Source organism: Perca fluviatilis, chromosome 8 (assembly GCF_010015445.1).
Source record: "Perca fluviatilis chromosome 8, GENO_Pfluv_1.0, whole genome shotgun sequence".
Taxonomy (NCBI): domain Eukaryota; kingdom Metazoa; phylum Chordata; class Actinopteri; order Perciformes; family Percidae; genus Perca; species Perca fluviatilis.
Genome location: NC_053119.1, coordinates 30,272,187 through 30,341,422, shown reverse-complemented (window position 1 = coordinate 30,341,422; position 69,236 = coordinate 30,272,187). Strand labels below are relative to the sequence as shown.

The window sequence follows — 69,236 nt, the reverse complement described above, 5'->3', positions numbered from 1 at the left end:
GGAAGGAAAAAAAACAATGAACTTTTCCCTTTCTTTTATAGTTCAGGATCCTAAGGATCTGAATATACTCAAATCATAATGGTGAACTTTCCTGGGATAACCATTCTTCTGCAAAAAGCATGTCTTCATTGCAAGCGGTATGCGTGTATGCACGTAGTAGTCTTTATGAACAGTTTTTAGGGATCTGGCAGTCCCAGCATTGGGGAGACTGCAGAGACAGTTTCATATTCACGAACGCTTCAATAGCTTTGGCAGCAAAAGTCTTACAGTGACATCAGGAACGTATACAGACATTCTAGGTGACAGGCTCAAGTAAAAATCTAATCGTTAACACTAAACTGAACAAGAGAACAGAGAAGGAACAGAGAATTGTTCTCTTACTGTTTGACCTGCAACCCCAATTGACCAAATAGAATGACCAAATAATCTTCAGTGTCAAATCTTATAGCTCTAATAATCAAGTTATGTGAGTGGAACCCCTTTAACTTTACACTCAGTAGTAGGCATTTTCTTCTAGCTTTGAGAAGATAACATACTATAATGGTTTAACTGAATAGATTATTTTTCATAACTTTCTAACCTATCAATTGTCCCTAATAGCAAAAAACAAAACAGTGTATCAGTGCAAAGCATTTCTTCATTGCATGAAGCGAGTGTGTGTGTGGTAGCACTACCTTCTTCATCAGCTTTTTTGGACTCAGTCAATCAGAGGGACAGGTGTTGTTCTCTGTCTGAGGTGTTTTTTGCTTTTTCTTCGGGCAGTTTCATACCCAATGTCAAAAGTCCTTGCAGTACCAACACTGGTCTGGGTTGCAGGGCTCACCATTTTGCCCACGGTACCCGCACGCGGCACCCTCTGGCTCGACCCACGTCCTTTGTGGGAGTGGCCTTTTCGGTCCGCGTCCATATGTTGCCCACCAGCCTGTTTGTAACATGCAGACAAACGCTTCAAACATGGTTTTCTCACATAACTCGTTGGTCTTTCCACCCGATGCAGGTGTGACTGATGTTGTCGGTCCTGTCCGATTGTTGAGTCTGTGTCCTCTTCGTCCCTCCGTTTCTCCAGCTTGTCTTCCTGATTTTTAGAGAAAGCTTAGAACATGGGCTTTGGTTAGAACTGATTGGTGCATGTGTGTTTTTGCAATCTTTCCCTGTCTCACTGTTTTATCTATATTTTAAAACATTCTTTGTTTTTCTTATACCCAGTAGCTTTAAATCCTCTGTCTTAATTATTGATTTTCCCATTAATTTTCTTTCTACTTCTTCTAAAATCTTGCTTTAACATTCTCCGTGTCTTTGTACACAAAGATCCGTTTCTCGGAAAGCCAAAACGTTTTGACCAGACAGACATCGCAAACAATCCAAAATTTTTGGTCCATATTTCTGACCCATCTCACCCACAATGGGTCCAGATGCATTGCTCGGCTGGGAGGGTTTCGTTCCCCTTCATTGACAGAAACTTTATAGTATACTATTTCTTTTTTGATGTGATCGTCACCACAAAACTTAGTTCTTTTTTCGGCAAACCTCGCAAAACCCGGTGCGACCCTGCAGTGAAAATCTCTTAAATAGTAAACTATTTCATTTGTACTGCAGTCCGCCTCTTTAATCAAGAAACGTGCTATCAGTTTCGTAGATGGATTTTTTAGGCCTCTCTGCCTAATCTAGTTAATCCTTTGATTAACTTTTGACCAGTCCTACGTCTGTCTTTTCTGTCAATCAGTTGTCCCGCCAGCATCAGAAATATGTCGGTGTCTGCCAAAAGATGTCATTCATAACCTCAGTTATATCTTTGTTACCCAAAATAACCCACAACACATATCAAATTACTCACTTCCCAAAAGTCAGAATTAGTTTCATTTATTCTCTTTAGTTAAGAGAATAATTACATCAATTATTCATTACTCAATTCGTTTAGCAACGGTTGCTTGTTTAGAATGTTTGTTCAAAACCTTGAATTCACAATCCAATTGTAATTAATCAATTTTATCTCACCGTGCTGCTTGAAATCTCTCCCTGTTCGTTTTTATTGGAGTGGAAAACAGTCAAGAGCGCTCCGCGGTACTAACCCTCTTCTCTCTGAAAAACCTTTTTAAAGGTTTAGGGGTATGAGGCAGGTGATTTTTGATCCCTGGATAGCATCCATCGTCATCAGCGACCCAACGGAGCTCTTTTCTCTGTTAACTCATCCTGTTAACTCATCCATCCTGTCGTGGAAGTTTTCCTTGAAGCAGCAAAGTTAGCGATATTCATGATAAAATCAAAACAAATAACCGTCTGAGAATTAAACCAAAGTTTGGTCTTTGAGTATTTATTTACATTTGCAAATGGAGAAAACACAGTTTCAAAGGCACATGCAGCACAACTGAAAATGTCTTTCTAACCTAAAGTCTAAACATCAAAACATCATATAGTGAAGAAACTCCGTTAAGCCACCCCTCTAAATGTATCTCTTAGTATGGCCGTAGTTGAAAAGAGACATCATTAACAGTCACACCATTGTCTCACCTTCCCCTCTGCTCCTGTTCTTTTCATTAGCCTAAACAACAGTTTTTCTCAGGAGGCAGAAGGAGACACGGTTTGTGGCCTTCTCGACTTTGTCTGCTAAAAAGTCAACAATGTGAGAAGGTTCAAACTAGTAAAACTAAATAATTCTACTGGGCTATAGTTCACGGTTGCCAACTATTTCACTTGGAGCCTTTTGAATCTACACATGAAGAAGCTAAATATTGTGGCATTATAAAACAATCATTAAACCAATGGTTAATATCATTAAACAAATGGTTAAAATAAAATTTGCCACCACAAGCCTCGGCTGGCTAGCAGCCTCTTAGATCCCCGGCTGGCTAGCAGCATCCCTGGTTCCCGGCTGGCTAGCAGCCTCACAGATCCCTGGCTAGCTAACAGCATTCCTGGTTCCTGGCTGGCTAGCAGCCTCACAGATCCCTAGCTGGCTAGCGGTCCTCCAGAACCTCGGCCGGCTAGCGGCCTCTCGGTACCCCGGCTGGCTAGCGGCCTCTCGGTACCCCGGCTGGCTAGCGGCCTCCCTGTTTCGCCGCTGACGTGCAGCCACCCGTAATCGCCGCTGACGTGCAGCCGCCCAGACCCGCCGCTGACGTGCAGCTGCCCAGAACCGCTGCTGATGTACAACTGCCCAGAGTCTCCCAGAGTCTGCATCGCCCGACCTCCCAGAGTCTGCGTTGCCCGACCTCCCAGACCTCCCAGAGTCTGCGTCGCCTGACCTCCCAGAGACTGCGTCGCCCGACCTCCCAGACCTCCCAGACCTCCCAGAGTCTGCGTCAACCGCTCTCCCTGAGACTTTGCCGGTCTCCGGCGCCCCGGTGACTGCCCCAGGGACATTTCCGTTGTCAGGCATTTCAGTGACTATGCCCTTGCCCTGTCCCCCAGAGACTGTGCCTTTGTCGGCGGTCCGGCCGACGCCTGCCCCCCGGGTTTTGTCGGCGGTCCGGCCGACTCCTGCCCCCCCCGGCTTCTGTCGGCGGTCCGGCCGACTCCTGTTCCTGCTACCTTGTTGGCGGACACTGGTTCTGCTGACTCGTCGCCTGGCTCCAGCCCAGCTGACTCGTCGCCTGGCTCCAGCTCAGCTGACCCGTTGCTTGCCCGGCCCTCGGAGGGTTTTAGCCTTCACCGGCCTGCCAAGTCTCCTGAGGGGTTCAGCCTGAGCCGTCCTGTTCGGCCGCCAGAGGGTTATCGCCTTTGCCGACGGCCGCCAGAGGGGTATCGCCTTCGCCGACGGCCGCCAGAGGGATATCGCCTCCGCCGACGGTTGCCGGGGAGTCGTCCTGTTCGGCCTCCTGATGGGATTCGCCTTTGTCGCCGGCCGCCCGAAGGGTTCTGCCTTTGTCGCCGGCCGCCCGAAGGGTTCTGCCTTCGTCGCCGGCCGCCCGAAGGGTTCTGCCTTTGCCGCCGGCCGCCCGAAGGGTTCTGCCTTTGCCGACGACCACCTCGGAGTCCTCACCGTCCTGCTTGGTCGCCTGAGGGGCTCTACCTTCGTCGCCGGCCACCTGAAGGATTCTGCCTTCTCTGTGGCCTCCTGTTGCAGAGGCCTCTCTGTCCCCTGCTGCCCCAGTACTCTCTGTTCCCTGTGCCCCAGGGCTCCAGTGCCTTCCCTCACCCCTCCGGGGTTGGCTTATCTTGACTGTTTGGGTCGTCCCTCCTCCGGACCCCTCCGCCCTCCCTGGGTTGGTTTTTTGTTGTGCCACCTCTGTTCCCCTCCGCCCTCCCTGGTTTGTCTTTTGCTCCTTGGTTTTTTTGTTTTTTTTTGGACATCTGGGATCTGTCCCTTGGGGGTGGGTACTGTTATGGTTTTGTTGTTGTCTTAGTTTGGTAGTCTGTTTTCTGTGTTGTATTTTGCTCAGTTTCCTGTTTTATTTTGACGTCTCTGGTTTTCTGTCTTGTCTTGTCCAATTTACTTCCTGTCTTGTGTTTCCCTCCTTTTTTGATTGCTCTGCCCAGCCTAATGTGTTTCACCTGTTTCCCAGCCCTTGTGTCACCTGTCTTGTGTTATCTCATTACCCTCTGTATTTAGTCTTGGTGTTCCCCTTGTCCAGTGTCAGATCATTTTGTGTGTTTGCTTGTGCCTGTCGTGTCTCCCAGTGTTTGTTCGTGTCTGGTTTTTTGCTCCCTGGATTTCTTTTGTTTCATTTTTGGAATCGTCAATGCCTACTGCAGTTAACAGGACTCCCTTGGTTTGTTTGCGTTTCATTAATAAATCCTCCACTTCAAACATTCTCCTGCCTGCCTGCCTGCTCTCTGCATTTTGGGTCCGCCATCCCCTACTCCTCCCTGCTACACGTAACACAATATTGACTAAGGTATTTCAGGAGGCTTTTGAGACGGACTGCCACCATCTCTTAATTTCAATTTTATTTAAAGTATCAAATCATAACACAAGTTATCTCGAGACACTTTACAGATAGAGTCGGTCGAGACCACACTCTATAATTTACAAAGCCCCAACAATTGCAGTAATTCCCTCAAGAGCAAGCAGTGCGACCAGTGCGACAGTGGCGAGGAAAAACTCCCTCTTGGGAAGAAACCTCGGACAGACCCAGGCTCTTGGTAGGCGGTGTCTGACGGTGCCGGTTGGGGATGCGATGAACAGTGGCGATAATAGTCACAATAATAATGGAACAGTGACTTCAAATGGTAGTCGTAGTAGTTCATGTCATATCAGGGCACTGCAGGGCGTTACAGGATGTAGCGTGGCCCAGCAGAGCATGGATGGACGTAGCAGGAAGCAGCAGGGTTTAGCAGGAAGCAGGATGACATTGCAGGGCACAGCTGAGCTCAGCAGGGAGTGCAGCAGGACCACGGCGACAACTGCAACCAGGATCTTGGTGCCAATGTTCTCCAAGGAAATACGCTGGGGGAAAAAACATAAAGACTCCGGGGAGTAAACTCCCCAGAAGCTAGGATTAATAACAAGCATTTCTGGAACGGGATGCACACAAATGGTAATGGAAAGGGAGAGGAGAGAGCAGCTCAGTGTGTCAAAGGAAGGAGGTCCCCCGGCAGTCTAGAACTATAACAGCGTAACTAAGAGAGACAGGTCATTAATGAAGCGCTTATTTAGCTGATTCCTAAGAAAGGCAGAGATCATACAGATCCTTCTAATTTCAGACCAATTAACCTCATTAATGAGTAAAATACTGGCCAAAGTGCTGGCCCTAAGGCTTGAAACGGTTTTACCGTACATTATCCACACAGACCAAGTGGGCTATATAAAAGGTTGATCTTTTACAGCCAATTTACAAAGGCTTATACATTTAATGTGGTCTCACTCTTCCAGTAAAGCACCAGTGGCTGCCATCTCATTGGATGCTGAGAAGGTCTTCGACAGGGTTGAGTGGTTTTTTTTACGCTCGGCCCTGTCGAGGTTTGGTTTTGGTCCTGGTTTTGATGAATGGATAAAAATAATGTACAGCAATCCCAAAGCTGCTGTCATGAAATGGATTAACTTCTTCTATTCTTTAATCTTTCCAGAGGAACGCGGCAGGGTTGTCCCCTTTCGCCCCTCTTATTTACTATTGCACTGCAACCTCTGGCGGTGGCCATAAAAGAAAACCCTGGCATTAAAGGAGTAGATAGCGGCAGAAGTGAGCATAAGATAATGATGTATGCGGATGATATTCTCTTCCTGACTAGTAACCTCAAAATTCCTTACCCTCACTAATGAACACCATTTGTAAATACTCCAAGCTATCAGGTTATAAAATCAACTGGACTAAGTCTGAAGCGATGCCGATATCTAAACACTGTCATCCGGCAGTAGTAACGCAATACAATTTCAGATGGGTTCCAAAAGGCATGATATAATTAGGCATCAAATTATGCTCAGATCTCAGCAAGATAACAACTCTGAACTTTGAACCACAAAAAATCTAAACAAATCTAGGAAAATGGGGAAAGTTAAAGCTTAGCCTGTGGGGTAAAGTTAATGTTATTAAAATGGTAATAGCCCCACAATTTAACTACATATCTATGATGTTGCCACTTAACACATCTGATCACATTTTTAAACAATATGATAATCTCAGAGACTTTCTCTGGGCAGGGAGGAAGCCCAGATTTAAGATGAGCAAAATGTGTGCGCCCAAAGATAAAGGAGGGCTTGGCCTGCCTGATATTAGACTGTATAGTCTGTCATTTGAAATGACTAAGATTGCCAACCATTGGAGAGGAACGGTGTCTGGCTTAGAGTGGGCCACGATAGAGAAGGCTATTGCTACCCATTTCAGCCTATAAATGTGATATCCCAACAATGGAATGACAAAGGGAAGGAGGTCAATCCAATTGTTAAGCACTCGTGTGAGGTCTTGGCAAAGATTCATAAAATGCACAAACTCTCACTTTACAAACAGCCTTATGCATCGCTTTGGCTCAGTCCAGAAGTACAAATAGGGAAGCAGAAAGTGTTTTGTAAACGGTGGCTAGACAAGGAATAAATACAATTAGTGACCCTTATAAAGATGGTATATTTATGTAATTCACTGATTTAGTCCAGAAATACAAATTGGAAGAGAAAGGAGACTTTTGGAAATACTCGCAAATCAGTCAGGTGAAGTGGGTAACTCAATTGTTGACTATCTTGACAAACTGTTTAACCGTAAGGCGTCAACATTTTACAAAAGCTCAATTTATTATATTTTATACACTGGAAATCACCCATAAACCCAACAATGCAGGAGAGGAAACTCCTCATGAGTGAGACAGCATCATATGAGGTTATGCTGGCTAGGATAAAGGGCCAAGAGCCTGAGGCTCTAGGGATTTGGGATTACTTTATGGTCCACCTGACCTCTAACTAGTAGCCTGATTATGGGCCTGTATCGGATATATATATTTTTAATTGTTTACATTCCTTGTGACCAGGATATCTTATGCTTTGGCTGAAATGTTATTTCACTATCTGACCTCTTTGTCTTATTTGTCTTCTGTAAACTGTACCATATGAGCTGTTGTTTGTCATATTTGCAAATAAAAATTTAAATTACAAAAAAAATGTAATCAAGTTAATCAAAGTCATGGGCTATGATTAATCACGATTAATCCATTTACTTGTAAACATGCAGTGTTGAAATAAATAAATGCATGACAAACTGGAAACATTCTTCAGTTTTATTATTTCAACCATTAACATTTATTAAACAAGTGTTCAATAACAATCTTAATTTGTTGAAGCATTGATATGAACTGCAGACATATTTAGGAGTAACCAACAACTGTTACAAAGTAATGTGGGCTACAAAGCCATATATAGCATACCTGCAATTTCTTTGCATAGTAAAATCAACTCAAATTAATGGAACAATAAGTAGGCCTATTTTAGAAAAAGAATGCCATAATGTATGTGAAGGGACAGAGGGTCTCTACATTCTTGGTTAAAGATAATTCCTTAAAACAGATGTGCATCATGCCTCCGGTCAACCAATCATACAGTCTAGTCTTCTTTCAACCAGTTGCTCAGGCAGACTAGCTTGTTAATATTCTCAGATAATAGATAGATAATAACCTCTTCTTCTGCAGAATTTTGCCTGCCAAAGAGAACAGTCTCTCACATTGCACTGTTGAGGCAGGTGTAGCCAAGTACCTTTTTGCAATATGGGCCAGCTTACTATATTCATCTGCTCGTGACGTCCATGTCCAGACGTGGTCTCCAGTAAGTGCAATAAAAGTACCTTCTAACAATTGCCTCACTTTCGTAGCTTTTTCAGCGTCGTACAGTTCATGTATTCTCGTAACAATAGTTCCCTTCAAAGGTAGCTTGTATGGATTGCCTGTGGCGATCTGAATGATGTCTTGAAGCCCCAGGTCCTGAACTATGTTGATGAGCCTGCAGTCTGTCATGTGAGGAGGGCCTCAAAAAAAGGTGCTAGAATGAATAGCTGTGGATGTGGGGAGGGGCCCATTGATAATGCCTTTCTACAGGGCCCAGAATATTTTGCTACGCCCCTGGTTTTATAAAAACCTCCATCTGGAAGCTTTTTATAACGAAACTTGCCATTCAGCAGAGTGGGCACTGTCACCTCTGCTGTCATTGTTTACTCGCGTTTGCCGTGCCACACGTATCACACAAAGCGCAACCATCGATGCGATAAGGGGAAGATGTTGGGGTCACATTTGATAAAAATTAAAATTAAAATTATTAAAAATAATAACACATTCATTTTTTTAGATTAATCGCATGCGTTAATGTTGACAGACCTAACTTAGACAATATATCAGATCACTGGAAATATTCAATTTTTTCTCCTTTCTTTTTCTGGGGTATGGGAGGGCTGTTAGTTAGAATACACAGCACCAATACAATACAACATACCGGAAGGTATTTTTATGCCTCTGCAACGGCCGTGGCTGGAGGTATTATGTTTTTGGGTTGTCCGTCCGTCCGGCTGTCCATCAAGAGACCTGAGACCTGATCTACCACTTTGGCTGAAAGTAAGAAAGTAAGAGCTTCTGGGAAGAAATGGCAGCTTAAAGATATAATGTGTAATATTTAGGGCCCGAACGCCGACAGCGGCGAAGGCCCTATTGAAACTGAAGGAATTATTAGGGCCCGAGCACCGACAGCGGCGAAGGCCCTATTGAAACTGAAGGAATTATTCTTTTGAAACTGAAGGAATTATTAGGGCCCGAGCGCCGACAGCGGCGAAGGCCCTATTGAAACTGAAGGAATTATTCTTTCTTTCTTTCTTTCTTTCTATTATTCTTTTTCCCGTAAAATGAATTGGCTTTTTGAGGGCCTTAACATATTCAAAAACTCACCAAATTTGACGGTCGCATCAAGTCTGGTGAAAATGTACGTATTTTAAGGGTTTCGGGAATAGCCGCACGAAAATGGAAAATAAAAAAATTTTGAGCCCTGCAGTGCGTTTAACGTAGACTCACGAAACTTGGTACACATATGTAACATGTCAAGACGTACAAAAAACTTCATTAGAGCCATACCCTAAACCCAACAGGAAGTCCACCATTTTGATGTCAAAGTTCGAAATTAGTGCGATTTTGGCCATTTCCACATGTCGTACTTTAACGAACTCCTCCTAGAGATTTCATCCGATCAACTTCAAACTCGGTCTGTGCCATCTTAAGATGTTAAAGATGAAAAGTTGTTAAAAGAAAAACTTTTTGTCATAGGACGTGGCCGTGGCGGGGCGGCCATTTTGTGCGTTTCGCCGCCGAAACAGGAAGTGGGTGTAACTCGAGTGTACGTTGTCCGATTACCTCAAAACTTTTCAGGATTCATAAGAGTCCGACTGTGAGGAAAAATAAAGGCCGATATTTACTTAAAGTCATAGCGCCCCCTAGTGGCAACAGGAAGTAAGCCTAAAAGTCAAGGTGCTATACTGTAACGAACTCCTCCTACAGATTTCATCCGATGGACTTCAAACTTGGTCTGTACCATCCCAACACCTTAATGATGAAAAGTTATTAAAAGAAAAACTTTTCGTCAGACGGTGTGGGCGTGGCGTGGCGGCCATTTTGAGTGTTTGTTGTCGTATCTGCCCGAAATTTCTCACGATGGACAAGGGTCCAGGCCTGAGGACACCTACAGGCCAAAATTTACTTTTGGTCATAGCGCCCCCCCCTGGCAACAGGAAATGTGCCTTATATGACAAACATCATCCGATTTGCATGAAACTCAGAATGTGTGGTCTACGTGTGATACTGAGCCGCCCCCTATAATATGGCCACGCCCATTTACTCAGGCCACGCCCCCTTTCATAACATTTGAACCGTTTAAGGTAGAGTCTTGTGTGAGGTGTCATTGAACTCAGCAGAGAGTTCCTTCTTTATTGGTGATGGTTTGGCCCGCCCCCTATGCATAAGCCACGCCCCCTTTAATAACATTTGAACCGTTTAAGGTATACCCTTGTGTGAGGTATCATTGAACTCAGCAAAGACTTCCTTCTTGATTGGTGAGGGTTTGGCCCGCCCCCATGTTCAAGCCAAGCTCCCTTTTATTACTAATGGCCCGATTGATGTAAACACTTGTGTGAGGTATCATTGAACTCAGCAGAGACTTCCTTCTTCATTGGTGATGGTTTCGCCCATCCCCTATGTTTAAGCCACGCCCCCTTTCATACATGCTGACCCATTTAAGGTAGAGTCTTGTGTGAGGTATCATTCATCCCAGCAGAGGCTTCATTTTTAATTGGTGATGGTTGGACCCGCCCCCTATGCTTTAGCCACGCCCCCTTTCACAGCTAATGAACCGTATGACGTAGAGTCTTGTGTGAGCTATCGTTGAACTCGGCGGGGAGTTCCCTTTTCATTGGTGACGGTTTGCGGCGTCTGAGTGCCGTGCGAATGCACGGTCGCAAGGAGCGCCGTCCGCTGGGAACCCCGACGCGCGCCGAGGCGCGAGGGCCCGTCCATCGCTGCTCGCAGCTTTAATTCTTTCTTTCTTTCTTTTTCCCGTTTTTGAGGGCCTTAACATATTCAAAAACTCACCAAATTTGGCAGTCGCGTCAAGTCTGGTGAAAATGTACGTATTTTAAGGGTTTCGGGAATAGGCGCACAAAAATGGCTTGCTAGCGCCCCCTAGAAAGTTAAGAAAATTGAGCCCCTGCAGTGTGTTTAACGTAGACTCACGAAACTTGGTAAACATATGTACCATGTCAAGATGTACAAAAAACTTCATTAGAGCCATACCCTAAACCCAACAGGAAGTCCGCCATTTTGATTTCAAAGTTCGAAATTAGTGCGATTTTGGCCATTTCCACATGTCGTACTTTAACGAACTCCTCCTAGAGATTTCATCCGATCAACTTCAAACTCGGTCTGTACCATCTTAAGATGTTAAAGATGAAAAGTTGTTAAAAGAAAAACTTTTCGTCATAGGGCGTGGACGTGGCGGGGCGGCCATTTTGTGCGTTTCGCCGCCGAAACAGGAAGTGGGTGTAACTCGAGTGTACGTTGTCCGATTACCTCGAAACTTTTCAGGATTCATAAGAGTCCAACCCTGAGGACAAATAAAGGCCGATATTTCCTTAAAGTCATAGCGGCCCCTAGTGGCAACAGGAAGTAGGCCTAAAAGTCGAGGTGCTATACTTTAACGAACTCCTCCTAGAGATTTAATCCGATGGACTTCAAACTTGGTCTGTACCATCCCAACACCTTAACGATGAAAAGTTATTAAAAGAAAAACTTTTCATCAGACGGTGTGGGCGTGGCGTGGCGGCCATTTTGAGTGTTTAGCGATAAACAAAGAAGTTGTTGTAACTTGAGTGTACGTTGTCGTATCTGCCCGAAATTTCTCACGATTGTCAAGGGTCCAGGCCTGAGGACACCTACAGGCCAAAATTGAGTTTTGGCCATAGCGCCCCCCGCTGGCAACAGGAAATGCGCCTTATATGACAAACATCATCCGATTTACATAAAACTTATACCGTTTAAGGTATACCCTTGTGTGAGGTGTCATTGAACTCAGCAGAGAGTTCCTTCTTCATTGGGGATGGTTTGAACCGTCCCCTATGCTTAAGCCACGCCCCCTTTCATAACATTTGAACCGTTTAAGGTATACACTTGTGTGAGGTATCATTGAACTCAGCAGAGACTTCATTCTTCATTGGTGATGGTTTGGCCCGCCCCCTATATTTAAGCCACGCCCCCTTTTATAACTAATGACCCGTTTTCTGTAGACCCTTGTGTGAGGTGTCATTGAACTCAGCAGAGTCTTCCTTCTTCATTGGTGATGGTTTGGCCCGCCCCCTATATTTAAGCCACGCCCCCTTTTATAACTAATGACAGGTTTGATATAGACCCTTGTGTGAGGTATCATTGAACTCAGCAGAGACTTCCTTTTTAATTGGTGATAGTTTGACCTGCCCCCTATGCTTTATCCACGCCCCTTTTCACAGATAATGAACTGCATGATGTAGAGTCTTATGTGAGGTATCGTTGAACTCGGCAGGTAGTTCTCTTTTCATCGTTGATGATTTTCGGTGTCTGAGTGCTGCGCAAATGCACGGTCGCAAGGAGCGCTGTCCGCCGGTAACCCCGACGCGCGCAGAGGCGCGAGGGCCCGTCCATCGCTGCTTGCAGCTTTAATTTGTGTTTGTTATTCAGTGACGAAAACAGTCACTTTTCATCCAAATTAACTCAAAATCAAAATCTGCTGTTTGCACACAAATTCATGAAGTAACCAGATTAAATTATGCTGTCCATATTTTTCCAGGTATGCAAATCTGTGACTTTGGAGACAAAAATACTGCTGTTTGCAGACACATTCTTTAAGAAAACCAGATCAAAGTATGTTGTCCTGCATATATTTCCATTTTCACATGTTTCTTATGTAGAAATGTATTTGTAAGAGCCTTTTGGAATAAATGGCAAGCTATTTCAGTGACAATTGTCGCTTTTCATCAAAATGAGGTCAAGGTAAATATCTGCGGTTTGAAACAAATTCATAAAGAAGATCAGATTTAACTATGATTTTTAAATAATATCTCTATCTCGTTTTTCCATTTTCTTTCAATAAAGTTACATTAAAGAACATACATTCATAATTGTTTGGCATATTCTATACACTACTTTTGCGAGGTAGCTTTTAGTCAGTACAGTACACAGATACACTGGCCATTAGTGGTGTGCGATACTGCAAAATTTGGTATCGATCCGATACCAAGTAAACATAGGGCCAGTATCAGATACTTTTTAATAATGAAGGTGGATGCATCGTCAAATTCCTAAATCTGAATTTTCATGACCTTTAAGTGGTTTTGTGATTTTTCCTTTGGATTATTAAAAAGTTCAAACCCAGGACAGAATTTTCATATGCTAAATTTGTTGTGTTAACATGGATCTTACAGCCTTTTTACAAATTATACAGCTTGCCGTTGTTTCACTTTTGGCCTGAAAATATAGCCACAAAACGCTCCTCTTCCACTGTGCCGTTGTTCTGCTCCGTCTCTTTCCTGCTTGTATGTAATAATACCACGAATTTGAAAGTACATTTGAGAACAAGGAGGCTAACCTAGCTTACCTTAACAAGGGTAAACGAGAACGCAAAGCCCCCTTTCCCCGAAACAAAAGCTAACCCCGGTACAGGGCATGCATGTATGGGTACAGGGCCAGGCAACATGACGGAGACAACCGTAGGACAGAGAACACTACCCGCATGCTTTCACCTGCGACCCGATAGCTGCTGGTTAGCAAATACGCAGGAACACCAAAAGTGGGAGGAAGCGTGGGTTAATATGTGTATTGATACTGGGATGTCGACACAACTGTGTGAGTTGATTATGCCGCCCATCGATTGGATGCGAGACTCCGGTTCCTTTTACAGATGTTTATTAACACACTATAGAACTAGAGGTTCAGGTAGACAAAATAAAAGACATCAAATATTGCAATTATTACATAAATAGCATGGCTTAGCGCTGTAGCTAATGCTGATAAAGAATAGAGAGCAATACTAACCACTTTAGCCTGCTTCTCAACCAACGGCAGTAATTCCCCAGTGGCAATCTTCACAGTCAAAAAATATGATTCTTCAATTTACACACAGTTGTAGCAAACACCACGAAGATGGAGTAACATTAAAAAATAAAATAAAGAAACAAACTAGCAGGTAACATCGCCGCTACAGGTGCGTCTTGGCCTCTGTGTGTAGCTTACGAAGCTAGCAGGCGCTTCTTCCGGTTTTTACTCATGTCAAAATAAAAGTACGTATTTCAAAATAAATTCAAAAAACGGCTGCATTTACACTCCCACCATCACACAATGTGTGATTCACAATAAAAAATAACATTTTTAACAAAACCTTGTAAAACATTGATGTAAATACACAAGTATACCTTCAAATGTAAACAAAACAATGTCATTGAAGAGCTAACCTACTTATTCAGCCTCAAGCAATAGTACTGTTTTGTGTATGGACCTTTCTAAGTAAACTGGCTTATTTGAGCATGTGCCTTTACTGTCTAGTGTTGTGTCACTAAGTAACAGTTTGAGTTTTCTGACTCTTCCGTCAGCTCCTTGGAAGACTTCAACTACCTTCGCCAGCTTCCACTGATTTCTTGGTGTGCCATCATCTTGCAACAGGACAATGTCATTCACTTTGGCATTTCTCCTGTCCTTGTTCCATTTGCTCCTCTGCTGCAGATTCAGCAAATACTCCTTTCTCCACCTGGTCCAAAATTCATTGGACAAGAACTGTACTCTCTTCCATCTTTTCTGAAGATGGAAATCTTCCCTTACACTCTCCAGGTGGTGGTGACGATTTCATTGTCAATATGTGGTTTGGAGTTAGGGGTTCAGGTCCTAATGGATCGTTGAGATGTTCTGTGGTCAATGGTCGACTATTCACTATAGCCATCACTTCGTACAGGAATGTTCTTAATGAAGAGCTGTCTAATCTTCCAGCAGACTGGTCTAAGATGGATGTGAGGACACTTCTCACAGTCCAAATCTGCCTCTCCCAGATGCCACCCATGTGACTGGAAGCAGGTGGGTTCATGACAAAGTTGCATCCTACACAGCAAAATATCCAGTGTAGTTTAGAGTTGTTTTTATGGTGTTAATTTTTCAGAGTTAAAAAGTGTTGAATTTTGAATGGCATCAACACTTGCAGAGTGAATCAGTGGTCGGAGTCAGCGTAATTATAGCGAGTTGACATAATTGACACTGGTGATGAGTTGATCTGATTTCCGGTTCTTGCACATTGTTTCCTTTTTGATTAATGGCGGATGACCACGAGGAGAGGAGAGTTCAAACAGGTATAATATTTGATAACCACTTAAGTTTTTACCAATTTTCATGTTTCATTTACGTTTCTCACAATTCAGAATAATATTAGTAGTACGTTTCTCAACATTGTCCGAGTGCTAACTTTATTTCCTTTCATGTACAACGACAGACCATCGATAGGATCTCGAGGCCGTTTTGCTAGTTCGCTGGCAAACTGAGGTAAGAGTTGCATAGTTTATTTTAGTTAGCAGTTTTGAACTTAAGTTTTCTTATATCTTAGAATCTGTGATAGATAACAGGATAAAGTCTGTGATTTAGCTTAACGTTAACTGTTTAATGAGGCAAATAACAGCATCCACATCCCCTTCTCGGGGCTCACGTTTGTGCTGCTTAAATAAAGCGTATTCAATATTTTAGTATAACTGAACGTTATTTGACTTTTTAAGTGAGCAGCAGTAACGCGCAAATCTTTATTTATTTATTTTTACGTGCACCTAAAACGCGCAGCTTCGGATGGTCAATATTTTACAAGTATAGCATAGTCTATACCTACAGCGATTATACTTCTCTGCAATGTAAAAGGCAGCGGAGATAATTTATCCATTAATCAAGCAAGAAGCGTTTAGCTGAACTCTCTGCCAGTATGACTTAAGTTAACGTGTGCTCATCATATGAGACGACGTGCATACTTCATCTGCAATATGTAGGCTACTACAATTACATGATAGTAGATACGAATTAATTTGCTCTAATTTCACTTTAATGTAACATTTGTGGGGTGCTCGCGGGAACTTCTTTAATATTAACAAAGTCATAATCAGTTGTTTTTTTTTCTTGACCAACAGCTTTCATCATGCTGGTTAAAGTTCAGTATCGAGGTGTAAAGAAATTTGTGAAATATCTCAGCGATTCTACATTCCAAGATTTTCTCAATGAAGGTAAGAAGCTTAGAAATGTACTTAGTCATATAGAAATATGCTTGAAGTATAAGCCAACTCAAGTACACAGGGCTTGTGTATGTTGACACTTTACAATATGGTCTAATTTGTTGAAACATTAAGAATCACTGTACCGTGTACGGCACACTTTGTCCCCTGTAACGTTGATTTTACCTCCACTTATAAACGTTTTTTTTTTACTTTAAAGCATTAAATCTTCTAAATATATGCTCATGCGACACATCAAATGAAAGCTCAGACACTCATGATTAAACTAAGCCCACTCACAAAGCATAATATGGTTTATAGCAGGCATACAACTGTTATAAAGTTAAAGAAAATAAAGAAATACAAACTTACACTGCACTGATATTTTTCCAAAAAAATTTTTTTCAAAGCTCGCCAACAATCCAAGGAAATAGAATATCCAAGCCATTTTATCCAAAACGAGCTGGTCTCCTCACAATCTTGAGGTTTCTGGCCGAATCACAACGTAAAATCGCTAAACAGTTGTTGATCTCTGGACTTTGCATCGCCGCTCGCTTGTAATCCAAAGGCGCTACATGCAAAATGTCAGCATCATTGTATTCTGTAGGATCTGAGCTTTCCAATGACACCAAGTATGAGTCAATCAGTCAACGGGAACTTTTTCTAGCCGAGCTGAAAGCCTATCACGTCTCTGAGGCGTTGTGGGACCCACGCGGAGATGATTGACATTTTTTCGGACCAGTTACATTTCCAGGTTACGAGACCGTCATATCTTTATAACCAATGAGCAGACAAGTCGATACCCACTGCGCAAAGACACGTCCAAACGACGTGTTGTCTACGTCGTTTTTGCACGTCCAATTTTGCTCCCCTGAAGGTGCAGACTGTGACGCCAGATGACGTCTTTTTTCCGACGTCTACCGAACATCCATTATTGACGTCGCAAGGACCGCTGTATAAGGGCTAATTGCAGTCCAACTGTGGTCATTGTGGAAGTCTTTTCTACGTCAAATTCAAACTAATTTCAGACATCATTTTTAATGCTTCTTAGCTCTGTGCATAACTGTAGTACCATTTCAGAAGGTGGCATACGGTTTCAGTTTATTTTCCTACAGCTTAATTTGTCTCAGCAGCAGATTATAACAGGCAACACTTACAAAGGTGTAATGCATTTCCAGTTCAATCCTGCTGCAGCTGCTGAGTCAGACGAAGCTACAGGGAAATTAACCATTACAGGAAATGGGTCTCCCACCTTCTGGAAAAATGGCACTACAGTTATACACAGAAGCTTACAAATAAATCATAATTCAATCCCCACTCATTTATTTCCATCTTTATTTTTGTTAATCACAGGTACAATGTTTTACTTTTGTCTGCCAAACTGTTCTGATGGATTAAAACACAAAATAAACATACAATTACACAGCCCACCTTGCTTGGGTCTGTACCATAAATACAATAAAAATAAAATAAAAATTAAAGTGCTAAACTGAATGTGCTTTGAGGTAAAACTCCAACCAGAACCAACTATACTGAACACAAAGGATTGACAAGATTCTCCGCAATGGATAATCATTGACTGTTGTCTGTCCTCAATCAACACTTCTTTGTGGTGATAAAACTACACAGCCCACCTTGCTTGGCTCTGTACCACAACACAATAAAAATAAAAGTTACAGTGCTAAACTGAATGTGCTTGAGGTAAAACTCCAACCAGAACCAACTATATTGAACACAGAAAGAATTGACAAGATTCTCCAAAATGGATAATCATTGACTGTTGTCTGTCCTCAATCAACACTTTGTGGTGATAAAACTACACAGCCCACCTTGCTTGGCTCTGTACCACAACACAATAAAAATAAAATAAAAGTTAAAGTACTAAACTGAATGTGCTTGAGGTAAAACTCCAACCAGAACCAACTATATTGAACACAGAAACACTACCAATACTGGATGAATACGAAACTCAACAAATGTTGATAGCTATAGCATTACATTTTAAATGTCAAAAGGGAAGGACATTTTCTGTCCAATCAAGTAATTATTTACAGATTGGTAAAAGCAAATTGTCTTTCCTTGGTCAACATATTGGCTTACCTTGTATTGCTCTATACATCTTTGTCTTCTCCAAAGCTTTCTTGCCCTTTCTCCCCTTCCCCTTCATGTTGAATTTTGCCATCAGGGAGTTACTGAAGAGCCTAAAGAAAAATAAATTACATTTATAAATCAATGTGAATGATATGTAGGAAAAATTACTCAAGTCATAAACCCTTTAACCCCCTCAGGGCATTTAGATTTTTACATGTTTTTTTTTTTTAATTCACCTTTTAAAAAAGGTACTTGCACATAGCATGATACCATGTGTATCTCAGCTCTGTTATACTGAGGTCACAATCTGACAGAGCACTGTGTAAAGCGGTAATTGGGCCCAAATGAAAGATGTAAATGAGTTTCAGAAATTCTTCAGATCTATTGTGAAAACATAGCATATTCATATGGATGAATTGTCTTGGTGCTTGAATGGGTTTACTAAAGTGTTAGAATCACAACAGTAGAATAATTTGAAAGAAATTGTTGGCATTTTGACATACATGCACAAAAAAACAATGACTTAGTACATACCAAGCTTTATGGGATCTATGCAAATAAAAAAAAAGCAAAAAAAAAAGCATTACAGACAAGATTAAGTTGTCTTGTGGTTTAAGACAAAACCATAGGACAAAACACTGACAAACTCCATGTTCCACCACATTTTGGACATGCAGTTGGATGCTTCGACCCCAGAGGGTTAAACTACATTGATAGTGTCTTCTAGGGTGGTCACCTCTTTTTATCCCTCTACAATGCCACTATTTGGGAAATTAGCTCATTTGCCATCTTCTCTAGAGTTAGACAATTGGATATTACCTTTCTCATTTCCATGCAGCCCATGTCCCAGTCTTCTAGGAACTACACCATCTATCCACACACAACTCCAGGGTTGCAAGGCAACCGGAATGAGAATATACTTCCAAGTCATATTATAAATTTCCACATTCACAACAGGTGAAAACTAGCCTTTTTGCTAAATCTAGCATATTTACAGAAATGTTAATATGCGCTGTTCCTGTCAAATAAAATAATAAATTAATTTAAAAATTAAATCTTTTGACCAACTTTTGCTTTGTCCTGATCATAGGTACTATAGGGATATTCCACCTTCTGTGGAAATTGGCCCTTTTGTGGAAATTGGCTCATTTGCAATCTACCTTAGAGTTAGACATGAGAATGCATATACAAGTGCTATTAAAAATAATAAAATGTTCAGACATTGAAAACCATAGAGCACCTGAACGTCAAACACAATTCATACTGTATGTAGGAACATACCTGTCAAGGACTTTGTGGACACAGTCTTTGGTGTTCTTCCCTCCGATTCTTGCAATTTGCAGCACCTGTTGGAATAAGTCCATGATAAAGTTGACTGATCCCTAGAGGAACCTAAAAGTGTGTGAGTGCACTGTATTGTGTTATGCTAGGCCAGGGGTCGGCAACCTTAGGCACGCGTGCCACCATGGGCACGCGGGACCTTAACCAATGGCACGCTGGCAATGTGTGTGCAAGAGAGTTATTGATGTGTTGAAATCATGGTTGAAATGCTGAAGCACTCTCTCATCCGCATGCCAAATTACAACTTTCACACTTGCCGACCTCATAGGTGCCGATACTGTGGGTGCTCCGGAGCTTGAGCACCCACGAAAAATACTGAGCACCCACGTGACTGCCAGTTTATTTTTACATTAATTTAATATTAAACATTGCAGCGGTGCTTAGTGGAGCGTCTGTCATAGTGTGATCGGTCATGTTGGTGGCATTGATTTATAATTTCCCACGAAGCTGATTAAACTTCTCATTCCCAATCCTATCTGTATCTGTGAGAAGTGGCGCTGTCCTGAGTTGAAAGAGAGCTTACTTTGCGGCGTGTGTGTTCGTGTCGGCCGCTGTCCATTTCCTAAGGTTCTGAAATGCAAACATTGTTGACTACTTTTTTTTTTTTTAAACTGTGTGCGCGTGTGAGCACCCACGCCTGTGCGCAACCTGTTATTTACGGTAGTTTGATTGACTTGTATCTCTGACTGGGAACAATACAAAGAGGATTACCAACGGCCGCTGGGGCAGATGAACTAACGTTAGTCTCGTTAGTTTAAGTAGGCTACATTTAAACCTTCGTGAGTTAAAAGTCAATACTTATCAACGCACTCACCTGTGTAGACCGGCATAAACATGCAGAAAGCGATATTTCAATCTGCTCTGTCTGCTCAGTCTACTCTTGTCCACCGCACTCTTGTTTTACGCAAACACAGCTCTACTCTGCAAATAGCTAATTTTTACAAAACAAGCTAAAAGAAAAGCTGTCGGTTTGTAGTCTATTTATCTTAGTTTGCAGGGAATCTTGAAATTTGGACAAATTCTTATAAACTTAAGCTGTCTGAAGAAACCATCCTCTCCGCTGGAGCGGTAAATATGGATGCATTATTAGACCAAAATAAATACATGTGGCTACTTAATATGCACGTGAATGACACAATCGTTAGGTTAGTGTTCTTCATTCTTGATAATGATTCTGTTTGTATTATTATTTTGCCACAGCACCGTTTCATTGAAAATTAGGCATACAGGACCTGCTTATCAGTCCATTCGTCTTTAAAGCTGGGCTTTTCCACAACTTTTCGCTTCAGGCGCTTTGACAGTGATATTTTTGTCAGCCCATTTTCCACCAATCAGGACTGCATACTAAAACCATGTTTCCATAATAATATACAATAATAATAATAATAATAATAATGGCACTTCATATCAAAAAGGTTGCCGACCCCTGTGCTAGGCTATACATTACTTCCAGACTTGTGAAACCTACCAGGGTATCAAAGGCTTGTGCATCACAGAGGTCTTGCTCCGCTCTCTCGAAATCCTCCATGGTCTCCATCCTCTCAATGTGCAAGGCAGAAGAGGCAGGTTGTGCTCGTTTATGGAGATTACGAAGGTCGACCAACATGTTTAAGACCTTTTTCTGGTATACTGAAACACATTTGATTACAAGGATTACCTCCAATTAGAATAGCAAGGCTAGCTAGCTGGTTCACAGTTGTTTTTGTAATCCGCTTCAGTGTTTTTTAATACAGTAGTAGTTACTGTTGGAGAAAGGGAAAAAAGTTCTAACTAATGTTATCTGACATGATAGAAACCACCCTACAATTGACGGTAGAAAAACAAGCCACTACTATAACTGAAAAGCTGTTTGTGTGAACAGAGAACATTAGAGGAATAGAGAAGGTGGTACTATTAAAATGGTCTCTCTTGCTCAGTGTCCTGTCGTCTCACACTGCCAATAGATCAATACTTACCATCCCAAGGCAATGGGAATGTCCATCTTCCATTCTCAGTCACTGCATCTACACAACAGAAAGTCTTTTTTAGAAATTACCAAATGACAAAGCTTTCAACAGAATTGGGTGACTAATCGAGTCATTAGAAGAGAAATAATAAATCTGTAATATTGTAGCGATTAGGGGTGCATCGATACTACTCACTGAATTTCAAAGTGCTTTGATGAAAATTGCGGTCTTTAGACAACTCACCATGCCTTGGTCTGTCATAGGGGGCGCTGGTGAGATCACTGTGCTGTGATCTCACATTATGTCTGGACCTGGCAGGGGTCCTGGAGGGATCACTATTGCGTGACCTGCCATATCTGGACCTGGCATGTCTGGACCTGGCAGCAGGGCTGGAGCAGTCACTGTGCCTTGACACTTCATGTCTGGACTTGGTGGTGTACCTCGAACCATCACTGTGCAAGGACTTGGACCTGGACCTGGAGACATCGCTGCGTTTGGACCTGATGCTGGATCCACCGCTGGACCTAGTACCATTTTATATATGGCATAATACACTGAAACAGACTAACCCCTATTGATTGGCCAACAGTAAGGTTGGGAGACCAACCAGTAGAAGTCAGCCGTTACTGAAGCTGTGCCTTATCCTGTTTCTTTACCTGGAGCGATAGCCATCCCTGGCACAACCTCTTGTTGCATGTCGAGATCCTGAAAAACAAAGAATGTTCTTACATTTCACAAGGCCTGATAAAATACAAGTCAAATAAAAGTGACCGTTTAAAGTGTGATGAGATGAATACTCACTGGATGGCGACCGGTATCTGTGCCGAGGTGCTGTGCTTGCATATTGAAAGTCTGAAAAAGACAAAAGAACATTCAAAGATGCAAAAATATTTAAATGATAAAAAGTGTGCATTAGCTGTAATGTATACTTACTGGGTGTCGATGTTTCCCATCCCCGAGATCCATTGGCACGCTCCACCAGGCCAGACAAGTCTGAAATGTGATCAAGACTTTAACTACTGTCTTGTGTGTAAAGAAATCATTACCAAACTTTCTCAAGCACTGAGTAACACTTTGTCCTGAATAGACTTGGTCTGTGAGATAACAAGGAAAGGGGAAGAACTGACAATGTCACCTGTCCCACCTCCTGTTGCTCCGACATAGTCTGGCAAAAAGAATATTTTATTATAAGCCATATTATGCGGCAAGATGCAAGACCCGAGTCAACACCGGCTCGGCTTTCGAGCAATGGCGGAGGCTAATGCAGCGTCATCTGGAGCTAAAAAGATATGAGATGGTTGCAGAGTTTCTGCTTGACAGGTACTTTAGGTACCTTCACTTTCACACCTCAAGTGTCAGGGGAGGAGGGGCGTGTCGGAGGTCAGGCAGGGGAAGTGGGTGGGACTTGAGGGTGGTGGAGTTGTTCATGGTCAAAGTACTGTGTGACATGCCAGAAAGGTAAGAATTGCTTTAAGTTTGTGCAGTGGGATAATTTGTGCAAATGGAAATGTAATTATACTCACGTGGAGCGGTCATCTCCCTACCACGAGATCTATCGGCAGGCTTCACTTGGTGGGTCGAGGATCGATGTCCAGAGTCTGAAACACATGAAACAACCAGTAACTATAATGTTGTGAATACTTAAGTCATTACTATGCTTAATTCACAAGCAGTGAGAAACTAGCCATCATGAATGGACTTTAACTTTGCGGAATGGGATGGTTGGTATAAGGGGAGAAGTACTCACAAGGAGTGGACATTTCACTGCCCCGAGAACTGTCAGCATGCTCCGCATGGACAGACATGTCTTCATCTTCAGAGGCTGAAACACATGAATCCACCTGTAACGATCATGTTGCGTATACATACATAACCATGCTTCATAAGTTGTCATCAGTACTCACAAGCATTGTGCATCATGTTGGGGTCCTGAATGGACTGCAGCTTCCTTGGTGGAGTAGGGCATTTGGGCAGATTGTCACCTATACAGAGGTAATATAAAGTAAAAATAAGCATATCAATTCCCCCCCCCCAAAAAATGTATATTAAAGAATTTGATTCATTTTGAAACTAGAATTATAAGTTTATTATAGAAAATCATTACCCCCAACGTTCTCCACCTCATCTGAATCTGTTAATTCTGAAAAAAAAAAAAGTTTATAAACACTGATGCTTAAAATTTGAGGCCCAATTTGTGTCAGATTACTAATTTATTTATTACTTGAGAAAGAGAAACATACCATTTCTTACAAAACCATCCGGAGGTCCTTTTTTAGTGCGTTTTCTCATCAATTTAATCAGCCCCTCATCATCCTCATCGTCCTCCTCTGCCTGACTGGTCAGGTTGTAGTTGTTGAATTCACAACGCTTAGCTAGAAGTCAAGACAATTCAGCTTTAAAAATATACATTATTTTGACTTGGATATACATTTAATTTTCTATTCAAACCAAAACTTACCTGAAGTCATTTTTATTTTGATTAATGGGAACGTCATCCAGTCATCCTGGGGGTTAATTTTGTCCCTTAGAGCTCTTTCCGTTTTTGTGGTGCTCATATTATGTGGCCATCTAAGGGTTCTCTTGTTCCTGTCGATCCAATTGTCAGGAACTACACCCTCCTCCTCTTGTTCACCCTCCTTCCAAACAGCCCTTGCGTACATGACCTGGAAAGGACAGCATATGCATGTTACTAGAAGTATTTAACATTTTCATTTAGCTTATGCGTTGAGTAGACCAGTGTTTCTCAAACTTTACAATTTCAAAGTCCCTCATAACTCTGAATGTACAACTGGAACCAAATGGACCCTTATGGTTGATTTTTACACTCAAGGTTACAGACCTGTAAGCGTCCAATTTAGAACCCAATTAAGGAAGTCAGAGGGTCCCTGGAACCCATTTTGAGAACCACTGTAGCAGACAATCTTATACAAAGCGAATTACAGATGCAATATCATAGAAAATGACATGAACCCTATTCAACAAATCACCAATTGTCTTGTTAGAAGAGACTACTCTGAGCTGGAGGTGGCAACAATGAATATGCGACGACGATTCTCATTAGGAGTGACAAGATCACTAATGACTACATTGGAAGGTAAGCCCGGGTTAAATTCGTGCACAAAGCAAGAGAGGTGATGTTGAGAGGATTTGGACATGTGCAGAAGAGGGATGAGTGTTACATTGGGAGAAGGATGTGGCAAGAGGAGGGAGGGAGGTTTATGGATGTAGTGAGAAAGGACATGCAGGTGATAGAAGTCACCAAAGAAGATGCAGAAAATCAGATGGAAACAGATGACCCCTGCTGGGATCTAGCTAAAAGCTAAATTCAACCTTTAGTATTTGTGTTCCAGACCATGGCGAAGGGGTATGAGGACAGAACCACCAGTTTCTAGTGGGAGGCAGGCCACCTTGCGGAACAGATCCCTTTCATGCAGTAATCCATTTTTCATCCCGACCTGACCATTTCCTATGCACACAATATTCAGAAGTCCAGAGCTACATGGTTGGCGAAATAATGGTGAAGTATGACGCTGGTGCAGGATTTCACAATCAAAGGTACCGTCTGCATTTTTCTGTTTAACAAAAGCAAATCGGTCGTCTTTCAAGAGAAAACAACTGTCCCTTTCTTTAACAGAAGCAAACACTTCAGCGGGCATTTTGCTTACGTCCACTTCTGATTGTTCAATTTCTGACAAACGCCTGGTGACTTGTTCCAGGGGACTTCTTCCGCTCCTCACGTGTTTCTTGATTTGTTTGCAGGTAGTTTTCAAATGGAAAACAGGAAATGTCATTTAAGGAAGAGTTGAAATGGCTGGCATCTTCATGGAGATGAATTAGTCCATGTACATTATATACAGGAAAGGTTTTGCCATACAGGTCAGCACAGCACATGACAAAGTGTTTGATTAGTTCATGAGCATATTGGAGATAGGCATTTCGAATCCTATCATCTGACTCCAGCATTATCGACATGGCTACTGTGAAGGACAGGAAATGTTTGTATCTTTCAGGGGACAACACAGTTTTTAATACCACAGGTCCTGTGTAAAGCAAAAACTGCCGTAGTTCAGTGGCTTTCCACCTATCTAATTCATGTAAACCCCGCGGTTGCCGAGCAAATTCACTCGGCATCTTCCCTCTAAGTGCAATTAGTTTTTGAGAAATTGCATCCTTTTGTCTCACAGATAAACGGCAGATTTTTGGGCCACGAGTTAAGTAAATTAACAGACGTCTAACTACTCCCAAGCAGACCATATGCATATAATCTAGGACAAATGAGCTAACGCAAGGAATTCCTGCAGCAATGAAGGGGCTGACATCAGTTTGGTGGTTCCTGTACTCTCCTCTAGAGAAACCGTCATCTGTTCGAGAAGTGCATTCTTGTTCACTGAAAACTATTCTTCCCTCAACACGAGCACCTCTGATTAAACATCTTTCACAACTCTCATAAGAAGTATGACCCTTAATACATTTTAGATATGCCCTTGCTGGTGCGTCACAGATCACAGCATCAATATTTACTGTGTAAGTCTGGCCTTTATGAACTATACCATTCTCTTTGAGATGTTTGTACTCTGTCACAAAGTCTTTAAGATACTCCTCAAGTGGACTTGGCTTCCTTTGTCCACTAAACATAGCTACAAGAAATGGATCAAAACGGCCACACTTCACCAGTATTGGCCAGAATTGGACACCACTACTTTTGAAAAGTGGGATGCCATCAACGTTTACACTGAGGTGCACATCATTATTCTCCATCTGACTTAGATAACGACAGATCCCCTTTTCTAAGCCGTGGTACTTGTACTGCCCGCCACATTTAGACTCTGTTGTGTTACGTTGTGGTGTAGCAAGGAGTGTCCGGCAATCCACAGGCAATAGGTGCCCTTGCTTCCTTAATATGGACAATAAAACATTATTAGCGCCTGTGTGTCAATTTGTGCTCTAAAGCCCACTGTCTCAGGTCGTCTTCAAAGCTGCTGGTCATCTCAGCTTCATCATTTGGTTCCTTTTCTGAGTCAGTAGACCAATAGTCCACATCAGTGTCAAAGCCAAAATCATCTGACGTCCCAGGAACACTGTCACTGATGAAACTGTGTGGGGTCCCAGGCACATCATCACTGCTACAACTACTTGGAGTCCCAGGCACACTGTCGCAATTATTTTGAATGCCCTGATGTTCATCATCGGTGTCAGAACACCGTAGAAGTAGATCGAGTTCTCTTTGGCGTTTTCGCCATTCTCTCATTCTCTTAGCCATCTGTAAACACAGCCGTGAGTTTAAGTTAGTTTTACTGTTTATTTGACTGGGGCATGTGCGAAGAGAAGGAGGATGAGGTCACAACAAATACCTTGTTTAGCTCCCAAAAGACAGGACACCTCACTCCACGTCCAAAATGAAAAGGACACTGCACACCACCTGATAGAAAGAAAAGACTGTTAGTTTAGTTTTACTGTTTATTTGACTGGGGCATGTGCGAAGGGAAGGAGGAGATGGTCACAATACGTACCTTGTTTAGCTCCTTAAAAAGGCAGGATACCTCAATCCACATCCAAAATGAAAAGGACACTGCACACCACCCGATAGAAAGAAAAGACTGGTTTAGAAACACCCAACTAAACCTTTACAATACTTGCATACTTTGACAGCTCAACATACCAGGATATTAGCTGCGGCATTTTTTGACACCGTGCTAGGCGCGCCCCCTATAGTGAAGTAAGGTAGACTATAGCCTAGGCTATAATGAATGATAATTCACAACTCAAAAAGGGCGAATGTAGCCTAATATAATGTCTTTACTCCTAACGCTATGTTGCAGTTTTAAACATTTGGCATAGCCATCTCATCGTTTGGTTGGCTGCCTAACGTTCATGTAAAATCCACCTGCTTGAATGTAACTTACAATTAATGTTTGCTGATAAAAGAAAGCCTACTGTTCCAGAGTTGTTCTCTCGCCCTCTTCTCCAAACTCTTGCTCATCACCATACACTGACAAGTTCAAACTACCACGTGCTTGTCTCGGAGAAGACGTTATACGTTAAAATACGAATTTCGCCTCAAATATTATTTTTAGTTCAATAAAATGACAGGAGGTCCGGACCTCGGTGACCTCATAACTGGCTATGGCCATGTCCGGAACATGAGGCCGCAATTTGTATTGAGATATCGCACCCATTACTTGTTAAACAAAAACATATCCCCTGCTATGTGGGAGCAGTAGCTTGTAGTTAGTAGCGAACTTAGCTTAGGTTAGCTAGCTACCAGCCTAGCTCTGGTTAGTGAGTGACTCGACCGAGCTGCACGTTAAAGATTCGGTTAACGTGAATATTTTTAGGCACTATGGTCGTTTTCAAAAGTAGCTAATTCCAATTAAATTTTAACTAGCTGGCTAACATTAGCTGATGGGAAGATGCAATGCCAATTGTAGCCACAACAGGTTTATAGTTTAAGACAACAACACTATAAATACATAAATGAACATAAAATGAACTAAGCTGACCGAACTTACCTTCAACTTAGTGGAAACCGATGGTTTGATCCAGAGACGGCTTAAAACGCTTTGGCTAAACAGAGAGGAGCGGCCTTTGCTTCCATGAAACCGTATATATATGCAATGCAAACCCCCCCGAACCCCCCCAAAAAAGCCCAAATTTTTTTTGTGAAAAAAAAAAAAAAGGGGGCGAAAAAAAAGGGAAAAAATGTTTGTGTTTGCCTCGCCAATCAGATTGGCATTTAATGCTTGGGTCATGATAACGTGCTGCCTCAGCCAATCAGAGTGGCGTTTACTGCTATGGTCATGATAACGTGCTGCCTCAGCCAGAGTGGTGTTATTTATATGTTAATTATTTAAATTGCATTTCCAAATAAATAAATAAATACATTTATTAATTAATTATTTAAAATAAAATGAAATAAACCAGTAGAGGGAAAACAGGAATATGTAAAATAACAGAATATAATGTACTCAATAAATAAATAATGTATAACAAATAATGTTTAATCACAAATCATCATATTCATATTCATTAATCATATTGTTGACAACAATGTTGATATTTGTCATAAATAAACAATATTACATTAATAAATGTCAATTTCCCACACATGTTTAAGATGTCCACATGACGTCCAAAAAAGTTACCTAGTCTGACGTTCAAATGTTGAACTGCATATTGACGTCCAAATGGGGTCATTGTTAGACGTTCAAATAGCAGACCTAGTTTGCACGTCGTGTAGACGTCAAGAATTGGTCTGGACCGACGGACGCAATTTAGACATGATCTGCACGTCCATCAGACGTCTAATGTTTAGTGGGTAGACACCAAATTTGACGATGAAATGTTAACCATGTAATGGCTGAAGCTGTGTCAAAGCAAAAACAAGGCCTCTAATAATGCAAATCAGCCCTGAACAATGTATGATTACTTATTTCTATATATTTATGTATATAGTTATTTCAAGTATGTGTGAGATTGATGTAGGACTGTTTATGTATTTGAGAAGTGTTGTATTTTGTTCTTTTTTGGCTTTTTTCTTTGCACTTTTAAACTTGAAATAAGAAAAATGCACAGAAATCATATAAAATGTTTGAGTCTTTTGGCTTCTGGATTTTTTCTATCCAGAAAAATTCTATTTTTCTAAGCAGACACATGTGGCTATGGCCTAGGGTTGTCTGTATCTCCATAGTTGTGCTCACAGCAGTATATTTCAATCATTTTATAGATGTATGACTTGGACGGAAATAGAACACCTCCATTCTAGCCTCTGTTTCTCTGTGTCAGTAAGTCCTAGAGTCACCGTGACACTTGTAACAAAAATTGTGAATGTTACCTTTCCAATGATGTCAGGAACACCCCAGAGTGTCAAAGTATATGGGAGCTGTACCACTTTTAATTTGGGTATGACGTTTACGCCAAAAAGCATGGAATTTCATGTGTTTCTTTACCATTAACTAACTTTAGTATTAGTTAATAAAAATATAACCTTTTTTTAAGTTCATAGTGCATTTATGTTAACAGATAGGCCTACAACTTTTGATTTTTATAATGTATTAGAAAATTTTTACTTTTTTATGAACATTAACAAGTGCCATTAACAAAAGTAGGCTATTGTTTATTCTTAGTGCATGGTGACTAACAAAACTTATTTATATATTTTTTATGCTGTTAACTTTTCAGTTAAGGGCAAATTTGGCTTAGCCAGAACTGCAGCTCTTCAAGTCTTTGATGACACCGACACCAATGTGGAAGAGGACATCTTCCATGAATTGATCGAAGGCAGTCCACATTTATGCCTAACTGTAAGATGTCCGGAAAATATTGCTGGTTTGTCTGAGGGTAAGTCTGTAATAACCCTTGAGACATACTTTCGAGGACTCCAGTGTAATTATCCTAGGGTCAGAAACGCATTTACCTTTAGTAGACGCTAATACAACAAGGGATTCATCACAAGTCAGCAGTAACATGAGAGGTGCTAATCATGCAAACATTGTCTAAAATAGTCCAGGGTACAATGAAGTGCTCACTTATGAGTTTTTAGAAGTTTATTAAATATTGTCACAGATTTGTTTGGGTAATATATAAAACGGGGAACTTGAGTTTGAGATGCAGTGATGAAAAAGTGGACAAAAGGCTCTGGTATCACTGCAGCTAGATATAGCAGAATGAGAACTTACAAGGGTGTATCTTTATCTTTACAATTTTTATTTTTAAGGGTTAGTTCACCCAAAAATGAAAATGTCATTAATTACTCACCCTCATGTTGTTCCAAACCTGTAAGACCTTCGTTCATCTTCAGAACACAAATGAAGAGATTTTTGATGAAATCCGAGATCATGTGCAGCAACATAATTACCACTTTCAAGGCACAGAAAGGTAGTAAAGACATTAAAATAGTCCGTGTGACTCCAGTGGTTCAACTTTAATGTTATGAAGTGACTAGAATACTTTCAGTGGGCAAAAATAACTACTTCATTCAACAATATCTCTCCCATGGCTTTCCATTACGCCATCTAATTAGTAAAGGCCAGCACAGCACTGGGCCTTGAAAGTTGCAATGATGTAGCTGCCTATGGATGGTTCAGAAAGCTCTGATTTCATCAGAAATATCTTAATCTGCCTTTCCGAAGCTGAACGGAGGTATTAAGTAATGTGGGTGAGTAATTAATGACATTTTCAATTTTGTGTTAAACTAACCCTTTAATTTTTAGTTGTGATGGAAAATGATTGCTTCAGAAGAACATTCAGATTTTGTTTGATTTAATGCCTTTAGAGAAAACATTAAAATTATGTTTTGCTTTTTTCTGTCAAGAGTTTTCACCCACAAGAACCTCAACCCCCAGCACATGCACTGACAGTCTTTCACTCTCTTCAACTGACCATGAAGAGACCCAGAACGCAGTGGAAAATCAAACGGCAATGGTCAGCAACAGTTTTAACATAGACGCTGAAAAGGCAAAACGGGTATGTATGCATGTTTTTCCTTATGGTTAACTTTTCCCTATAATTTCACCATTTTATTAGTCTTCATGTGTTCACCTGTATTGTGGTCAATGTTTAATCAGACTTAATCTTTTCCAAGATGCACTGGAAAAAAAATCTGATGGTGAGGAAGTGCTTGAAGAATACCAGACAACAAAAACTTTAAAGCACAGCACCAGACGTCAGCTTGTTAATATTGTTGTCAGTCACATGACAGAAATTCATGGGTAAGACTTTAAAGCACAGATGCAATAAAAACACACAGCTGTCAATTGATGTAGAAAACAAGACTGTTGACCATTAACTATATATATATATATATATATATATATATATATATATATATTAAATTAAAAAACAACATTTTTTACATTGCAGGAGGATCCCCACCCGCAAACAGCGGGAAACTTATGCTTTGGGCATTATTTCTCTCTTTCCTAGCCTGAAAGACCCATTTTCAGCAAAGGGCTATGTAAGAATTGTTTGTATTGATGTACTTGAAACACAATCTAGTTTGACATGTTATATGCTCCTTTTTTGTGGCATGTAATAGAAGTTTCTATTATAAATTTTATGTAACATAATGACATAATTTGTTAAAATTTTAGCATTTCTACGATCCGGAAAAGGGAACGGGGTTCATCTCCTGGCGCCTTAAAACTTTGTTGAGGAAAAACCCAAAACGTGTTCGCTTAGAGATGACTGAAAGTGGAGGACCAAGTCGACGAAGGAGGATAGATGATGTGCAACAACTTGAAGGAGATGCATGCAGAGAGGAAATTTCTTTCCTTGTCCACATAGCTGATGAAACTGAAGTAATGCAGAAGATGAAGGAAACTTTTAAGCATAGACAAGAACTGGTCCATAATCCTGACCGATCAGCTGACGTCCTTGATGTGTTCCCAAGATATTTGGATGTAAAAAGATTGGTAAATAAAACTTTTATTCCACTTTTCAAAGATTGTTTTAAGTGTATTTTAGATATGCCTGCTTTTGGTTACTCTTTAACATAATTGCTACTTTGAGTCATTTGTTCATATATTTATCACTCTTGCTCGTACATGCCTTTTAGACATAGTGATAGAATAAGAAATCATGAATGTGTATTTACTTGAATTCTTTTAAAGTCTATCAAAACATGCACACTATCCATTTTGGTGGTAAAGGATTAAAAAAGTCCCAAGTAACCTCTTAGAAATCTTGTTAATATGCTTTGTCATTAGATAAATCAGGACTTTGCTCTGCTGTTCAATGCTGAAACATCCAACAAGTTTCTTAAGAGGTGGGAGACTGCATTCAAGCAAAAGATCATCAATGAAGCCAAGTCTCTTACTTCAACAGCAGAAATTCGGTGTCTTCTCAATGCAGCTGGTGGACAAGGATCTGAAAATGGTTGGCATGATTTGTGAGGATGTTATAATTTAATATTTGCTTTGGTTTCTTGCTATTGTGAGCACTAAGTCTTTTTTTTTATCACCCGCATCTACTCATTCAGATTGGGACAGTGACATGTCATCTGTCCTGCTGCTGTCGCATCTCCTGCCTCCGACTCCAGGGAGGAAGAAGACTAAGATCAGTCCAACAGAGGCTGTTGACAGACTTGTGCATTTTCATAAGGTAAAACTCACAATGCTGTTGCAAAGATTTGGGTTATAAACCCTAAAATGCAGTGGTTTTCATTAATTGTCCTTGGGACTGAAGCCTCTGCACATTTTGTCTTTCTGACCTGACACGCATAAGGATAGGATAGCTCACCCAAAAATGTCACCCTCAGGTTGTTCCAAACCTGTATACATTTTTCTACTGCTGAACACAGATATTTTGAAGAAAGTTTGTAAACTAGCCGCTTTAGGCAGCCATTGACTGTCATACTACTTTTCTTTTCCTATTGTGGAAGTCAATGGCTGCCTAAAGTGGCCTGTTTACAAACTTTCTTCAAAATATCTTCCTTTGTGTTCAGCAGTACAAAGAAATGTATACAGGTTTGGAACAAGCTGAGTGTGTGTAAATGACATCATTTTCATTTTTGAGTGAACTAACCCTTCAGTCTAGTTCATGTAGCTCTTACCTAACGAGGTGAAGATCTGAAACAGGTTAGTTGAATAAGTGAGACATGCAACATGTGCAGAGCCGTTGGTCACGACCAGGATTGAAAATTGCTGGCATAATGTGACTGTTTAAATGTACCTTTTCGAATCTCTAACTGATTGCTTGCATTATATTGACCTACAGCTCTCGAATTTCCATGTACAACTCTTTGTTCTAATGAAGTAAGTCAGTCACATAGCTTGGTTTGGCTGAGGGTGAATCAGCAAAACAATTCTGGTGGTGGTGGGGGGGTGTTCCTTTAATGGTTATCCTTTCATTGTAATACACAAAGCAACTGGGTTTGTCAGGCACATACTGGGTTAAGGTGTGTCATATATTTTATTTTATTGATTTAAATTCTATTTTAGTTCATTTGAATGTGAGGAAGTTAACAGTAGCAGGTTTAATGCATTTATCATTTCACATTGTAATTAGTTTTTTTCCTGTTTGTTTAATCTATTTTATTTTTTTCAGTCCTGCAACAGTATTGAAGGCCATCTCAGTGGGAGGGAGGGCCACCAGCCATTTCTACTGGGATCAGGAAGGATCAAGGGCAGGATCGACCACTTTTACGTTGTTGTGGACAAGCGCCTTATCCCTTGCTCTGGAACCAGCTCTTTAAGTGCCTTTGATGAACTTTTCAAAGTTCACTATGTCTTCAACTTGTCCTACGAGGAAGGCCTGGTCAACTTCTTTAACTTCCTGCAGACCACAGTTTACAACATAGACGTTGGTCTTTCAAGTGAGTCTCCCAGAGTAAGGGAACTGCGTGCAAAGCTTTTAAATTAGTTTAACCCTCGTATTATGTTGAAAAAAAATTACATTGATGATGTTACGGGTCAAAATGACCCGTACAGTGTAAATACACTCAAAACTAACTTTTTTTCCTCATCACAAACATTTTTTCCCTTTTAACTGTTTTTACCAATTATTTAGTGAAAATATTTCCGGTATACACTTGCATATTCCATGCATAGCTAGATTTGGCATCCTAGGATGCCCATATTTTGATGCCATACTTTGCAGACTTGTTGGGCATGTACTGTCTGAAGGGAACAAGGTGTTCATCTACAGTGACATGGGGACCAGTATTGTACAAGACATACATCTCATACATCTCTGATCTCAGCTAGTTTGTCTCTTTCACGTCGACCAGCTCTAGTGTTGTGGAACACCCAAGCTTTCGTATGAATTGAATCCAAAGACATTGTTGTTATAAATATTGGCTTTCCACTCTCATCATTCCACAGACTGGCAGTTGCTTCTCCCTTTGACTTGTACACTCCAGCTAATACTATTCAATTTAATTCAATTCAATTTGATTTATAGTATCAAATCATAACAAGAGTTATCTCGAGACACTTTACAGATAGAGTAGATCTAGACCACACTATAAATTCCAAAACCCCAACAATTACAGTAATTCCCCCAAGAGCAAGCATTAGCAGTGGCTATTGCGACAGTGGCAAGGAAAAACTCCCTTTTAGGAAGAAACCTCGGAAGACCCAGACTCTTGGTAGGAGGTGTCTGACGGGGCCGGTTGGGGATGTGATGAACAGTGGCAAACAATAGTCACATTAGAGATAATGGAACAGTGACTTCAAGGTAGTCATGGAAGTTCATGTCATAGTAGGGCACATTGTGTCGTACTGAGTAGTGCAGTCTCCTATACTGGATCCTGACTACTCTGTGCGTATGAACATCACAGCAGGGTGTTGCGGGATGTAACGTGGCGCTGCAGAGCATGGGTGGATGCTGCGGACGCAGCAGGACTAGGATTTCAATGTATGCATGCAAGTCAATCTGATCCAGTGGCTTCCATTTCTCTTGAAATACACACCTCCCCTACAAGTTGGTCATATCCACTATGATCCTATCTGTTGGTTGCGATATGAAGAGATGAAATGGTGATTGAATATCATTAACTAGTGTGGCAGAAAATCTTGTGGGGCTTGGAGTCATTTTGATGACAGTCAGTCAGTCTGTGTGGTGATGTTGACCATTTTATGTTACCATCTTTAGCTGTCCATGTTGAGGATGATTGCTGCCCATTGTTTTCAGCTAATGTAGAGACTACACCAGACTGGTCCCCTGAATCCTCTTCATCATAGGAAAATTCACAATCCGGATCGTCAATAGCATTGTTCTCGGTCTCTGAAAGATCCTCTGACTCTGAAATCTCTTCCTCTACATCACTATTACCATCAAAAATCTGTGCTAAACCTTCTTCAGTTGCAAACCTTTTGGAGCTCATTTTGTAGTGTACGTGTCAAAGAGATGACATTACAACAGAGAAGAGGACAAGCGCGAGAAAGCTCCTCCTCCTTTACATACACACCCACACACACACACACAAACACACACACACACACACACAAACACACACACACACAAACCTGGTTCTAAATGGGTGTTGAAAGTCTCCGGGTCAAAATGACCCGCAACATCATCTTTGTATGCAAACTCTGAACAGACATTCCACTACACATCAGTGTGTCCAGATTTTATGAACAAGTTCATGACCCTAAATGAGGAAATGTCATACAATTTCATGAAGAAAAAGATAGGTTAACCAGTATTTTGGTCAACACAAAAACGCAAATGGGTCAAATTGACCCTTAACATAATACGAGGGTTAAATGTTAAAGTGTTTCCTCTGTAAAAGTTTGCATGCAAACAGCCACTCTTTGATAGCTCATTTGAGAGTCACACACAGTTTCTATCCTTCGCTTAAGTTTAAGTTGTTGTGTGCGCAGAGTGGCTGTAGTCGGCAGTTTTGCTCATATTCTGGGTTTCGAAAGCATTTGTTTTCATTCTGTTGATGGCAGTCCCGCTTTTGATTTGTCATCAGGTGAACAGTCATCTCAAAATGTTTATAATAATCAGCCAGGTTCTTTGTTTGTTGGAGAAAGTGATCCCCAAGTTGCTCTCACTGAGAATGTTACCTTTTCCAGGAGAGAGACGGCAGATATATGTGCCTCAATTGTAGCCAAATTACAGTGCAGTGGAGTAGCCAATAGCTTGGTATCATCAGTTGTTTCAGACCTTGAGGACCTCACTACAGAAATGCATACCCAAACTCGTCAAGATGTGATTTCTGTCATTCCTCCTAATAACCCTGTCAGATCAGCTTTCGAAGAAAGTTTAGCTCATTTTGAGAGTCCCTTTTCCATGTTTAACACCGAAACTAAAAGAACTAATTATTTCAATGACAAATAGGGTGTTGTGGAGCCAGTTGAAATTGTGCTTGGCATGAGATACGACATGAGGAGAAACAAAAAAACTGGATGTTATGATCAGGTCCCAGTAAAAGATACATATGTGTATGTCCCAATTTTGGAAACTTTAAAATGTATGTGTCGCAATGTAGATGTATGTACTCTGCTGACAGAATTTACAAGAAGGCAGAAATCACATTTTGAGGACTTCTGTGATGGAAGTTACTTCCAGAGTCATCCATTATTCTCAAAACATCCCAGTGCTTTACAAATTCAGGTGTACTACGATGAATTTGAAACCGCAAACCCTCTTGGTTCTAAACGTGGAGTACACAAGGTTGGTTGTCTTTATTTTGTGCTTCAAAATCTACCTCCCAAATTTAATTCAAGACTGATGAATATCCATTTGATTGCTCTATTTCATGCGCAAGATGTAAAAAAGTATGGATTTGACCCCATCCTGGAACCGTTGATTCGTGACATAAAGATTCTAGAGACAGATGGAATTGAACTACCCATATCAACGAGTAGAGTTTATGGCACAATATGTCAAGTAATTGGAGACAACTTGGGGATGCACTCAATACTTGGGTTCACAGAATCATTTAGTGGACATTACTCCTGTCGTCTATGTTTAACTGAAAAGGCTGATATCCAGTTAGTTTACAATGAGGATGATGTTAGAGTTATTTTGCGTGATTGTTCAATTTATGAACAGCACTGCAGTGAGTTAGAATCTGACCCTCAACTCAAGTCAACACATGGCCTCAAAAGAAACTCGACACTCAATAGTCTCCAGTATTTCCATGTGTGCCAGAACTACTCTCTAGATGTGATGCATGATCTCCTAGAAGGTGTTGTGCAATTTGAAATGAAACTACTGTTTGAGTATCTTTCGGAAAATGTTGTTACACGCAGTGAATTGCTCTCCAGAATATATTCATATGATTATGGATATTTGGAGAGAAAAAATCGTCCCACAAAGGTTAATCTAGAGCACAGTGGAAATAGCATAGGGCTCAATTCTATCCAGTCACTCTGTCTTGTCAGAAACATTCCGCTGCTGTTTGGTGATATCGTAGGGATAGGTGATAAAAATTGGCATTTGCTCCTGCTCTTACTTCAAATTCTAAATCTGGTGTTTTCCCCTTGTATTTCTAAAGGTATGACTGTCCTCCTGAAACATTTAACAATTGAGCACCATGAGTTATTTAAAGAGTTGTATCCACAAAAAAACTTGCTGCCCAAACACCATTTTATGGTGCATTATCCAGCCTGTATTCGCAAAATTCGACCGTTAGTCCACATGTGGAGCATGAGGTTCGAGGCTAAGCATAAAGTTTTTAAGAATACACTAAAGAATTTCAAAAACATCACCAAATCTCTGGCAAAAAGTCATCAGATGTCAATAGGCTATCTTTGGGAAACGACACCATTCAGTCAAGTTGAGTGTGGACCAATGAAAACATTTTGTTGGAATGATGTTGAAAATGGTGAAAAGTTGGCAGGAATGCTACAGAATCCAATACAAACAAGCATGCTTTCCATGAGCTGGGTTAAACTAGATGGGACAGAATATAGACCAGACCTCATTGTATGCAATGAAATTGAGAATGAAATTCCTGTTTTCAGTCAGATTTGAAAAATACTCTTCATTGACAGCACTGTGTATTTTATTGTCGACAAACTTTTCACAGAAACATTTTCAGAACATCATCATGCATTTAAAGTAGAGAGATACTGTGAGTTGGGTGAACTTGTAAAAGCCAACAGCTTGAAGTTCTACAGGCCTTTTGATCTGCAGTGTACATATGGGTCAGATGATGGGGAGTATATTGTACCTTCCTTTGTGTTGGTGTAATTGTTTCATCTGTGTTGTTGAAAATAAAATTTCAAACTGATACAGCGTTTTGACTTATTTAATTGAATGCACATTGCACACATGTATTTTTAGTCAAAATACCAATTACACTTAATTACCTTAATCAGGGTTTGTATGAGCACTATAAAAGCGGAAATAAATCTCTTGGTGTTGAGATATTGACACACCTAGTGTAATTTCAACACTAAGGGGCCATCCACACGGAAACGTTTTTTTGTGCAAACGCACATGTTTTGCATCGTTTGGGCCGACCGTCCAGACGAATCATGCAAACGCACTGCCTGAAAACGCACTTTTTTGAAACCTGGTCTCAGGGTGAAAAAATCCGAAAACGGCTCTCGTTTGGCTTCGTATGGATGGTGAATACGGATCCGTATCGATGATGTCATCGCCACACCCCTCTTTTACACCCTTTCCCACGGCCGCTGACGCACACAACTGCGTTGAAGCTAAGCGAGCACATCCCATCTCCATGGTCAAACCAGCTCACTTCATCTAAATACTGTGTCTCTGCTCCCTGACCCTTCCCTCTGGATTCTACACAAGATATATTGCTAACGTTATGTAGCTAACGTTAAACATCGCTAAAGTAGCTGACTGCTCCAGCAGCGAAGTAACGTTAACGTTAGCTGCTATGGCTATCTGTTTATAAAGTGGAAGTAGACAATTTATCAACTAGCTAGCTAATCTGTCTGCTTATAAACTCCTTGAACGGATTATAGTAACTTTTACCACGGCTTATCGTAGAAAGGCTACTGCAAGAAAAACGTATAGATTATTAAAAAGACATCATTCATGGATCGTTGATGTTTGTTTGACTGCCGATGTTAGAGCTAGCTAACGTTAGCGCGCTAACGTTAGCTCGCTACTAGCGCGCTGCAATCATGCAAAATAAAAAGCAATCCAACAGCACATTATACAATGTAAACAAAGACACGTTTTCTTGCGGCAGCCTTTATAAAATGAGCAGTGGTGAAAGGTATTATAGTCCACGGATGTATTAAGAGAACGTTATAATCTAGTCATGTTATGATGGGAAGTGGAAGTGACTATGCTCTTCTTCTCCGTTTTTGGTGAATTTCTGTAGCAGAAACAGCGCCGCCTATAGGCCTGGAATATGAAGTAGCGTGTTGAGTCATTTACAAGTGGATTCGTTTGGACGCAACTTTTCTTGAAACGAATCCAGGGAAGACGGGTAAAAATAAGATCGTTTTGGTACGTGTGGACGGGGCCTAAGGTGGGTGAAACACTAATGGTGTTAACGGTGAACACTTACAGTGTTGTTTTTACACTAAGGAAGTGTAAAAAAAGTAACACTATTTAAAGTGTTGGTTTAACTCTATTTAGTGTGGACCTATATAAACCGAAAAAGTGTTAATTTTAACACTGTGAGTGTTGATTTAACACTTTCAAATTTGCTATGTAGCTCTTTCACACGTTCTTGCTCGATTCCTTTCATTAATTCTTGGAATTCATTGGGTGCCCCCACGAAGTTTGTGCCTTGATCACTTTGTAGTTGACCTACATTGCTCCTTATGCCAATAAAACGCAACGCGCAACACATTTAGGAAGGCATCAGTGGAAAGGTCATCCAATACCTCAATGTGGATGGCACGTGAACACATGCAGGTGAATAGAAGCCCATATCTCTTCAGTTCTTTCCTTCCATCTTTAACATAAAATGGTCCGAAGCAGTCCATACCACTATAGGTAAATGGAGGGGTAGCTTCCATCCTCTCTGGTGGAAGGTCTGCCATTTTTTGTTCTTGATTACACTTTCTGAGCTTTCTGCATTTAATGCACTTAAAGATGAGTGATGACACTTCACTACTACACCCCAGGATCCAAATACCACTGGAGCGTAGTTCATTGATGGTCATTCCACGACCCTGATGCTTTTTTTCTCATGATAGTGCTTTGTCCACAATTGAGACACATGATGTCCTTTGGGGAGGATAGCTGGGTGTTTGACATGGGGGTGGAGTGCTGCTTGTGTAAATCTACCTCCAACCCTCAGGATATCTTGGCTATCCATGAAAGGGTTCAACTTGTGCAGTTCGGTTGACTTGCTCTTTTGTACCTCTATCTTTTGTATAAGAGCCTTGATTTCATCACTGAACGCTTCTTCTTGAACTGCATGGATTATGAATTGTTCAGCATCCATTCTTTCTTCAAGTGTCGTAGCTTCATTGGATCTTGTTTTAAGAACTTTCACCTCCTTTGCAAGACGCTTAAGTCTTGCTATGGCCCTTACGGCTCTCTTCCAATCTGAATACTTCTGAAGTCGGTCTGATAGAGACCTTTCCTCATTTGCTTTTGTTGTGTGAACTTGTGCTCTTTTGATTTCTGGGTCGTCCTCATTGAGTTCTCCCACCTTAATCTCTTCTTCCTTAGGGAGGTCCTTTTGCCACAAGAAACTTGGTCCTGTGAACCAGTTAGACTCTACAAGCTCCTTTGTGATGAGTCTGCGAGAGGCATGATCAGCCTGTTTATTTTCTGAGGCAACATATTGCCACTGATTTGGTTCCGTGCTTGATTTGATCTGCTGGATCCAGTTGGCTACGAATACATGAAATCGCTTTTCATTATTATTAATGTAACCAAGGACAACCTTGGAATTGGTCCAAAAGTATTCCTGTAGATCTTCGATCTCCATTTCTCTCTTTAGCAGATCACTTGTCCATGTGGCCACGACCACAGTTGAGAGTTCCAGCCTTGGGATTGTTGTCACCTTCGTCGGTGCAACCCTTGCCTTCCCCATAACAAGCGCGCAATGTACTTCTCCAGACTTTGAAACAACCCTAAGGTAAGAACACATTCCATAGCCAGAAACACTAGCATCAGAAAAATGGTGAAGTTCACACTGCTGAACTTCCTTGTCTGTCAATGGTATGTAGTGCCGTGGTATCTCTACTGAAGACAGATTATGGAGGTCTTGGAGCCATGCTTCCTAACGCGGCCTGAGGTCGTCAGGAAGTGGCTCATCCCATCCTACCTTGTCTTGGCACATCCTTTGTAGAATCTTTTTACCTTTCAAAATGATAGGTGCCACAAATCCAAGAGGATCAAAACCTCTTACCGGTGTTGCAGAGGTCTCTTGCCTCTCTAACAGGCTTCTTCACTGTCCAAACTTGTTAGTCCATCCTCAACATAAAAGTTGCGCTGTATAAACCTCACTGTAGCTTCACTAAACTTGCCTTCTCCTTCTGCAGCCAGGTGCTTGAGCCCAAAGTTCGCGCATCCAGGTGACGATGCAGCACCGAACAAGTGAACCTTCATGCGGAACACTGACGGTGGAGCCTCCATATTGCCTCTTTCCCACCACAGAAATCGGAGGTAGTCTTGGTCCCTTGGTGTAACATGAAATTGATGGAACATTCTTTCCACATCACACATGATGGCTACTTGTCCTTTGCGGAAACGACACAAGACCCCTACAAGGGTATTTGTAAGGTCTGGCCCGGTGAGTAGATGCTCATTCAGTGATGTATTCTGAAACTTAGCTGAGCAATCAAATACCACATAAATCTTTCCTGGCTTTTGGGGGTGGTAAACCCCATGGTGAGGGATATACCACGTGGTCTGATTGGTTACCTCTGGCTCTGGAACCTTTTCAGCATCACCTCTTGCTATTATGTCCTCCATAAAAGCCACATAATCCTTGTGATATTGATTATCTTTCTTAAGACGTTTTTCCAGACATCTGAGTCTATGTTCTGCACACACTTTGTTGTTTGGCAGACTTGGCCTCTCTTCCTTGAAAGGCAATGGCATTTCATAATGCCCATTTGGCTTTTGCTTGATGCCTTCTTTTATCTTCGCCAAGAACTTAATATCTTCTTGTGATATTAGAACTTATTCACTGAACTTCTCAGTAAAATCTGACTCAAAGAGCTTGAGTATATCTGCTGGAGTGATCATTTTCTTGACTTGAGTTCTGCAAACAAAATGGACCTCAGACTTGAACTCAGTAGAGGGCATGGTAGCTGGCTGAACTTTCTTTATGATGATACGGTGGCTCACACCGATTTCATCCTCATGATCATAATCAACTTCTGTGCTGCTGTAGCCGATAATGCTCCAACCCAACACAGACCTTTGTGCATATGGCTGGTTTTCATCGCCCATGATGACATCTCTGGGAAGTAAGGCTTGTGGACAGTTATAGCCGATTAACAATCCTACTTCACAGTCGAGCTCAGGAGACATTTCATCTGCCAAATGTTCTAAGTGAGGCCAGGACTTTGCAGTTGTGCTTGTGGGTATATGGGATCTGTTTGCTGGTATGTAATCTCTGGTATAGGTTGTTGGGAGTTTGATTTTAGTGTCAGAGCTGATGCCTCTTACCTGTAGTCCTTGCACCTTTTGGCTATTCACCACTTTTGTTTTTGATGTTATCGTGGACACTTGAAGTTTTACTGGCTCTTTCTTGGCACCCAACGTTACATGTTACTTGACTATCAAGTAAAGCATACACTAAAACTTCCTTGTCTGGTTCCGTTGTCGTGGATACATAGACTGGAACAATAGATGAAGTATGAGCGCTGCTCTTCTCTTGAGCAACTCGGTTAGAGGTAGCTTGCTGTATTTCAATTGATTCAGACTGTTGGTTCTTGTCTCCTTTGTTTTCATTTGACCTTTCTTGTTTTATTCTTACTCTTTCTTCCCACGATCTTGATGTAGGCAAGTGGGATGGCGTTTTCCACATAAGTCACACAAACTCCTGGATGTGCAAGCTCTGGAGTTATGGCCGATCCTAAGGCAGCCAAAAGATAATTTCTCCAGTTGTACAAACTTAACTGTTTCTTCAAGTGGTTTTTCCATAATCTTGCGACACCTATGGAGAGTATGGCCTTTCTTCTTCCAAAACATGCTTGTTTTCTCACTTGTATTAGTGGTGAAAGTCTTAGCACTAAAGTTTTGATTTCGTTGATACTTAGACTGTTCTCGTTCTGTTGGCTTTGATCTTTCTTGGTCAGTTGGCTTCACTGCATATAATGATGTGATGGGATTGCATGCAATTCGAGCCCCCATGTTGAGAAATTTCACGAAGTATCTGAAGTCAGGGAACATTTTATGTCCATCTTGATAAATCATGGCTTCTCTATTCCAGCGTGAGCTCAACCAATCCGGGAGCTTGACAGTAATCTTTTGGTTTTCCACACAGTCGTTGAGAGTTTGTAGACCTTGAACATATGGCATAGCTGATTCCACACTGCTAAGGAAATCAACAAACTCACAAAGATTTTCGCTCTCCTTGGGGCCAACTTTATGCCATGTATGTATCTTGTCACAGTATGACTTGGCAACTATGAATGGATTACCAAATCTGTCTTCAAGTATGTCCCAGGCAGCACGATAAGCTGTTTCTGTTCCTACAAGGAAATGGCCTTCAATAGCTCTCTTGGCTTAGCCACCAACATACTTGCATAGAAAGAAGAGCTTTTCTTGAGTTAGCAGGTTCTTGCGATCAATCAGAGTAAAGAAGGAAAGCTTCCAATCATTGTACTTGAGAGGATCTCCTTTGAAAACTTCAGGTTCTGGGATTGGAACTCGATTAGCTGTGATTGCTTCAGCAAGAGTTCTCACAAGGTCATTGGAAGCTTCATGAGAGTTTAAAAAGGCTTGAGTGGCCGGAGCTTGAGTGGTTGGGGCTTGTTGCATGAGTGGAAGTGCAGTTGGGGTGATGACTTGACTTAAAGGGACTTGAGAAAATGTGGCTGGCTGTGGAACAGAACATGAGGTGTACATGGAAGGATGTGGGAGGGGGTTTTTAGTGGCTGTGACCTCATGTGGGTGATGGACTTAACTGGGCTTGGCTTGTTGCGAAGGAAGAGCTTGGGAGACTGGTGCTTGATTGGAGGGAAAAAATGGATCCATTAAAGGTTTAAGTGCAAGTGGAAGATCAACAGATTCTGAATAAACCTGCAGTCTTGCTTGAGCTACAACATGCCCTTTAAGTTCTTCTAGCCGTTCTACTTCTCTTCTTTTCCCTTCCAGCTTCATTTTTCTATCAGCACTTTCTGCTATGAACTGAGCTCTTTTTTTAGCACTCTCTGCTTCAATTTCCCTTTCTTTAGCTTCTCTTTCAGCCTTCAAGATTTGATCTTCCACCTCAAGTCTTTGCATTTCTTCCTTCTGCTGATGTTGTGCATTTGTTATCTTTATCACCTCTTGTGTAGCCACGACTTCAGCTGCCGCTTGTTTTGCATTCAGGGACAGGATGGAAGAGCGTCTGGATACTTTGGAAGAAGCCTTTGACTTAGCGGTTTGAGCTGAGGAAACACTAGACACTGTGCTGTCAAACACTGACTTAGCGTCAGGCCAAGATATGTTTTTCGAATCATCACCAATGCGGAAATGTTGAACATTTGTATTTGCAATCCTAGTGAATGCCTGGCATGTGTCATTCATTCTCCGAATGTCAGGTTCAGGACTTGAAATGGCTCTTATTTTGAGGTAAGTACTGTCAATGTCAACATGGATGGTATTGATTGCATTTACAATCTCATCAATCAGATCATCAGCATTATTCTTAATGGACCGTTTTAAGCATTGATGTGATACTTCCATCTTCTGTACATCTTTACAAAACTCACATTGAGATTCTTCAATTTGTCATCTAACAGAGCCTTTCCTTTTTCAGTGAGCTTTTGTGTGCGTCCAGTTTTCCTACTTCCAGGAGGCAGTTGTGTATCATCTGCACCAACCTGAGATTGTGTGTCCTGCACTGTATCTTCAACTTGATCATCAGCGTCAGCTTGCTGTGAAAGGGTAGTCTGCTCTGCGTCACTATCTTATTGAAGGTCTCCATGAGTGACCTCTTCAGTTGGAAGAAAAGTTTTTTTTATTGTGTGTGACATATTAAATGTGGAGTTTTAAATGTGTTGAAATTTAAATAAAATGTATTCTGTTCTCTAATGTGTGCAATAATGAAATAACATGAAATGTTGAAAATGAAATATAAATCTCTTTGATTACCTTAGCTTAACCTTTGAATAATGCACATCATAACACTACATTATCATAATAACACACTTCAATAAATTCGTAATAAAAAAGGCAATTAACAGTGTAAAACTTTTGGCACAGTCTAAATATGAAAACTCACTTGTATGAACAATACTTTGTTATTAACTTAAAACATCTTAGATTCAACTGGGAGAATGGTTAATTTACTTATCTACTTAGTTACTTTGATTTTTACTAGATAATCAATTGCAGGAAAAATGTCCACTGCTGCCTTAAAGGAGAACTCCGGGCAATTTTTACGTTAATCTTGATCGTTATACCTATGTATACGAGTACTGTCTATAGAAAAAAAACGAGCCGAATCGGTGCTAGCAACACGGAGCTGCTGCAGCTAATGCCGAGAGCTCCCACTCAGCTAAAACGGCAGTTATGGGGGCATAAGATAAAGAGTGCCTTTGTGCCTCTTAACAGACACGAAATGCAATTAAAATGTCTGTGCAACATGAACAGGGCCCTTACATGACAACAAGATGCGTTTAGCAACTTAGCCATTGTTTAAATTCACCTACCCTGTTAGCTGCTAGCTGCCGTCTGGGATGAGTGAGTGTGTTCAGCCAGGCTCCGGTAATAATCATCACGCAGCAGTTCTGTGTGTATTTGTAGAATATATATCCATTTTGTGTGTGATCCATCTGGCGTTAGTGAGTAGAAGTCTTGTCAGTGTTGATCGTTGTAGTTTCCTTAGCCGGGCTAGCAAGCCCGGCCGGCTTCCCTGCTTCTGCTTCCTGCCCACCCTCCTGGCTTCACTGGGCCGACAACAATCCAACAAGAGCCCGCTGGTCTGGTGGATGTCTTCCAGAAGACTGTTCAAGCCTTCGGCGATAAATGGTATTTTAGTTCAAACTCACAAATAGGTAATTGAGCACTGTAGTGGTTATGACCATATTAGTGACCATGTAACTACATGGAAACGGACCAAATTATGTTTGTGCCCTGTACAGTAAAATAGTGTACAGTGTTGTCAGTCCAGTCCAGTTTATTGTTCAGGTGAACACCCAGGTACTTTTATGATTTAACCAAATCTATGTCCGTATCCAGGATGTTCACCAGCAGAGGTGGAGTGTTTACTCCTGCGGAAATCCACCACCAGGTCCTTGGTTTTCCCAGCATTGATCTGGAGGTGGTTCCGCTAGCACCAGTCCACAAAGTCTTTGTTAAGTTCTCTGTACTCCCTGTCGTCCCCATCTGCGATGAGGCCAACGAGTCACATCAGATAACTTTTGTAGGTGGCAGTTTCCTGAGTTCACCGGTCTGTCTTTTTATAACCTGCACCAAAAATGAAACTTTTGCTGCAGGTTAACTTTTCCCCAAACAGACTAATAACATTAGTAAAAAGAGTAAAGAACTTTGTGAGTCTCTTACACTTTCATGAGAAACAAGCTCATGTAGATCACAAAAAAGGACACTTTTTTTTGCAACAACAGGGTTAATAATACAGATAAAGTCTGTTTTTTGATAAAAGGTTTATATAAACTCCACTGTTGGATTGACCTATTGTCTCCACTCAGACTGTTCATCCACACACTGAGCAGTCTGTTACAGTTCATGTACATAGTTCTTTTGTCCACTCGGTGCAGACTCAATGTTTTATGGTTGAATACAGTCAGCAGGGCCCCTGCTCAAGTCTCCCAACACAGGGCTCATGTAAATTTCAGGGAATGGTCGGCTTCAGTGGTTCCCTGGCTGTACTCCATGATGAGGCTCCTCTCCTTTCCAGAACACCTCTGTCTCCAGAGCTCTAGAATCCTCTGAGCCACGCAAACAGACCAGACGCCCAGCAGAGAGCCCACAGCCCTGGCATCAGTCAGCGTATCTACCAGCTGCTTCAGGCACAGAGTCTTTGTTTGAAAGGCAAGGGCAAGGCAAGGCAGCTTTATTTATATAGCACATTTCAGCAACAGGGCAATTCAAAGTGCTTTACATAAAACATGAAAGAGCATTCAGAAAACAATTAAAAACAATTTAAAAACATTCAAAGTCAAGAATAAAATTTACAGTGCAGTATAAGAATAAAAAAAAAAAAACAGTGCCATCACCAGCCTGGGTGTGAAGCTGCTGCAGACGTCCAGCCTCGCCCTATGGCTCAGCGGCTCCTTCAACAACCAGTGCAAAGAGTCTTTTACAGTTAAAAAGTGCCTGGGATTTTAAAACAGAGGTAACCCACTTCATTTTTGAAATTTAGAATCAGTTAAAAACTGATTAGCATCCAGCCCCAAGTTATTTGCATGTCTGAGAATACAACTAGCCATTTCTCTCATTAAATCTGATGGACCTGTCAAGAACTTCTGGACAAACTGTAACCTAATGGTGTTCTGCTGGCCAGGTGGATGAGGCCCTGTCCTCCCTCATCTCTGGATAAAGACAACATACCCTGTTCTATCCCAAAAAATTAACCATTTTTGTGTGGATCTAAGCTTATAAACCTGAGGGGAAATCAACACATGCTAGGCGGTGCCATAGTATAAAGGCTACAAGGTTGTTAAGTACTCAACCTCTGTGTGACATCTGGAGGAGCAGTCTTTCCATTTAGCTAATTTTTCTCCCATCTTTTCTGCAACATTCTCCTAGTTCCAACCATTGTTTTATTTCCCAAAAATATTTTTGGACAATGCTCTTATCAAGATTCAGATTACATTTTTATTGTCATTAAGTAGAGTACTGTTGTGGTTATGGACATTTCTGTTGCCTGTTATTATGATTTTGCATGTTTCCTGTTTTGTATATTGTTTCTGTGTCCTCTGCATATTTCTGTTCCCTGTTTTGTATATTGTTTCTGTGTCCTCTGCATATTTCTGTTCCCTGTTGTGTGTATTTCTGTTTCTGTTTAATTTTACCCATTTAGCTAATTTTTCTTCCATCTTTTCTGCAACATTCTCCTAGTTCCAACCATTGTTTCATTTCCCAAAAATATTTTTGGCCATCTTTTTTCCAGGCCAAGTTACTGCCACACCATTTACCAATGCAAGGGCTTCAATTTATTTCCAGTTTACCCTTGTCGCTGATACTACAGTAAAATTGTTTATAATATCAGCTAAAATACCAACATCACTCTGGTTCTTAATAAGAACAATGCAATCCGCATAAGTAGATAATACAATGCTCTTATCAAGATTCAGATTACATTTTTATTGTCATTAAGTAGAGTACTGTTGTGGTTATGGACATTTCTGTTGCCTGTTATTATGAGTTTGTATGTTTCCTGTTTTGTATATTGTTTCTGTGTCCTGTGCATATTTCTGTTCCCTGTTGTGTGTATTTCTGTTTCCTGTTTAATTTTGATTGTCTGGTTTTCTGCAGAGAATGTCTAATAAGGGGAGAACTTCCACTCTCGGGAAAATTCCAGGTTGGGGGTGAAAGTTGTACAGGGGGGAGGAGGCAAAATGGCTCCGAGATGTCTCCTGTGTTTTTCGATTGTCTTCATGTGTATCAGATTGTCTGTGAGAAATAAAAAGTCATGATAAGCCAAGTGTGTGTTCTGTCACTCTGAAGATGTATTTAAGCTCAGTGTTCCTGTTCACTCGTTGAAGAAACTTTTCCACACTGAGCTGATGTGCTTTTTGTACCAGGTTGGTACAATGGGGCTAATAGGGAGTGAGATAGGGAGTGAACAGGCTCTCCATAGACAGGCTCTGTTTTCTGTCTTGTCTTGTCTAGTTTTGCTTCCTGTGTTTTCCCGCCTTTGTTGATTACCCTGCCACTCCTAATGTGTTTCACCTGCTGTGTCACCTGCCCCTCGTTACCTCGTTACCTAGTGCATTTAGTCCTTGTGTTTCGCTTGTCTCTTGTCAGATCGTTTTGTGTCTGTTTGTGTCCTTGCCCTGCTAGTTTGTGTCTGTTTGTGTTCGTGCCCTGTCAGTTTTTGTGTTTGCCTGTGTCTCCCCCCGTAGTTCTGGTCAGTCTCTGTGCTCCCTGTATTTCCCTGTTTTTTTGGACTTCCTTGTTTTTTTTGGATACCTTCTCCTGCCTGCCTGCCTCTCCCTGCATGTGGGTCCTTTTAATTCCCTACACTGTAACACGTACTGGGATAATGAAATGCAGTTAGCATCTAACCAGAAGTGCAAGAATATAGATAGATAGATAGATAGATAGATAGATAGATAGATAGATAGATAGATAGATAGATAGATAGATAGGGACTAAGTATTGCAGCTCTAACTTACAATATGTACAAAAAATACAGTATCAGTAAATATATTAAAATGTAAACAGTAAGGATTGCAACAGACGTGTATAAAGTACTAGAGACCCATACTTGAGTAAAAGTACAAGTGCTTTATCAAAAAAGTGACTTGAGTAGAAGTTGAAGTGCTCTTTAAGCACCACACTTAAGTAGAAGTACTAAAGTATCAACATTTTTTGTACTTAAGTATTGCAAGTAGTTTATTTTAAAAGTACTGAAAGTAAAAGTACAAGTATTGTGTTATTTAGTTATTAAAGAAAGCAGTCAAAAGTTTGAATATCATATTTATATTATGTCAAATGTTTAGCTAAGGCTGTAGCCAAAGGAATTAACAAATATTAAATATATTAAAAATAACAAATATTAACAAATCTTCTCCGTATCACACACTAGCTAGTAACATGTGATGAACAGGAAAGTTAGCAAGCTAGCAAAATACAGAAACTAGCAGCTTCACATCACAGGGTGAAACGGTTAACATTCAGTACGCATTGCAGACTGAAACAACTCAGGAATAGCTTAATCTGCTGCAACAATAGCTAAATAGACTACAAACTTACATCGTCTCTGACTTCTGAACGGTCAACCGTAATGAAAAGAAACACAATGCGATCTTGGGAATTTCTTACGTAAATTAGCATACGTAACTAAAGTAGCCGTAACTAACATAGCCGTAACTAACGTAGCCGTAACTACACACTCTGTAACCTACACAGTCTCCGTAGTGTGAGGAATTCACAACAGTAACAAGTAACAATGCAGCACATAAAAAATGTATCGGAGTAAAAGTATTTCATGCATCAAAAATATGTAGAGGAGCGCGGGGCACAAAGTAACGCGGGGTTAAATGTAACACAGGTTTTTTAGATGGTTGCACAGGGTGGAACCGGATGTGCTTCAGGGCATGTAATGACATTGCCATTAGACGTGTTCCAGCCATCTTGGAATACTGTTGACTCCCGTTGTCTCCGAGAGAGAGAGGAATTTGTGTTTTGGCATCATGTAAGTATTTTATTTGGTCAGAAGTATTTTTCGATTTCTGAATAGTGTATGAAAGTCAGTGTATCCAATCTTATATTGCCTTGATCACCGTCCTCTTGGCTAAAACGTACCATTTTAAAAGATGTGACCATCGCTTAGCAAGTGCTAGCCAGTCCTGAGGTAAATGCGTCACAGCGGGGCTAGTTGTAACGCAGTGTTACAACTAAGCCGCACATATAATTACACTACGAAAGGAGCCATTTTTTAACTCAGAGTGTTTTTATTTGCACTAATGTTTCAAAACCAATATTTTGAAAGTATTGAAGTACAATAGCTAAATAGATTAATTGCTTTTTCAACTAAATATTGCATTTATTTTTTCCACAGAATGAGAAATCGCAAGAGAAGCACAGCTAGGGGTGTTTCTATGGAGGTGCTCTGTCTGGCAGCCAGCGAGGTTGAGAGAGGAAGTTCAGTTAGGGGGGCAGCGGGTTCCTATGGCATCTGCCATGTCACCCTACAACGATTTATTATTAAAAAAAAAAGGATGCAGGAGCTGCATGGTGGCAACCCACCATTGCCAACCATGGGTTATTCAAGCCACAGGAAGGTTTTTTCAACAGAGGATGAGGAAAAGTTGAGACTAGTTAATTAAAGCGTCAGGAATGTGCTACGGGCTGAGCCCAAGAGAGGTAGGCCTAATGCTCTGACCTTAAATGCAGGTTCATATTATTTCCCGGTTATAAAGTTAGTTTGAATGATTTAAATAAATAGTTATCTAAATAAATAATCATATTCATGATTAATTTGTGTGAAACAAATGAAAAAGCAATTAATCTATTTACTGTTTTATTATGTTTTTTATTTATTTTTATGTTTCTCAGGTCAGGAAACTTGCATTTGAGTGTGCAGTTCAGTACAACTGCAAGTTTCCAGAGTCGTGGCAAAAGTCCCAAATGGCAGGCAGGGACTGGTTTACAAGTTTCCTAAAAAGGAATAGGTCTCTTTCAATCCGGAAACCCCAGGCCACCAGTGTAGCAAGGGCCACCAGTTTTAACATTCACACAGTGGGGCATTTCTTTCAGAACTTACAGACTGTATATGAGCGCCATTCTTTCTCGGGAAGAGAGGTGTGGAATATGGATGAAACAGGAGTGTCTACAGTCCAAGCACCGGAGAGGATCATCGGCCCAAAAGGACAGCGGCAGATAGGGGCATTAACATCAGAGATGGGTACACTGGTGACTGTTGCTGTAGCCATAAATGCCTTGGGAAATTTTTTTTTTTTTTTTTTTTTTTTTTTTTTTTTAAAGGTGTTCCCTGTTTTTTTTTTTTGTTGGTAAACGTTTCTTTTTTTTTTTTTTTTTTTAGCGTGGATGCACAAGGTGGATTTGTTGAATACCCGTCCTTCTGCTAACCATGCAAAACCATCCCTTGAGTCCAAAGTGCTACTGTTATTGGACAATCACGCCTCCCATATATCCGTACCCGCCATGCAGTTTTGCAAAGAGCAGGACATAGTCCTGCTTACCTTTCCTCCACACTGCACACACAAACTGTGTCCCCTTGATCGCACTGTTTTCCGGTCTTTCAAATGTAGGGTCAACACCCACTTGGATCAATGGATGAAGGCCAACCCAGGGAGAAACTCCAACATCTATGATCTTCTTCTTCCTCTTGCCGAAGCGTTGCCACAGGCGGTAACACCGGAGAACATCACATTAGGGTTCAGATGCACTGGCATTTCGCCCTACAGACCTGAATTTTTTTCGAGAAGAGGACTTTTCTGCGGCGTATGTCACTGACAGGCCAGATCCAACCTCTACTTCCCTCACTCATGGCCCCTCTGCCTCAATGCCAGGCTCCTCTGCACTCACTCATGGCCCCTCTGTCTCAATGCCATGCTCCTCTGCACTCACTCATGGCCCCTCTGCCACAATGCCAGACTCCTCTGCACTCACTCATGGCCCCTCTGCCTCAATGCCAGACTCCTCTGCACTCACTCATGGCCCCTCTGCCTCAATGCCAGGCTCCTCTGCACTCACTCATGGCCCCTCTGCCTCAATGCCAGGCTTCTATGCACTCACTCATGGCTCCTCTGCACTCACTCATGGCCCCTCTGCCTCAATGCCAGCCTCCTCTGCACTCACTCATGGCCCCTCTGCCTCAATGCCAGGCTCCTCTGCACTCACTCATGGCCCCTCTGCCACAATGCCAGGCTCCTCTGCACTCCCTAAATTAATTTACTCGTTCAGCCCTTCTCATGTCAGGCCTTTCCCAAAGGCCTGTCCACGAAAGGCTGTGGCCAAGCCCAGAAAACGGATAGTAAGTACCATCCTCACCGACTCGCCCAGGAAAGAGGATGTTGTGGAGGAGAAAAAAAACGAAAACACAGCATCCAACAATACCAAAAGAAGCCGCAGTGGAAAAAAAACAAAAACAAGTATCTCTATCTCTAATGATGATTGTGTTGTCTGTGGAGAACATTTCGCGGCCTCTGCCCCAGGGGAGAAATGGGTAAAGTGTGTGTTCTGTGATAGTTGGTCCCATGAGCTATGTACAGAGGGGAATAAGTACTATGTTTGTCACATATGTGATGAGGAATAATCACACACGTGACTCTGAGTTCTTAAATGTTTTAAAAAGATGAGTAGCCTACACACAGTTTTTTTTAAATGGTTAAATGTTTTAAAGAAATGAGTAGCCTAGGCTACACACTGGTCTAATGGAAATATTTTAAATGAAAGAATGAATAAGTTTTAAATGTTTTAAAGAAATTAGTATGTAATGAGTGTATAGGCTATATTGGCCTACCAGAGACCTTATTAAAGGGGTGATAGAATGCAAAACTGATTTTACCTTGTCATAGTTGAATAATGACAGTTTAGTGGGTAACTAGGACATGCATAGAACCTCTAAATCCCATTGACACCTCTTTTCTCTGCAAATCTCACTATTTGAAACTGCCTCTGAAAACGGGCGAATCTCAACAAGCCCCATAGTTGACGTCAACTATTGCGGCTCCTCCTCATTTGGCTCTAGTCTGTGTTTGTATGCCCCAACATTTGCATAGGCTACACAACTGACCTGAGATCAGTTAGTCTTCTGAATCTAGGTCGTGCAAATCTCAGAAATTGTATACATTGTTCATATGCTATTTTACCATTAAATTCACTTCTGAGACTTTTTTATGCGACAAATCAACTATGTAGAGGTCAAATATGGGCCGTTTTACGAAAATTGATGTCTAATTGCAAATTTTGTCCGACTGTGTGTCGGACTTCAGAGGCCGGTGCTGCCTGTGTTGCTGCCTAGCCGCCCGGCCTGCCTCCCTTCACAGACCCCGGCCTGCTGTGAGCTCGATTGAGCTCCATTACGTCTGGCAGCCCACGGCACTTCATACCCGCGCAAAGTCACCGTTTTGGGCTAATGAACTACAAAACGCTGCTGCTCTGAGGGCCTGCAACTCCCCTCTTCCTGCTAGCTAAATGCCCGGTGTATGTGAGTGAAAGCACGGTCAGCGAGCTTGTTACGCCAGCATTCTCTTACCACAGGTTCCAGTTACTCTTTTAATGTGTGTAATTATAATGTGTTGAGTTATTTAAACAAACGATTGGGGAAATAAATGCCGCTTGTCCAGGAGTCTCATTGATAGAGCCTGCAGCTGGATGGAGCTCTATCAATGAGAGCTAGCTAGCCTCCTCTTAGAATTCCTCTGGAATTCACAAAAATTCATTAACTTGAAATCGGACACCGTTGTTAGCTTAATAAAACATTTAGTTAGATGTTGTGTAAGTGGCGTGACGAAATTCAAACTGTAAATATACTCGAATTACGACCAAAAATGAAGCTAACTAGCCGCAATCTGTACACATAGGATTGAAGGGACAGTCGCAGCTAACGAAACCCTTACAGGTCACAAATATTCATTAACTTGAAATCGGACACCGTTGTTAGCTTAATAAAACATTTAGTTCGATGTTGTATAAGTGGCGTGACGAAATTCAAACTGTAATTAAAGCTGCGAGCAGCGATGGATGGGCCCTCGCGCCTCTGCGTGTGTAGGGGTTACCGGCGGATGCCACTCCTTGCGACCGTGCATTCGCGCGGCACTCAGACGCCGCAAATCGTCAACAACGAAAAGGGAACTCCCTGCCGAGTTCAACGATAGCTCACACAAGACTCTACGTCATACGGTTCATTAGCTGTGAAAAGGGGCGGGTCAAACCATCACCAATTAAAAAGGAAGTCTGTGCTGAGTTCAATGATACACACAAGGGTCTGCATCAAACAGCCAGCAGGGGGCACTATGACCAAAAGTCAATTATGGCCTGTAGGTGTCCTCAGGCCTGGACCCTTGTCAATTGTGAGAAATTTCGGGCAGATACGACAACGTACACTCAAGTTACAACAACTTCTTTGTTCATCGCTAAACACTCAAAATGGCCGCCACGCCACGCCCACACCGTCTGACGAAAAGTTTTTCTTTTAATAACTTTTCATCGTTAAGGTGTTGAGATGGTACCGACCAAGTTTGAAGTCCATCGGATGAAATCTCTAGGAGGAGTTCGTTGACTTTTAGGCCTACTTCCTGTTGCTACTAGGGGGCGCTATGACTTTAAGTAAATATCGGCTGTTATTTGTCCTCAGGGTTGGACTCTTATGAATCGTGAAAAGTTTCGAGGTAATCGGACAACGTACACTCGAGTTACACCCACTTCCTGTTTCGGCGGCGAAACGCACAAAATGGCTGCCCCGCCACGGCTACGCCCTATGACGAAAAGTTTTTTTTCTTTTAACAACTTTTCATCTTTAACATCTTAAGATGGCACAGACCGAGTTTGAAGTTGATGGCCCTACAGGAAATCTCTAGGAGGAGTTCGTTAAAGTACGACATGTGGAAATGGCCAAAATCACACTAATTTCAAACTTTGAAATAAAAATGGCGGACTTCCTGTTGGGTTTAGGGTATGGCTCTAATGAAGTTTTTTGTACATCAATTTTCTTAACTTTCTAGGGGCCGCTAGCGAGCCATTTTTGTGCGCCTATTCCCAAAACCCGTAAAATACGTATCACTCCTAATGAAAGAATGAGTTTAATGTTATAAAGAAATATCTTCAACTTTGTTGTCTTCAAAATGAGTGTATGCACACTGGTAACCATTTTAATTAAAAGTTTACACATTGAGTATAGGCTACACAAATGTTTAAATGTCTTGCTGAATTAAATAAAGAAAAATATATTTACACATTTTAACATGTTAAAGTTTTTTTTTTTTTTTTACAAATTAGAGTGCAAATTAACAAATATATTCACACACAAGGGTAATATGTTTTAATAGATCCATAAATTAAACTATTATATTATGCAGAGTTAGTAAGAAAGTGTTTTATTAGGTGTATAGCACAATGCTATTGAATTATTTGTGTTAAATCCAACTTTTTAACAAGTGTTACAACTAACCCTCTACCTGTTACAACTAACCCCGCATATGGGGCAGGTTGTAACATTTCACCTATCCCCACTCTCGGTGGAATTGTTCAAGAATGGTAAGTCCTACAAACAAACTTCCAGTGCACATTTGTAGCAGAGATATGTATGTTGCTTGTATAAAAATATGAGCAGTAAAACTCGAATGGTTTTAGAAATATTTGGCCAAAACCAAAAAGTGTTACTTTGTGCCCCGCGCTCCCCTACTCTAGGTAAAAGTGGAAGTAGAAGGGAAAAAAATAATACTTCAGTAGAGTACAGATACATTCTTTTAGTACTTAAGTAGAGTAGTGAAGTAGTTCTACTCCGTTACTCTACAGCTCTGGATTGCAAATATGAGGTATGTAAAGTATAAACATGACCAAATGTACGGTTGGATGATATATGTACAGAACATAGTTAAACTGTGAGGTTGTTCAGATAATATGAACAGTACAAGTAACTGACCAGTAAATAACTGTCCAATAAAGTACTGAGCAGTGCAGTGTAGTGCAAGGTGTGGAATTGTAGAGTGAAGGGTTAGAGTTGAGCAGGGTCACAGCCTCAGGAAAGAAACTCTTCCTGAGCCTACTTGTTAGGTAACGTAGACTCCTTTGAATTTGGTAGATGTGATTTCCTGTATTCTGGTGCATTTTGGGGATGGTCAGCTAGAGAAGGGCAATACCTAAATTTGTTCAGATTCATAGCCTTTTGCTTTTTGATTTATTAAGGTAGTGACTTCACGCAACTACTTGGGCTTCAGGGCCAAACAATACTGACATACTCTGTTTTAGTAGGAAGTAGGGCTGGGCGATATGGCCTCAAAAAAATCCCTGATTTTTTTCACAAAGAATCTGATTCATGATTTAAATCGATCCCCCCCACACACACACACACACACACTTAAAATTAATCTGCAGATGACAAATGAGAAGATCTCACACACACACACACACACACACACACACACACACACACACACACACACACACACACACGGGGCATGTATACCATTATGATTATTCATGCCAATTTTATGTAAATATTGGTTTGAGTGTTTTCCCTATCATTGTATTGGGGGGGCGCCCTCTGTGAAAGAGTGAAAAAATGATATTATGCTATATATTGAACAAATTATATAATAATGTTATATATTCAACAACCACTAAACGGATGCGTGAGATAAAGCTGTTTTCACACATACAGGTAATTCACTTCACGTTCCTCAGTAAAAGTTCAATTCATTTTAACTTTAGTCGCGCAACCTTGCCCCTATTTTCACCTGTTGCTGAGTAATGTACATTAACATGCCATGGTCTCATGAGTGTAGCATACCTGTAGCAAGCTCCTTCGTATTAACTAGCGGTAAAAACAAACGTCGAAGAGGAGCTCCGTGCTACAGAGTGGCGATTGCTAGTTGTTGTAAGCCGCTACAGACCTCCGTCACAGCTCGGTCGTATCAGTGGCTTTTAGCTAGTAAATGTGTTGAGCCGCATCAGAGTTCCTCAAGGAGGCGGATATTACGGTTAAATAAGTAATGAAACGAATAGTTAAGAAAATAACTAATGTTAGCCGCTGTCGCTGCCGTGTCGCTGCCATGTTGTTTGTGTATCACTATGGCAAACGCGCGGGGGGAGGGCTGGGCCCATTCGGAACTACGGGAGCCCAGATGGGACCGTCGGCGCATGTTAAGAGGGAAAAACAACACTCGGTTGGGGGCCCCCTAGTGGCCAGGGGGCCCCAAGCAGCCGCTTAGTTCGCTTATGCCTCGGGCCGGCTCTGACTCCTGTAGTGCCTGCCAGAAGGGAGGAAGGTGAAAAGTCCATTGTTAGGGTGGGAGGCATCCTTGATGATGCTCTTTGTCTGTCCCAGACAACGCTTGCGGTAGATGTTATCAATGGTGGGTAGCTGGGCGCCAGTGATTCGTTGGGCAATTTTAACTACCCGCTGGAGTGCTTTGAGGTCAGAAATGGAGCAGTTGCCGTACCAGACTGAGATGCAGTTAGTGAGTATGCTCTCAATGGTACAATGATATAAGTCCACCAGGATCCTGTTACACAGGTGTGCTTTCTTAAGGCTCCCTATAAAGTAAAGGTGCTGCTGTGTCTTTTTGACTATAGTGGAGGTGTTAAGGGACCTGAAGCCTGTACTAGGAAGCAAGATCAACCTGCCCTGGATCTCTTTCAGTTATCCGGCTTCACCTAACCTAACAACCGCGGTCCTGCATAAGCTGTATCACGACGCTGGTTATCAACTAGTTCACATAAAAGAGGCGGTGTTTGCGCACCACAACCAATCACAAACATCTACCAGAGCCGCATGTTATATATATATATATAAGAAGAGCAAATTATAATTCTACATAAATATGAAGAACACAGACTCGGTTTTACAGGGAAAATAATAGCAATATAGTTGCTGCTTCCTAAAACAGGAAGGAAAGCTGGCAAAAAATAAAATAGCAGATGCTGTAGATGTTTAAATCACAACGCCAATATCACTTCCCCATCAGTCAGGACCAAGATCTGACCATAATTACTTGTGCTTTCCATAAACTGTCGTTGCTTTAGCCTATTATTTCAGTTGCAACCCTGGCAGCGGGAAGCGATCGTGAGAGCAAATAAAAAATATAAAAACATAATTCAAACCGATGTGCGCATTGGCGACACACGGCTCAAGAAGCCGACAAATAGCCAATATGTAATTCCCTCCCATTAAAATATATATATTTCATAAAAATACCCATCAGGGAATGTTAACGGGGTTGTCGAACAAAGGAACAAAGAAAGATGGTCCGACTGCCCTTGGTGTGACTTTGTAGGCATCAGTTACGCTGGTCTAATTATTTTTTGCCATCTTGTCAAATCAGGTAAAATCAGGATTTTAGGATTTAAGAACAATACACCCTTCGATCACAAAATGGATTACAATGGCAAAGTTGCACTGTTCGTATTTCGGCTTGTTTACTCCACAGCCTGCTCCTCCGTTACAGAAAAGAAGAGAGAGGTGACTGTTTTGGCAGCCGCAAGAGAGAAAGATCTTGCATGCTCGCCGGACAATACTGTCGCCAGATTTGATGCTAGTCGCTTTTGTGGAAAAAAAATTCGCTATGGGGGGGGTCTGAAAAGTCGCTAAATCTAGCAAAAAGTTGCTAAATTGGCAACACTGCACGTAGTCTATATGTATTTATCTATATAAACACCATAAATGTTTGGTCATTTATGTGGATTTTGTTTCACATGAAAAGGCCAAAACCCAAACGGGAAATGCTATCAACTGTTTAATTTGTAGGCTAATTAATAACTTCTGTTAAACATGGTGTCAAATGAATAAAAAATCTACTTAGCAAATACTTTCAGTCACCTTATATTTTCCCACAGATGAAATATCTCACTCACTGTGCAACAACAAGATCGGCATGGACAAATGCAATTGTCTCACAGACATCCATGACGCACAGGAGGCATGACGCACAGATCCATATCCCCAGGACGAAATACAGTGTAGGTTGGGCAAATTTAACTGTGATGTGTAACTGATCCTGTGGCTGGTGTGCAAGTTAGTGAACAAGGTGTAGGAAATTAAAAACCTGGCAAGCAAATGAGGAGCGGGCGACTCGACGCAACCTCTTAAAAACTCATGAAAATCTTTAAAACTGACCATTGCCGATCTAAAATAAAGACAGATTCTGCAACTGCATAGCCTAAAATGTTTTCAGAAACTAATTTTGATTAACTATTTTTCGTTAAATAAGAGATTGTTTTTCAAATGAGCCACCATTATGGTCTGCTTTGAAATCCGGAAGCAGACAGCTCCACGTGAAGCGTTCGTCCATTCAGGTGCAGCCAGTGGTCAGTGAAGAGAAACTGTACCCTTGTCAAAGCAAACTCTGTCAAGACAGGTTTAAAAAAAACATAATAGGTCAATGGTAACTAGCTAACATAGTCATTAACTAGTATGGTAATAGTCATGGCCACAGCTCTTATAGGGAAGCAAACTAAAGCCAGTTTCAGCCAATGTTATGCCACCTGCATCTGTGTCACTCACTCAACTCATTTTCCATCTCCTGAACTCAACAACTAAATATTCAAGGGTTTAAGTATAATAAGTATTACAGTACAGCAAAAAAAAAAAATGTATCAACTGCAAAGGATCAGGGTGAGCAAATTCATCACAGGCTGCATTTGATGATGATGAAGATGAGCCAGAAAACTTACACTGATGATGACCAGCAATGTCAAAATCACAGGAAACTGTAGTATTGTAGGTCACCTGATCTGAACCGGGATTGGAACTTGCTGCAATTGATACATTTTAGACCACCAAACTCACCAGACAGGCCTGCGACATGACAACACTTGGAAAAAGGGATACATTGCATAATGTATGGGTCTCCATATATTCACGCATCACTAGCTATGTTTACATCCAGTTTCAGTTCATTTCCGCCCAGTATTTCCGCTCTGTTTGCAAAACAAAAACAGATGTAAGTGGACAAACGAGGAGACGAGATACTTTTTAAATTTAATTTACCAGAAAAATATAACGGCTATTTTAGATAGCAAAAATCTAAGAAATGCCATCATTTATCAGGAGCTCGCGAAGGAAATGACCAACAGTTACGACATTAAACGCTTCAACGATCAATCATCACCAGATTTATCATGGTCATATCTTGTCATGAACACAAGCCTGTCAAAAAAACTAAATCTAAATCCAACGATTATAGAAGTTATCTCACGTTAATGTTTTCTTCATCATTGGCCCTATGGCGAGGAAAAAGCTTAACGTGGTTTAATGTACCTAAACAATGATCAATGATTACCAAATTTCTCTCTCATATTGCTCCTCATAATCACTGAAAACTGTCAAAAACTCGAACCCAAAGTCCAATTATTATGGACATTATCTGACATTAAGCGTTTCTGCTTCATTAGAGCCTATGGAAAAAGCTTAACGTGGTTGAATTTACCTAAACAACAATCAATCATCACCAAAAAAAATCCTCTCCTATATTGCTCATCATAACCACTTACAACGGTCAAATCTAACCCAATGTCCAAATATTATGGACGTTATCTGACACTATGATGAAGAAAACATTAACGTGAGATAACTTCTATAATCGTTGGATTTCGATTTACTTTTTTTGACAGGCTTAAGTGTTCATGTCAAGATATGACCATGATACATCTGGTGATGATTGATCGTTGTTTAGATACATTAAACCACGTTAAGCTTTTTCACGTTAAGCGTTTTAGAATTTTCCTTACGACAAGCCGTGGGACGTCCTGCGGAGTAAATGGAAGGCGCTCAAACAGCGATACACGGCTCAAAAAAGAGAGTTGTCTCGCAGCGGTGCCGGAGGGAAAATAAAAGGCAAGTTCCACCTTTTTGATGAGCTGGATCTGATCCTCAGCCAAAGGCCCATCGGAGCTTAGCTTGGCTTCTAATATTAACAACAACAACTACTTTTGTCTAGCAAAACTTTGTTTGCAAAAGTTCGCTTGAATGTTGTGCGATTCAGTGCAAAAATGAACGGAAACACCTTAAAATGTCTCAAATCAATTCGATGTACCAATTTAATCACAAAACAGCATGTGACGTCATTACGCACAGGTTTTTATTCGCTTTAAAGCTGTTGGATGGAAACACACTTTCACCAGCTTTATTCGCATGAGTTTTTTTACCGAACTTCAGATAATTCGATTGACAAGTGGATGGAAACTTTTGCTTTGACAAGGGAAGTTTTAAGTAACTACTCTTGTTACATGATCTTTGAAGGCCAAGAGTGTCAGTACTTTGTGGCTGTGTACAGAGACATCACTAGGATTGAAATACAGGGGGGACTTGGCCCCCAAGCTATGCAAAACTTTCCCTTGCAAAATCTTTCTTACAAACATTCTAATGTTAGCTTTTAGATACATCAAAGCTGCATGGGGGGAACGTACTTAGGCCAGACTGTGCTCCTGCGGAGTTATTCTGTAGGCTATGACAAATGACAGTACTATAGAAAGAATAAAAGAATAAATATCCTTTGTTGCATACTTTATCATGTAAGCTGTTGATAAGGAACCTATTTAAAGTAGCTACTTTCTGAATTTAATAACCTGATGGCAGAGGAATACAAATTTCAAAGATTACTATATGTCAGTCCCTCCAGGATTTCGCGGCCTTTTTTTTAGATTGTTGCATCCCAAAATGCCTGATTTGCAATACAAGTTGTGATGTCTTTGGTATTTTTGTTGCAATGTAGTTGCGAGAGACAGTGAAAATTGCAAAAAAAAAAATGTTGTATACTTCTTTAAAAAACAAAAAAAAACACTGATTGGTTGAATTTGTATGAATTGTTGTGATCGCGACATTGGGAAATCCTGGAGGGACTGATATGTATGTAAATATGTATGTATGTATGCTCATGTTTAGCCTAGCCTACAACATACATACTTGTTTAATTTATTACATCAAATGAATGCAGAAAGTTAAGTTGGTCAGAATATAGCATATATAATAAATATCATAAAATAACTTAGTTTATGCCTTAGTGCCTAGACCTGCCAACAAATGCCTGTTGTTAGAAGAAAACAAAACACTGCACACTTTCTTAGCCCTGTAGACCAGTGGTTCTCAAACTTTTTGACATCAAGGACACCTAAACTGATAGAAACTAGACCACAGACCCCCATTTGATTAGATTTTGTCCAAGGGTCCCCATCTGATAGGATTTTTGCTTTTAGATTTTATTGCAGAAAGTCTATGAATGAATCTATGAAACATTGTGTTAATTATGGATGGAATTATAGTGAAAATAAGTTATTTCAATTTTTGCTGGGGACCCCCTGGAACCCGCTCAAGGAACCCTGGGGGTCCCTGGACCCCACTTTGAGAACCATTGCTTCAGACCACTAACGTTACTGACCTCAATCAAGCCACTTCCCTCAGAATCAGCTGTCCTGCCTCTGTCTCTCTCTCTTTCTCCCTCTCTCGCCCTCTCTTTCTCCCTCTCTCTCAAAATATCTTCCAGTAGCCTTTCCATCTGCTCAATAAATTGAAGGCTATAACGGTACAATAGCATTAACAGTGACACTATGAAATTTAGTTCTCAGTGACAACATTCTGTGGGGACTGATATTTTGTTTTTAATACTATAGAGATAGCATGCTATATTAATGGAAATGAATAGAGAACTTCAGATAGCTAACTAGGTTAGGTATTTCTTGTATTTCACTCATTCACTCTAGCCTGACTATTGTTTACCATAGCCAGCAAAAATATCCCTTCATCTTTAGGGTGAGGCAATTTGTGCTTTTTGGCTTATTTCCCACAGATAAAATATCTTACTTACTGTGCACAACAACATCGGCATAGAAAAATGCAATTCTCTCTGAGTCTGTAGCCTACTCGGCTTATTTGCATATTACCATTTTGGCTCCCACGAATTACGTTGGGAGCCAGAGGGAGCTGAGCTCCCATAGAGTGAGGACTGGCTCCCATGAAAGTACCAAAGTCAAAATTCTGAGGGGGTCTCTTATATCTGAAGGTGTCTGCCATATGTGGCATTGTAATTTAATCTTAATCAACGCTCGTTATCCATCCCTGTGTGATCTCTTACCATTAAAGACGTTAAATTAAAATATAGGCTATTACGGACGTAGACCTGAGCCTACCCTACGCTCATGAACGCAGCATGACTGCACTTCACCACCACACCACTAGGCTACGTGAGCAAACCACATACGATCGATTTCACAGCACTCGCAAGTCCGAAGAAGTGACCTTGCTTTTAGCTTAATGTGCTTTTGAGGTAAATACCAATACATATAAATATCACTGTCAGTTATGCCACCGAAAAAAATGCCATCTGCGCCAAATTCATTTTCGGCCATGACAAGTTTTACCACCAAAAAACAAAATATAGTTGCAGATTTAGAATCCGAAAATATGCTAGCAACAGCTAGTTCTAGCCATGCGCCTACTAGCTCTACCAAGGCCGTTGTGGCTACTACAACCAGTCATCATGATGTTGCTGCTGGGGCACTTAGCAACGACGAGGACATCGAGGAGCAGGGTGCAAACTATGGGGGAGCTCAGCAGAGCTCGGCTCCCCTTAATAAGACATGGGCTCCCCTGAAAACGTGATTTGTGAAATTTTGGGGGGGTCTCTAAAAATACTGACAATGTGTCATTTTAACGTGCAATTTCAGTTTTGTGTAATGTGATCATCGTGGATTATTATGTGTAAAATTGCAAAAATATCCTTCATTCATGCATGATGGTGATTTAAACCTAATTCATTTCAATAAATATAACTATACATGCTATTCTTGTCATGAGCATCAAGGCATGGTGGCGCTGCAGTGCAAATTCAACTCATGTTTAGTATATGTTAACTCAAAGATTCGTAGGAAAAATATAAACGTTGGAGTTTGTTGGATTAATCGGCGCGCAAAGTCCTTGAAATCCATTCTGCAGTTAGCATCATATAGCCATGGCAAAAAGAAAGCAAGGCAGTTTAATTAATTATGGTTTTACTAAGAAATTGTGTTATAATATTATAAAAAAAAGGGGGGGGTCTCGCCCTGGGTGTAATTCAATGTAGAACCGCCCCTGGATATATTTGTTGAATTGTTTCTTTCTAGACCCTGTAAAATATAAAAAACAGGAAGTGTAAAACCAAAAATCCACCCCCTGCCTAAATTCTTCCCCCACGTCTGTTCAGCGACTGCAGCAGTTAGTTTAGCCGAGAAAAGGTGACTGTCAACCGGGTACAGAGGACAGCAAGGTCGCTGTCTCTTTTGGAAAGGTTTCAGTTAAGCAGAGAAAGTCTATTTTCTTTTCTGTAATGATGTCGTGAATAAGAAGTGCTTTGTTGTTAATGGAGCTGGGGCCTGTTTCACAAAAGCAGAATATATAAATCCAGGATAACTGATAAAGCGAGGCTTGACCTAGTCTAATTTGTGCATCCTGGCTTGGTGCGTTTCACGAAGGTCAAGCCAGGCTGAGGAGGAGCGAGTAGGTTGAGCCAGGCTGAAGTAATTCAGATAGATGAGCGTCCACGGCTTTCCTCAAAAGACCGCGAGGTCGATCACAGATTTACAGATGCCAAAATTGAGAATACGCATTGTACATACTTTATACAGAGTGAGCAGCAGCTTCTTGTGGAAGTATGATGACGTGAAACACATTATTTGTATAAAAAGAAAAGAAACATGGCCGCTGTAATGAAATAGCGAGAGAAAGCATAGCAGACGATCACAGACCGACTGAATGCGTAAGTAGCCTAAATATATACATTAACTGACCACTGCTCTGAATTGAAGCCATCATAATCATTCCATTCAAGGATTTGGCCACTATCATTTGCACAAATTAACACTTGTACTCTTTGCCTTAAAAGTAAGCAGAAGATAATGTTACTCAGGAAATGTACCATGAAGATCAATTAGATTAAAAGACCAACGCTAGAATATGATGCTTAAATATTAGGAATAAGCAAGTACAGCATTATCTGTATCTTTATCTGTTAACCATATGAATTATCTGTATCTGTACTCTGACTGGGCGGGGCCTAACCCGGAAGTGGACATGATTTAACCCGGAAGTTGTCTTGAAATGAGTGGGGCTTTAACCCGTATGTTATTTTAAGCATTCTACTAAGCACCATGTCTGAACAAACCCCACGTTTACCAGAACACTACTGGTTAATAAGTAAGTACTACAAACCGAAGTAAAAAACAAACCTGAAGCTGAAGAAACCCTAAACGTTAACAGAAAAGACCCGCGAACCTGAGTGACTGAGGGAGCGACAGAGAGAGAGCTGTTCTCTTCTCAGTGTTCTGTGTGTGAGTGAGCAGAGCGGACGCCGGGACACAGCAACACACTAAGGGCCCTATTTTAACAATCTGAAACGCAAGTGTGAAACGCAAAACGCAAGTATCTTTGTGGGCGGATCTCGGGCGCTATTATAACGGCGGGATAAATTACTCTTGCGCCCGACGCAAATCTTAAATGGGTTGGTCTGAAGTAGCTAGGTGTGGTTTGGGCGTAACGTGAAAATAACCAATCAGAGCGTCATCTCACATTCCCTTTAAGAGCAGGCGCGCTTGTTCCATGGCGGATTGCTATAATGACAGCGGTTTCCCTCGCCACCACGCCGCGGAGCGCTGTCCGGGATGCGGCAAAGTAATAAATGCCCGTCTTGGCCGGGTGGCGATGTTGCTGCGGCCTCTCGGGCGCATCTCCTCAAGTCTGGAGAGGATTGCTGCAGCCATGGAACGTGGGCCTCCAAACGCACCACCTGCACCTGTTGTGCCCCTTCCTCCTCCCCCAACTCCATCTCCGTCCACCCGCTCCATCAGGAGCGCATCGCGCATTGTCACTCCCCGACTAGATTCCGCCGGAGTGTCCAATCCCACCGTAGTTCAACATCACGTCTCCTTAATTCCTCTAATATTTCCTCATTTGTGTCATCAACACATCCATGATTCATGGAAATGTGGTGTAAAACACAACAAGCCACAAAGAATGCTGCGACTTTTTGAGGATTGTATTGTTATTAACTGCTCGCTTTTAATGCAAAGTGTACAACTGTTCGTTTTTGCAAATGACAGTGACTCATTGAATGATTTCAGTTAAGAGCAGTAGTTCATAAATGTATATTTTTAGATGTATACTGTATATTATCAGTCTGTCCGCTATTATCTGCCACGCTTTTTCTCGCGTTCTTTTTTGAGTTTCCTTCTCTACATATATGCCTCGCTCCCTCATATATATGTACGTAGAAAGTAAAGACACTGAAGAAATTGGACTCTAAAATCTAGAAACTATAAAGATAATTAAGTGATAAATTCCATGCACACTGTAAACATGAATGGAACAGAGTATATTCATCGGTTATTTCCTCCCAGCAAAATATAAGGTCAAAAACCATTGAGGTGTCCTGTTGTTACATGAATGTACAGTAGCCTACATCACTAGATATTTACTGGTCCAGTGAACTAAGACTATAATTTGGGAGGATTGTACAATTAGGATATGTTGTTAAAATTGTACAATCCTCCCAAATTATAGTCCCAGTTTACTGGACAACACAAATTGTGTGCTAACAATGCCAAATACAATGCACATGGAAGCGGAACAAACTGAAAAAATTCCGGCTTAATCCCTTATCTTGGTTTTGTGAAACAGGCCCCTGGTGTTTTGCAGCATAAATGAAGCAGTATTGTTTGGATGCTGAGCAAGAGGGGGTGGGAGGAATGGCACTGTCAACACAGCGTCGGTCAGACAGTATGGTAGGGATGGCATGATCGGAGTAAACAAACTTGCATCTCATAACCCTGTACACATAACGAGGACGACGTAGGAGTCCGAGGGATTTAATGTTGGTAATGCAAGCTGGAGCGACGTAGCAGATGATGTCGAGAAGTTGCAGTTGTTGTGGAATTTCCAGAAAGACCATGTAGTGGTATGATAAGAATAAAAGGAAAGCTTAGACATCAGGTCATCATAAGCCACAGGGCTGGGGGCGAGAGTATTCATCCAGTCTCTGATATCCAATCCTGTTTTGTCCTTGCCTCCCTGTCTCAATCAGGGAGCCTATGTAGACAGCTGGGAATGTTTTGTTGCAGGACTATCTCCTTTTGGAGGTCAGTGAAAGCAGTGTAACAAGGTGAAATAGTCTTTCATGCATCCCAGTACTATGCTCAAGGTGACCATCTTTTCCTTGGCGCCATTGATATCTTGAGATATCACATACTTGATAGTTGGGGCTAGGGATATAAGCATCAGGAAAGACACGGGACCTCAGAGTTGGGGAGGACACATAGAATAGAGAATAGAGAGAATAGCACATCATGGTTAAACTCTACTGTCTTCCTTAATCTCCTCGATCAAGATCAATAAATGGTTGTGTCTAAGGCATCAAAGTCTCCCGAAACTTCATGTATCGAGAAGAAAGCTGCTACCAGGGCTCTCAAGTTTTGAACAGAGTTCAGAGTGAGATTTTGGCAGCAGGGGTTGGGTGGGGACGGGGGTCTGATCTGATAAATGACACATAAATTCGAACAAATATATTTTTTTTTATTTAATTCAGCATTTCTTTGTGTGTGTGTGTGTGTGTGTGTGTGTGTGTGTGTGTGTGTGTGTGTGTGTGTGTGTGTGTGTGTGTGTGTGTGTCCGCAATAATTAATACTTTGCATTGTCTGGATAAAATATAATGAAATAGCCTAGGCCAAAGGTTTTCACAATGGGGGCCTTGAGGTTTTGCAGTGAAAATAAAAGGAAAGAAAAAACTAAATATATTCCAAATTATTATGGGTATTGTTATAAAAGTATTATGGGTAGGCCTATTATAAAATGGGTATCTTTATAAAAATATAAAATTGTCAGAGTAGCCCTGCAGCCGATTCAACATGTAGCTATAATAATAATAATAATAATAATAATAATAATAATAATAGGTGCAAAAGCTACCCAGTGTTTCCTCTGTTAATTTCTGCCGCCACAGTATCAGAAATAGGGCAGACGCACAACATGGTTTCCGCTATGTACATGTAAAGTCATAATTACACGACTCTACAGAGCCGTGTGCTCTACTGAACTCAAGCGAACTGTCATCCGCTCTCTCTCCCCTCAACTGTAACAGTGACAGGACGTCATCACATGCGAAGTCATGGCAACCAAATAAACAACAGGGCGAGTACACTTGTCAATTAATCTTAGGAAAAGTCACAAACAGCGACGAAAGCCACAACTTCAAATCCGCACTCACTCAGCTGGTGCGTGGCAGGGCCTTCTGAACTCTATGGGGAACTCACTTGATTCCTCTACCTATTCCACTGTTTAAAAAAATAGCGGTGCAACTTGGTGGGCGTTATCCTGGTAATTTCTCTGCGTGAGAAATACAAGGTGTGGCGTGTGAATGGGTTGAAATGCATGTGTCTCACGCCCAATGCGTGAGACTTGAGAGGTATGTGCTACTGAGTTTTTCCTTAACAGCGGTGAGGAATACTTTAAGAGCACCATTTTCAGCAGTGCAGAGAGGCCAACACTAGCGTTAGCTGTAAGTGTTAGCTATTTGCTTGTGCTGGGAACAGAGCTAAAAGAACTCTACAAGCGAACATGTGTGCTCGGCGAGCCACCAGTCAGTGGAAGCTAACAGAAGCTAGCCGGCGTAAGCAAAAAGCTGACTGGGTGTCTCAAAGCTAACAAGTGATCGGCGGAGACAGGGGGTACATGTACTTGAAAGAGTCCGGTAGTCGTGGCAGACGAAGGGCCAGTCGGGAGTTTGGATGGAGAGTCCACTGAAGTCCACTGTGGTCTGAAGGGATAATCCTCGCTACATCACTTGCTAGCGGTAACCATTAATCGGGAGGTTGACAGCTAACG

General features: G+C 41.3%; 1 protein-coding gene and 1 long non-coding RNA gene across 2 annotated transcripts; one reads left to right on the top strand and one right to left on the bottom strand.

Moving 5' to 3' along the window:
- Window positions 1–15,085: 15,085 nt before the first annotated feature.
- On the top strand, window positions 15,086–33,877 carry LOC120563899. The gene is made up of 10 exons (XM_039808398.1): window positions 15,086–15,245; window positions 15,386–15,435; window positions 16,062–16,154; window positions 29,699–29,857; window positions 30,831–30,983; window positions 31,092–31,227; window positions 31,379–31,472; window positions 32,224–32,392; window positions 32,556–32,617; window positions 33,563–33,877. Exons 3-10 carry the CDS (start codon window positions 16,070–16,072, stop codon window positions 33,875–33,877), a joined length of 1,173 nt encoding a protein of 390 aa, XP_039664332.1. The 5' UTR covers window positions 15,086–15,245; window positions 15,386–15,435; window positions 16,062–16,069.
- Window positions 23,985–28,085, bottom strand: LOC120563908. Its single transcript, XR_005640028.1, has 4 exons — window positions 28,030–28,085; window positions 27,031–27,089; window positions 26,872–26,939; window positions 23,985–24,183 (listed from the first exon to the last, which is right to left on the bottom strand). It is a non-coding gene; the product is annotated as an uncharacterized LOC120563908 (long non-coding RNA).
- Window positions 33,878–69,236: the final 35,359 nt, after the last annotated feature.

What these genes read in the sequence shown, in the direction of transcription:
- LOC120563899 (XM_039808398.1), top strand. Translation starts at nt 16,070, where the DNA reads ATGCTGGTTAAAGTTCAGTATCGAGGTGTAAAGAAATTTGTGAAATAT. An exon ending in CCAAGATTTTCTCAATGAAG is followed by an intron (nt 16,155 to 29,698) that starts GTAAGAAGCTTA and finishes TTAACTTTTCAG; the next exon opens with TTAAGGGCAAATTTGGCTTA. An exon ending in TGGACAAGGATCTGAAAATG is followed by an intron (nt 32,393 to 32,555) that starts GTTGGCATGATT and finishes CTCCGACTCCAG; the next exon opens with GGAGGAAGAAGACTAAGATC.